General features: G+C 36.4%; 7 protein-coding genes across 15 annotated transcripts; 5 read left to right on the top strand and 2 right to left on the bottom strand.

The window, feature by feature from the left end:
• The first annotated feature begins 1,380 nt into the window (after positions 1-1,380).
• On the top strand, positions 1,381-4,530 carry LOC112276290 (glycosyltransferase BC10). Its single transcript, XM_024507419.3, has one exon. It carries the CDS (start codon positions 2,126-2,128, stop codon positions 3,272-3,274), a length of 1,149 nt encoding a protein of 382 aa, XP_024363187.1. The 5' UTR covers positions 1,381-2,125; the 3' UTR covers positions 3,275-4,530.
• A 2,021-nt stretch (positions 4,531-6,551) lies between these two features.
• LOC112276799 (uncharacterized) lies at positions 6,552-10,624 on the top strand. The gene is made up of 3 exons (XM_024508502.3): positions 6,552-8,513; positions 9,280-9,355; positions 9,885-10,624. The coding sequence occupies exons 1-3, from the start codon at positions 8,424-8,426 to the stop codon at positions 10,568-10,570; spliced, it is 852 nt and encodes a 283-aa protein (XP_024364270.1). The 5' UTR covers positions 6,552-8,423; the 3' UTR covers positions 10,571-10,624.
• A 14,660-nt stretch (positions 10,625-25,284) lies between these two features.
• On the bottom strand, positions 25,285-31,857 carry LOC112276370 (uncharacterized). 2 transcript variants are annotated; one of them, XR_002967982.3, is made up of 17 exons: positions 31,455-31,820; positions 30,523-31,114; positions 30,335-30,401; positions 30,057-30,119; positions 29,838-29,901; positions 29,480-29,609; positions 29,152-29,235; positions 28,975-29,064; positions 28,692-28,719; positions 28,358-28,577; positions 27,979-28,225; positions 27,452-27,695; positions 27,110-27,186; positions 26,711-26,823; positions 26,472-26,559; positions 25,954-26,269; positions 25,285-25,424 (listed from the first exon to the last, which is right to left on the bottom strand). XR_002967982.3 is itself a non-coding variant. In XM_024507621.3 (16 exons), the coding sequence occupies exons 2-16, from the start codon at positions 30,892-30,894 to the stop codon at positions 26,021-26,023; spliced, it is 2,136 nt and encodes a 711-aa protein (XP_024363389.1). In that variant the 5' UTR covers positions 30,895-31,114; positions 31,455-31,857; the 3' UTR covers positions 25,587-26,020. The 2 variants fall into 2 exon arrangements, 1 of the variants encoding a protein (XP_024363389.1); XM_024507621.3 differs by lacking the exon at positions 25,285-25,424 and having other exon boundaries at positions 25,587-26,269; positions 31,455-31,857.
• A 2,828-nt stretch (positions 31,858-34,685) lies between these two features.
• LOC112276518 (uncharacterized) lies at positions 34,686-39,901 on the top strand. Of its 5 annotated transcripts, none has more exons than XR_016500484.1 (12): positions 34,689-35,213; positions 35,737-35,943; positions 36,209-36,321; positions 36,653-36,771; positions 37,094-37,193; positions 37,374-37,456; positions 37,770-37,833; positions 38,091-38,205; positions 38,517-38,674; positions 38,948-39,075; positions 39,199-39,422; positions 39,568-39,879. XR_016500484.1 is itself a non-coding variant. In XM_024507909.3 (12 exons), exons 3-12 carry the CDS (start codon positions 35,739-35,741, stop codon positions 39,230-39,232), a joined length of 1,119 nt encoding a protein of 372 aa, XP_024363677.1. In that variant the 5' UTR covers positions 34,700-34,898; positions 35,106-35,213; positions 35,737-35,738; the 3' UTR covers positions 39,233-39,901. The 5 variants fall into 5 exon arrangements, 2 of the variants coding, with proteins under 2 accessions (XP_024363676.1, XP_024363677.1); XM_024507909.3 differs by having other exon boundaries at positions 34,700-34,898; positions 35,106-35,213; positions 39,199-39,901; XM_024507908.3 differs by having other exon boundaries at positions 34,686-35,213; positions 39,199-39,901.
• A 1,633-nt stretch (positions 39,902-41,534) lies between these two features.
• Positions 41,535-46,745, top strand: LOC112276517 (biotin carboxylase 1, chloroplastic). The gene is made up of 15 exons (XM_024507907.3): positions 41,535-41,606; positions 41,891-42,285; positions 42,807-42,948; positions 43,135-43,233; positions 43,393-43,449; positions 43,984-44,055; positions 44,266-44,355; positions 44,495-44,554; positions 44,786-45,064; positions 45,212-45,293; positions 45,571-45,677; positions 45,785-45,860; positions 46,002-46,048; positions 46,270-46,332; positions 46,482-46,745. Exons 1-15 carry the CDS (start codon positions 41,574-41,576, stop codon positions 46,539-46,541), a joined length of 1,662 nt encoding a protein of 553 aa, XP_024363675.1. The 5' UTR covers positions 41,535-41,573; the 3' UTR covers positions 46,542-46,745.
• A 4,993-nt stretch (positions 46,746-51,738) lies between these two features.
• LOC112276934 (uncharacterized) lies at positions 51,739-55,908 on the top strand. 4 transcript variants are annotated; one of them, XM_073531013.2, is made up of 10 exons: positions 51,739-51,980; positions 52,318-52,443; positions 52,798-53,003; positions 53,709-53,789; positions 54,096-54,184; positions 54,392-54,466; positions 54,726-54,787; positions 54,918-54,977; positions 55,174-55,377; positions 55,488-55,908. In XM_073531013.2, exons 3-10 carry the CDS (start codon positions 52,881-52,883, stop codon positions 55,592-55,594), a joined length of 801 nt encoding a protein of 266 aa, XP_073387114.1. In that variant the 5' UTR covers positions 51,739-51,980; positions 52,318-52,443; positions 52,798-52,880; the 3' UTR covers positions 55,595-55,908. The 4 variants fall into 4 exon arrangements, with proteins under 4 accessions (XP_073387114.1, XP_024364524.1, XP_024364522.1 ...); XM_024508756.3 differs by lacking the exon at positions 52,318-52,443; XM_024508754.3 differs by lacking the exon at positions 52,318-52,443 and having other exon boundaries at positions 51,739-51,857.
• Positions 55,909-60,327: 4,419 nt separating this feature from the next.
• LOC112276349 (sterol carrier protein 2) lies at positions 60,328-61,983 on the bottom strand. Its single transcript, XM_024507590.3, has 4 exons — positions 61,639-61,983; positions 61,240-61,300; positions 60,984-61,083; positions 60,328-60,774 (listed from the first exon to the last, which is right to left on the bottom strand). The coding sequence occupies exons 1-4, from the start codon at positions 61,783-61,785 to the stop codon at positions 60,693-60,695; spliced, it is 390 nt and encodes a 129-aa protein (XP_024363358.1). The 5' UTR covers positions 61,786-61,983; the 3' UTR covers positions 60,328-60,692.
• Positions 61,984-69,883: the final 7,900 nt, after the last annotated feature.

A 69,883-nucleotide genomic window follows, 5' to 3' on the forward strand; every position in this document is an offset into this window, starting at 1 on the left:
CCGACTCCAGGGCATTATGTTCCTAGAGAAGTTGGAACTGGACTCTTGTGGGGATCAAGCGGATGAAAGGATATGCGGCCCGAGACATTAAGATTCTCTCTAAAATCTACTGAATGAACGTGACAAGCTCTTTCGGATAACACATTCTAATTTTGGTACAAGGAACAAACTGTTCGTCGGAAAGGTGCGGAGAGGACATACTAGAATTCCGCGAGGTTCTGCTGACGCTGTATTCTTTCCTTGTTCATCTGGCCGGGGTCAGTTTTGATCAATAATTCTATTCCACGATGTAATGTCCGTGATAAAACAAGGCAACAGAGCTACAAGACTGGATCGATCCGTGGTTGAAAAGAACAAATCCTGTAAAGCATTGCCTGCGGTCTGTCAAAGCAGACGAAATCGCGCGTGGATGTTCATCTCTACTTATCACCATCCTTGACAGACATCCACACTCGCTCTAAAACATCCTCCTCGGTTCGTTGAAGTTTGTTGAAAAACACCCACTGTCTAGTGTCTCCTCTCCGCACCTCCGCAAAGGAGCGATTACTACTAGGAGTTTTCAAAGAAACTCTCTTGCATAACTGTCTGAAAGGATAGCCGCACATGTTCGCTCGAGTAATCTCGCACCCCTCAAGGCCACCGCTTCTAGTTCACCTATCAGTTCGTCTGATTTCAAAGACCTCGAGGGTGGGGCTCACTCGGGGATGCATTATGCCCTATTTCGGTCCGATTCTGCAGAAGTATTCAAGGCAACCATTCAAGCCGGTGATGGTGCTTCAAACTATATAAATAATTTTTTCTGAACAGTAAATATCAAAAGGAGAAGCGCCTACGAAATCACGCAGGATTTACTGTTCCTCGTGTCTGCAGTTGAATACTAAAACAGATCTCCCTGCTGCTTAAATAACCATTTTATGCACGATGGATCCTTTCTTTAATCATTTACGACCAACTTAGTGGTAAGACAGGTACAGGAGTTGGAGAAATTCGCTGATAGGATTCTCAATATCAGGCTTCTTACTGCTGAGTCTCGAATAATTTTGTGAAAACTGCCAAATGAATAAGATGAGGCCCACGAGCTCGTGTCAGGCCGTTATCTGGAACCCTTCGTTGCAAAGCTGTCTGAAACCTAGTCGGCTGTGGCACCACTATTAATACGGCATGACATGCCACGTGCCATAAAGGTGGGCTTTCGGCGAGGATTTCGTTGAACTAAAACGACGAGAAAAACTCAGAAGACTCCCGAGTACCTTTAGTTTCGAATCTCAAAACAAGCTTCCAAGAATCCCTGGGATCCGAGCCAGTAATTTTTGGATTATTCGCTATCCTTGGGTGAACTCTGCTGTATGAGTGCAGGAATCCTGTAGACCAACCCGTGCGGTATTACGAGGTCAGACTTACGTTGGCCCACGCTGTGCACGATGACGGGCACCTGATGCGGTTGGATGAGGCTTGGAGCTTCTCATTTCTCTTTTGCAAGGTTGTATTAGGCGGAAATCGTAGCAACTATTATTCTCTTGCGTAAGGAGTCCTACCTCCATCACTGTAGAGCCTTCCGCCTTGTGATACATACGTAGTCTTTTAGATGGTCGACAAATTTCTTTGATATCGTCACCACGGGTGTCGGTAGTTCCATGCGGAGCGAGATGAACCTGGCAACGTGAGTTGGATTTCTCAGGATTGTAGAATCTGTGTAAGGTTAGCAGCAGGATGAGCTGTTGAAGACGTGGGAGATAAAAGCCATCCACCAGGGAAGCTAACAGCGGTGTTATCTTTTGCTCCAAAATTAAGAAGTGTAGGTGTCTAGCTTGCAGGCAGATTAGTGCGCGGTGTTATTACTTCAATCTGGTGTAAGGTTCGGAATTTGTTGAACCTGGAAATCCGTGTGTTAATGCTGGAAGTTTGTGCGGAAACGCTCTTCCGAATCCATCTAATTTTCTTTATAACCATACTTCCGAAAGTTCTGTTTTGTGATGCGCTTTGTAGAGTTCTAAGCGAACACTTCGGGTCGATCAATTTCCATCAACTTTCCGTGATTTCTGTTCCAAATCTTGTTGCTTTCAGCTGCTATGTGTGTAAATCTTTCTTTGCTCTGTGACTAATGTATTTGATCAGACAGTAAACCATGAATAGGGGACAGCGTAAGGTCATAAATGTGGTGATCGCTACGTCCATCTTCTGGATCCTAATCACTAGGGTCTTTTATTCAAGGTCACTCCACGACAGAGCCTCCATTTCTAGATGTGTGCCTTCTGTATTCTCTTCCAGGACGGACAGCGACATCAGTGGATCTTCCGGAACTCTTGCAGATTACCGATTCCCAGAATTTGCCAACGACCGCGAACTTCACAAGCATGCATTTCGTAAAGTACTAGATGGACCTGGTCCAGGGTCACCTAGGATTGCCTTTCTCTTCACCGTCAAGGGACCCATCGAGCTTGAGCCAGTGTGGAGGAAGTTTCTTCAAGGTCACGAAGAGCTATGGAGTCTATACGTACATGCAAGCAACCCAGTAGACTACAAGTTCCCGCCCGGATCGATTTTCGAAGGCAGAGAGATCCCTTCCAAGCCAGTGGCACGAATCTCCATAAGCCTGGTGGATGCCATCCGAAGATTACTAGCGTATGCCCTGGCCGACCCTCACTACAACAATGCCTGGTTCGTCAATGTCTGCGAGTCCACAGTCCCTGTTCGTGGCTTCCCAGCTGTGTACGAATACTTGATCGGAAGCAAACACAGCTTTGTGGAGGCGTTCCTACCAGAAGAGAAGTACCAACAGTGGGATACGATGCCAGAGTTTCCGGTTGTGCAGCTGCGGAAGGGGGAGACATGGATGCAAATGACAAGAAAACATGCCATCATCATTGTAACCGACACTGAGAGATATGCCAAGTTCGCTGCCAGTTGCAGCTTGTGGTGCGCTCCCGACGAAGAGTATTTTCAAACGCTGCTACATCTTGAAGATGTCAGTGGGATTGCGAACCGCACTACAATGTATGCCAACTGGGAGGAAACACGGCCGATCCCCGGCTCTCCGCGTTCTTACGGATCCAGTCAAGACCTATTTGCCTTATTCGACAAAATCCGAAAGATGACTCAGGAAACCGACGGTCTGAAACAGGAATCCGCTCTCGACAAGTCCCCATCCAGCCTGAGACCAATCTGCAAGTACAACGGCATCACTAATGCCACCTGTTTCTTATTCGCTCGCAAATTTGAAGCTGAAGCAACGTCTGCAATTTTACATGTAATGTCCACATTACCTGGGTTCTGATAGTAAGAGCCGACTCTTATCTGAGTCGCGGCGCACATTGAATCAGCGTGTCCCAGCGTCTACAAACCTTTCGGTCTTCCTCATTAATCAAGTCAGCCCTCGAAGCTCTCTGAATGAGAGCGAGCTCGTCTTTTCCACAATTTAAAGATTGAAGTACTCATTTATTCCTACAACGCAAGTCACCTGTTATTCCTTATTCTCAACCACAATAATGCGGCACTTTCTTAACGCCTTGAGTGTGTTGTAACACAACAGTGATTACAAACTTAGGGGTCTTCACAAGGATGTCTAATGTCCTAATACCGCTCTAACCCTAATGTGAGATGACATGAAATTACGTAGGAACCATAGTGGAAGGATTCGTTGTGCGATTCACGAAATCTGAGGTGAAGAGCATCATCATCCATGCCAATCCTAGCAGCTCCAAACTATTCAGAGTGAAGAGCTTTCGATCCCCCGGGGGGGGGGGGGGAGACAACAGGAAGTTGGAGCCCAGGTGCTTTCATGAGGCAGACTCCAAGTACATCTCTGCACCAGGAAGTCTTGTTGAGCTTCGGTGTCACCTGGCAACGCTGAGCACAGTGGGGGCAATCCGATTACGAAGGTAAAAAACGACCGATCAACATCCCATCCATGATGTCCCCCCCCCCCCCAACTCCCCATTTCCTGATACGACGTACATGTACTGCTCCGCCTGCTTTTCATTCCAATCCGTGAGCTCACAAGCCCTCACAAGCAAAGGCATCTAACCCCCTTCATCACATGAATTGACTTGAGAGTTCTTGGTACAAAGAGAGGTAGCGGCAGTGATTGCCCCACCCAAGTGTGGCTCGAGCCTGTTCCCCCCTCCACACTCGATGATGAGATTCGTGAGTGGTTCCCGCTGGCACCCCTCCCGATTGCTTCTTTGCAGCCACCACTTCATGGCTTGCTGGCTCTCATTATTTGAGGAGGTGCTCAGTGGGGCGGTGGTGGTTGTGGGCTCCATTATACACACACAGCATGGCGATCCAGAGAGGTTATTGAGTTGAGACCCTCGTCAACCCTGTGCAGTTGTACAGAAGCTACTACTCCTACAGCAGCACATTGGTACTTACACTGCTGCTTAACCAGCGGTGAGATTACCAAATCGGGAAGTACATTAGGGTTTAGGGCTATGCACTAGTGTTTTCAGAAACTGGGGTCCTGGAGAGGATCTCATCGACTCTGTATTTGGATCTCCCTTTTCGAATTCTAGTTGTCTTGTTCCTCTCGCACTTCTTCTGTCTGCCGCCTATCCACTCTGTTGAAACGATCCCTCCCAATTCCAAAGAAGATTCAACACAGTGGCTTTGAAAAGTCGGGCGACGTCGAAGATTTTCCACTCTGGACACATTCAGGAACAGGGTGAGTTGGAAAAAGCCTGCCAGATTCATGTTTTCGACATTCCAGCCCAAGATCATTCATTTCCCAAAACATATATTAAGTTGTTAAATAATTCGAGCACGAAAATAACTACAAATGGAGAAGGGAAAACAATCGACTTTCATGGGGGACCATAGCCTTGAGTCTTGTTCACACAGATGCTTAACACTTGTAACGATTACTGCATTCGATGAGTGTATATATTTCTTAAAGAATATAAGCTCCTTCTCACACATGTTTTGTTGCTTCTACACATTGTTTGTGGGGTCTTCCTCAATCACTAAGGAAATAGATAAATAAATAATAAGTAAATTAAACACAAAAAATAGGGTTTTTTACTCTATATGAGTCATGTCAGAAGAAGATGAGATCTGTTTTTTACTCTACACATTGTTTTTTATCCACTTATTCGTTCATCTATCGATGAGATCTGTGGATGGGTATGGGATGGGCTGAGGTGACCCACTTGTCCTCATTTGGAGTACCCAGTATCTTACCTCCCAATACACTTCTATTTCATTAGTGGATCTCGTATATAAAAAGAGCCACAAGATTGGGTTCTCAAGTTGTGCTTGTGGTGTCCCCACCAACGGAAATCATCCAACACCGCACCCCAGCTCCTCAGTCTCTCCGTCACTCTGTTCGTTCGTCCATTCATCCATTCATCGTCTTCATTTTTTATGTTTTTTATTCGTCTATGTTCTTTTATTTGGTGAATCATAGTTTCACATTTCGAAAACATCTAATTGAATCTTAATGAATATACCAATGATTGGGGTATTGGATTTAAGATACTTGTTCTCTAAATTTTTGGCCCTTTTTCTTCATTTTTCATGTGTTGAAATAATATTTTACGCACTCATAAAGATGGTGCTAAAGCTAACAACTTGGATAGAATGTAAGAGCAGAGGTTTTTGTACCAAGACCATATATTTAATAACTATATTTTTGGCAATATATATATATATATATATTCAATGAAATATTTCTTCATTGCGTTTGAGATCTGTGAAGATTACGAGTACTGAAAGATGAAGACGTGACGTACTTTGCAAATCTTTCACTATAAATTATAATTAAAAAAGTGTATATTATTACATGATAAATCAATTTTTTTGATTTTTTTTTTCTGGAAGGGAAAAATGGTTTGTGGGTTAATTGGTTTACCTTCAAATTAAAATCATCCCACTAACTTCTGTTTTGTGCATATGAATGTAACTCAACCTCAGTGTCATCATGTAACACAGTAGTGATAAAAACTTGTGTTCTGTTTAATATATTATCATAAATTTCAAAAGAAATAGTTATCTCGTGTACTTTTGTATCTAATGTGTGTGTTTGGACATATGCATGCATGCATGTATGTATGTATGTATAACTTGTTCAATGAAATCAGTTTCCGACGGAAGGTGATGTGACATCATTTTTTTGTTTCTTATTTTATTTTTGAGCAAAGAATCAAAGTCATCCTATATATATATAGATAGATAGATAGATTATAAACGAAGAACTACATCTTTAAATAAAATTTACGAAAAATTCCTATCAAAATTTCGAAAAAACATCATTTGATCAAGAAGAAAGTGAAACATTCCCCACAATCAAACTTGAACCAGACAAACAAAACGAATGCAAACTTCAAAGGGACTCATTAAAGGAAGGGACAACAAACATAAAGGGAAACAAACGCGGTGTGAAAAGGGCAGAACCTCGAAAAGCGTCAGATCGGAACGGCCGAACCCACCACAACAACCAACCCCCCATATACCCGGACACATACCCTCCATGAGCATACCCGACCCGGAACCGCACACCAAAACAGATATGAAGCAGGTGAGAGGGCATGCAGCAGAGAGAGAGCGGGGGCTCCTCCAAAGGGGCACGAATACTAGTACTCCTACTACTTCTATTACAACACCAGTATCTGCTTCTGGAGGGGAAGCGAGGCTGTCTTCTTCTTCTTCGCAGAGGTTGAGGAGGAGGAGGGAGTCTGGCCCGATTCTGTTGCAGCAGCAGTACCGGCAGCAGTAGCAGCAGTGGCAGCAGCAGCAGCATAGCCCTGCTCTGCCATGCCATGTCTCGATGCTACTACGCCTCTCTCACTCTGTTTCTTATGCTGACTGGCTGGCGTCACTGAAACCACACTCGGAATCAACATCGTTAAAATATTGTACTTCTTTCTCTGTCTCGCTCTCGCTCGGGAAGCTTTCTCGCCGTGCGCTCCGTGTGTGCAACGGGCTTGCATGGGCTTTTCCTCTCGAGAACCAAGTGGATTCATCACGCAAGTCGGGGTTTCGTGCGGGTGTAGGGTGCTTGCCAAATCAGAGCTGGAAACTAGCAGTCTGATTCGTGGCGCCCTAGTTTTTGAGGATGTGGTGTTGAGAGTGCGGGGGTGAGGGGGGCAGAGGGGTTGGTTGGTTGGGTGGGTGAGTTTTTTCAGGGTTTCAGTGGGGTGAATAAGTGCCGTGGGTAGAGCATTGGCGGATCAATTCTGGTATCCTTCTCTGGGAAGAATCTATTTTCTTCTTCTGTGGATTGGATTGCCATGCCGTGGCATCGTGGCGGGGGTTTAGGTTGTGGCTGGGAATTTGGTTTTGCTGGAGTTTGGCTCTAGTGTCGGGAACTTTTTTGCCTCTTTACTTTGGAGAACCCTAGTTTTTGGTGTACGAGGGGAGGTGCAGTGGCATTGGATATCGGGTTGTCTGAGGCCTTCGTGAGGACGGCCTGAAAGTTAAGGCGATGAGGATCATCACTTTGAGGATAAACTCTGTCCCTCAGTGCTTAGTTGGAATAACTTGTTATTGAGGTTAAGTTCATTGAGAAGGAGGTTTGCGCGGAGTCATCGCGGAAGTGGATAAGGTTTATAATTCATTGATTGATTAGGAGGAAAGAAAGACATACCTATTGGTGCGAGAGAAATAAAAAATCACAATACTATGGATTGGACTGCAAAATTGCTCAGGCACGGGGGTTTTTGTGGGCGTTGATAGCCCAGCGCAGGGCAGTTTCTTGCCGAGAAGAGAAAAAGATCGAGAAGGTTTTTATTGAATGCCCTAGATTAAACCCATGGTCGAAAGGAATATGTGGTTTCTCCATTAGATTCTCAACAGGGGTTGTCACATGACTGCCGCAGTCATTCTCTCATTCTTTCAATAGCTCCTCTGCAGTGTGAAGAATCTTGGAAAAGCGACTCGGAGAGTGTGCCAAACGTGATCCCGAAAATCAACTCACATAGTTAATTTAAGATGCATAGCTGTCAAGATTTTTCGCCTACAACTTTATTCCTCACCTGGTGAACTAAACAGGTATCATATCGTAGAAGTTTGCAGGACCACTGGGCACTGGCGGATGTGGTTGTTGGTGACCTTCTCATTCTCGAAACGCGGATGCTTTTCGAATTGTAGAACCCACATCTGCTGAAGTTGGTCTCATCGACTTGTCATTGATCATTTGGCACTCTAGCTCGTTGACAATCAGTGCTATCAGAAGACAAGAAGAGCACATTTTGATCGTTTGCTTTAAGGATTTTTTTAGGGGAAAAGGTAGACGGGGTGGGAAACAAAATCCACTTAACTTGGAAGCAGTCAGAAAGGAGCTGAAGCGGAGAGAGAATCCACGCAAGGAGCAGGGTTGAATGTGGTGACATGGTGCAGCAGTGGCAGTGGGGTACGCCTCCATTCACTTGGTCTCGGCGGTCTCCTGGCCTCTGCGAACTGCTGTGTTTTGGCCTGCACACAGATACAAAATGTCTCGCTGCTATCCATTCCCGCCCCCGGGATACCAGAAGAAGGCGCCTCAGCTCCCTGCCGATTTAGCTCAGCCCCCTAAGGATAAGGTTTGATATGCTTGGCTTCTCTTTAGATGTTAACCCTTTTCTGTATCCGGTGGTCTATGCATGGCGATTAAGACATGCATCTCGGTGTATCGCATGTAGCGGAGACCTGGAATTGTGATATCAATCACTGTGCGTCATTGGGTATCAGGGATTTTCACAATTCTTTTTCTGGCATTCCAGCTGACCCCCCTGCATCTATTGAGCTGTGGAGCTGGAATGTTTTCTAGCATTGTGGCCAAAATTTCTTACGTCCACACCAGGAACATGGCAGAGACGTAGAGTTTCGAGGGAATGTTTTTGTAGCTATTCATTTTGTCTAGATCGGCCCTTTTGGAAACAGAGGTTAGTGATAGCCTGAAGGCGGTGATCATGCTCATGAGTCCAGATGACTTCATAGTTGGTAATACCCTAAAATTTGTACGAAGCATGTCTTAGCACCATGATGTCTTTAAAGTGTTTATCTTCTAAGTTTTGTTTTGTTTTCTTTTTTGGAGGTTGCTCTTTGGTTTTCTATTTGTGGCAGTGCAGTTTCAAAGTCCATGACCTAAACTTCCTACTCCAAATGCTGTTATCCATTTTGGTTTTCCAAGTCACTATTTGCACAGATCTAGGATACAGTCCTTGTACTACATTTTTGTTTGGTTCCATCTAATGATGGTTTTGTTTGAGATCAATGTATATTGCTCGTTATCATTATTAGGGGGTTGAGTCCTAACCTCTCTGGTCTAAGATGGGAATGTTGGTGTGTTTCTACTCTGCGCTGCAGAAGGACAAGAAAGACAAACATAAAGACAAGAAGAAAAAGAAGAAAAAGGATGGGGATACAAATGGGGATACCCATGGTAAGCCATTCTCCCTTCTACTTTCTTGTTGTTTTACAATGATGCAAAGCGTCCTATCCAATCTGCCAGAGTGTACTCTTATTTGTTCATAGGTGCGCCTGTGGACCCTAGACTGTTGATAGGATCGCCTTGCGTAAGCATTCACAGATATCATTGTACTTGTGTAAGATATTAAAACTTCCTAACATCCGCTGGAAGCTCGGTGATTGTATCCAAGCAACTGTCCGGTCCCGAAATGGATACTTACAGTGATAAATTAAGCTTGGATATGTGAGGTTTCATTAGCTTGTTTACTTGGACCTGTCTCTGATGCAGTGCCCTTATCAGAAAAGTGCTCCCAGTTCTGTGTCCGTACAGTTAACTCCGTCAAATGTCAAGGGCTTTTCCTCCCCGCTCTGCTTTGTAGATCAATGCATGCCATTCCTACAGGAGGGTTGATGATGTCTTATTTCACAGTAGCTCAATGACACGTTCTCTTGACAATACTGTACATCATTGGGTCATGGGTCCGCTCTTGCCTCTGGTACAGACAAGGACTCCTCGCGGCCTAGTAAGCATCCACGAACTGTTCTTATCAGCGACATTCTACAACCCAAAGAAGAGAAACAGAATGGGAAAGTGCGGGATATTCCTTCAAGGGCCGTTACTGAGAGCCCCCTCAAACAGTCTACGGCTGCTGCTGTTGAACCCTCTCTTGTCATCAAGGACGAGGTCAAGGATGGCGGGAAGGCCCCTACCCGGAGTGTGCCGGAGAGGACTCCTGTAATTCCTCCTGTAATACCTCCTCCGATTTCTCCGATTCCTTCTCAACCATTGTATATTAAACAAGAACCCAATGGCAAGGCTTCTGATGTCAAGTCAGGCTTAGTTTTGCCCTCTGAGAGTAGCACTAGTGAACCTAGTTGTAGGCCCCTCGGCAGTATTGGTAACCAGACTACGTTGCCCAGCAGTAATTTAGATCCACAAATACAGTCTCCCAAGGCTTCTAAATTGCCTCCTCCTTCATGGGAAATGCTGGCCCTCAAGCCCACGAGCTCTTGGTCAGACGTTCCGGACGAGGATTGGTTGTTTGCAGGCAGGCCCCTGGGGTCTCACCCGAAGCCAAAGGCGGAGGTGGAGAGGGGGGCAGGGGAGTCCTCGGTGCAGGTGTGGGCTGATGCAGTCCTTTTGCCCGCCTGTGAGCTCTATGCCCTTCCTTATGTGGTCCCATATTGAGATCTATTTGTTTTACCCATTTGTCCATTTGTCGAAATTTTCTCCTTCAGTTTCTCCTTGCTTCTCTTTTGGCGGCATCTATTGCCTGACTGGGTTCATTTAAGCTGCCTCCTCCCCCGCTCTCTCCCTTTCAAGCTTTTGTGCGTTCTATAGAGTTGTGATGCTGGAGCTAGGGTGTGGTTTACTTTCTTTTTCACTGAGGCCTTATTGTAGCCAGATTTCGTTCTGGGCACAAGGGTGCTTGGGAATGGTGATTAATAGCTGACAACCTCATTCAGCTACTTCGGTAACTGCAAGTCGGTGCTTTAGATTTTTGTTTTTATTTTTATTTTATGACACCAAATAGGTTATACCCGATGCTTTGGATTAATGAAGGTCGAAAGATACCTTTGTAGCTCAAGAGCTTGTTACGCCATTCGTACATGCCTTTTTAGTGCATTAGAGGAGGCATTGTAGCCCATATGAGATTTGTCTTGAACCCCGCGATGGAGTTGGTGTTTAAATTCACAATTATTTAAGCACCGTAAATAAGTTATTTCTTTAAATACATGAGATAATGAAATAATGTAAAACTGAAAGAAACAGTGTAAAAACACCACAAAAAGTAATGCAATATGAGTAATTTTGATACCACACTAATGGACAAATAGTGGTTATTACAAGATATAATTCTTTTATTAATTCTAAAAATTTACTTTAGTAAAATCCATTTCATTCTACTTGATGTAGTATCATGGCAGGATGTACCGTTTAGAATTTGGTATGCCACCCTAGCAATAGGTAATGATGGTGTAGTGATTGATTAATCATAATGGTAGTTATAGTTAATTAAACCAAAAAATTCACTTCTACCACCACAACTTCTCATATATTGGACATATTTCTTAAGTTTTTTCTATTCCAATCAAAAAAGTAGTTCAATCAAATGGTTTGAATGGTATTGAACAATAAAAATTTGATTGATTTGAAAAGTTTTGAGCAAAGGTGGCATGTGGTAGATATGGGGTTGTGGTAGCAATAACAATATCTTTAATTATATCTAAGCTTTTCCACAATTTTGCAAAAGAGGGTATATAGCTTGAATTTTGACATCTTCACTTCATTTGTCTCTCATCTATCTATGTGTGTCCATAGATATTGATGTTGGATATTGTGTCCATTAGTTTGTAATCAACTGATTAATGAGTAATCAATTGTTGATAGTTTCTAAAACAATTAGTAGGAAGGTTGTAAGGTTTAGGCTTTTAAAAAGTAACATAAAAACACACAAAATCATTTGTGAGTAATTAGATATGATTAGGAATTTAGAAATAAATGAAATGTTTTAGTGTAAGGAGTCATTTGGATTTTCTATTCATCTGGTGTTAGGTAATAGTTGGATATCTATTTTGCTACAATTGATTTTCTATAGATTGCTAGAAAGTATAAATTTTCCTATGATCTATAAATAATACTTAAGATTTCTTTAAATGAATAAAGTAACTTAAAAGGTATTCTACTAATGCATTATAAAGTAGACATTAATCACAAAGATTACATTTCTAAGAACAATTGTATTCGAAAAGATACTTTAAATCAAAGAAAGATTCAAAAATTGCAATTAATCCATAAGTCACCAATGTAAATTAACTTATAAAAAATATGGATTATATTTTCAAAGTATTTTAAAATTCTTATAAAGAGATTAACAATTATTTGTTGTTTAATCTTAAATTACATATTTTTTTATATATTATCATTTAATAACTATTAAAATAATTTAATCTATAAAAAAATCTTATAAATGAATATGATAAAATTTTATTTATATATTTTAAAATTTAAGGTTTAAATAGAAATATAAAAAAAAGATATGTAGACAACAAAGAGATACTTTTAGTATACCTTGCAAGAAAGAAAATATAAACTAAAAAGATAAATTATAATTTTATTATATTTTAATAAAATATTTATTATTTAAAATTATTAAAATTAGAAAGTGGTTAAATTATTATTATTTTTATAATCAACTACACATAATACTTAGATAAAATTCAAAAAGGGCTTAATCTTACAATTGGCTACTTGCAATAGCAAGGTCATCTTCACCAAAAAACTTAAGTTAAATGCTATATGCAATGTTCTATGGATCTTCAGTACCTCTTTCTACAAACTTGGCCATAGATGACATTTGAATCTTAAGCCTTAGACACACCAAAAACCAATATCTCTATAAGCATTGCTTAAAACCATGCCCTAATACATCTCTCTATTTTATAAAAAACAAATCATATGTGCTATTAAAGCCATGTAAATCTATAAACCTAGGTCTATCAAGGCCTTGTGAATTGCTGCATCATTCAACTTTTGTTTTATTTTTGATGAAAACAATGAAATATGCAACCAATCAAAGATGGTTTTTGTCTCTTTTAGTTTATCACGTTGGTTTATCTCTCTTGAGCTATTTTATATAAGAAATAAGACTTTATTACTTATAATTAACTTTTAGATTGTTACAAGATGTTTAATTTTTTAAAATACTAGATTTCTCTTTTTATTTCTTTTGGTTTTAGTAGAATTATAATTCTATCTAAAAACCATCTCTAAATAAAATTTATTTTAAATAAAGCTATTTTTTAGAAGAAAATATTATAAAGTTTGAATTGTCAAATTTGGGTTTTTTAAATATAATAAAATAAAAATGAAAAAACTCATATTTTTTTCTATAAGTATTAGAATTATATTTTTTATAGATTTAATTTTAAATTTGTATAAAAAATATAAAGAGAGTATAAGAAAAAGAGGATAGATTATAGCAAAGTTTTGTTTATTTATTTTTATATTTCTTTTCATAATATAGTATTATAAAAATAAAGCACTATAATAATAAGTTGTGCTTTGAATTTTATTTGGAAGTTGAAAAGTTGAAATATATTAGATAGTGTGTTATAATATTTATACACTAATTAAATACTTAAAAATCTATAAAACATGGATAGAAGAGATGCCATATCAAAATAAATCATCTTTATTATGTGATAGAAGTAATTTAAATTATAAAATATTATTGATAAATGATTCTTGCTATCATAATACAAAATAATTAGTTGAAGACTATGAACCTATCAAATATTTAAGGCTTACAAGAATTTAAAATAAAATATCTTCAACCTCATCCAAAATAGTTTTAAAGATAATTCATATAAAAAAATGATAAATTATTTAATTTTAACTCGAATTTATTTTTAAATATTAAATTTTTTACCAAATTATAAAATAAAAGTTCTAGTGTATATATATATATATATATATATATATATATATATATATATATATCACAATAGTTAATAGTTTATGTAGAAACCTTGATAAATAAGAGGTTATTATTGACATTATTTTCTATTTATATTATAAAAATAGTACAAAGTAATAATTGAGTATTAGTATATAAGATAGAAATTTATTTGTTCAAATGTCTTTGTTTGAAATACCATTTTAAACATATTCTAAGCTTTTTTATTGAATAGATTTTTTATTTAAAATAAATTAAATCTTCCACATAAGCAAGAAGATGCTTTTGGTATTGACTAGTTCGTAGTGAAGCAAAATGAATAAATCAAGTTATTAAGAGGGATCAAACTTAAAATATCTCAAAATAATATAAGCTCTTATATCTTTTTAGATCAATATTTATATTAGTAGTAGTTTATATTTAATATAAGTCCTTACTAATTAGAGATATTAATTTATATTAATTCAAAAATATTACTGATATATTCTAATATATTCTTTTTTATTTTAAATTTGATATTTTAAATATCCCAAATTTAAAATTTTTAAATTTTAAATATAAAATTTTGTAATTTCTTGCAAAGAAATATTATTGTCTTTAATTCATTTTTAATTTTCATTTTGTTCCTTCCAAATTATTATTGCAATTACCAATTTTTATTTGGCAAATTCTTTTTTTAGTGTCTTTTTTCACATTCTTGATACCACGTCTTATTCAACCATCCACAACTTATTGTGTCTAATTCTATCACATCAAATAAAATAGTCTCTAATAAGGCAATGACTTTTTTTAATATTGTCTCTTAACTTGAAGACATTGAAAACTTTGATAGTATATTTAGCATTTTTGGATCAACAAAGATTAGTGTTGCTCTACAAATTAAAATACTAGGCTATTATTTGCTTGCATATGTGATTAATTGTTTAAGCCAAAGACACCTTCATCTTTGATCATAAGACTATGAATGAGTGACTTTAAATTTTACAAGGCAAAGCTTCTGAAAGAGTTGACAAAATCTATGCAGTTAAGATACGATACCATCAAAGGAAATAAAAAGTAGAGATCTTCATAGTTGAGCAGAAGTTCAATAGAAGTTATATCTATATTAAAAGGATGAAGAAGCTCTTTAGATAAAAATCCACCATCAAGTCTTTATATACAATTGACTATGTGGTTAGTCTAATGTTAGAAGAAGACAACACAATAGATGATAAAAAAGAAGCTTACAATAAAAAAACAAAGGCTTGGCAATTTCACAATCTTTTAGAAAACCTTCTTAATAGAATTGACTCCATTAATACATCTCTTTTTGATTTGGTAGCAACTATGGAAGAAGTTATCAGCTCAATTCCATTCATAAGAAAGACTTCAGCCTTTGTAATCCTTATAAAAGGAAACCACAAATGTAAGGCTCCTTTGAATCTTGAGAACATGAGCATGAAATTGCAAAATACCTTCTTACATGCTTTCATTGATGCATCTATTGAAAAGGCTAAAGTTACAAAAGAAGCAAAAGAAATGACATTAGTAATAGATAAAAAGAGATTATTTGAAGATAAAAAGTAGGCGGTAGAAAGAAAAGCGAGCAACAAGAAGGACTTGAAAAAGAGGGAGTTTTTTTGGAGATAGAATAAAGAAAAAACCAATAAATAACACTCTCTAGTTCTTTTAGGTTTGAAGAAGGAAAAGTTTGCAATAGAATTAAAACAATATCTCAAACTTCTTTCATAATTTCCAAATATTAAATATTAAAATAATAGAACATATAAATTTTTGTAAATTTAAAATCAAATTGAATCCAAATATTAATAAATATCACAAAAAATATATGAAAAAATTAAAAACCTTTGAATATAAAATAAAGAATTCTTGAATTTAAAGTAGAAGGAGCAAGTGCATATCTAATCTTGCATAATGTTAATAAAAAGACTTATAAAAACAACAATCTTTTTAGTTATTAGAAGTGGTAGCTAACATTTGATACATGTCACTATAACATTTGATTTATATAATCCTATATAATCTAAAATAAATCTACTATCAATGAAAATATTACAAAAAGAAGAAACAATATATAATATTTTACAATGCTCTAGGCAATGACAAAAAAAGGAGTTAAATATGTTTCTCAAGCAAAGTAGAAAACAAGAATGATAGTCAAATCTTAGTATAAAAGAACTCAAAGTAATAAAGTTATAAAATCAAAACATTCATATCCTATCAAACCTAACTTAATCCTCACATGATTCTAATTCTTGAAACCTAAACTATGAAGATAATTACAATTGATATTATATATATATATATATATATATAAAACAATATATATTTCTAGGAGCTAAATTGTTCCTTGAGTAAATTCTTTGACAAATTCTTTAGCTTCATAATCTCTTTTTGCATAAAATTCTATTCTTTTTTCAACTCAATCACTTTTTTCTTATTGAAAATTGTAACTATACCTACTTTTTTTCTTCTTTTAGACTCTTCCTTTGACTAACATAAAAACCATTCCTTTTTTTGAATCAATCACCAAATCTTCTTCTTGCTTCTTTGAAATACTCAAAATATGGTAAGATGAGCATAATAAATTTTAATTGGCTTCATTAATCAATCATGCATAAGAGAAAAATGAAGTACCTATACACAAAGATCTTGCTCTTCTACCATAATAATACCTTGTAAATAAAATTTTAGAGGGAGCAAAGCAAAGATAAATATTTTGGAGTTGATCTCATCTAATATTCAATAATTATTTGAAAGAATTCATGTCTTAAAGAAATCTTGTCTCAAGGACGATGCAATAACTTTCTCATCTCTTAGAATTTTTTTTTTAAAGATGGCACAACATCTTTTACATCTTGAAGTTAAAGAATTCTTATATCATCACTTATAGTAGCCATGTGCATTTATTAGAGAGCTTTCAAGTATCAAAATATGTACTTAATTTCAACAATTCTTCTTAGCATGTCTTGTTTGTTTTTTTGAAGCATTTATATTACTTTTTTTTGGCTCATTTCTATCTTTTTTTTTGCTAGATTGTTGAAAAAAAAAAATGTGCTAATATATAGTTTTTAGAGTTGGAAGGAGAATAGAATATGGAATTGGAAATAAGCTTGAAAGTGTTGGATTTGATGTTAGAAAAAAGAAGATGAGAGTAGATCAAGCAAGAAGGAAGGAAAGAGGATTGAGACCTTGAGTGGAAAAAAATGGGTGTAGATAGATAGTAGATCCACAAGCTATACAATGCTATCAACAATTATATGTTCTTGTGCAATTGACTTAAGAATGTACAAAATTATATAACAATATATCACTTGTAAGTTTCACATCTCATCTAATATTAGTTCATGGCAGAGGAGAATTTCTAGAGGTACCTGATGAGAATTGAGCAAGCTATGAAGCATCCAAATTGGATTTTTGGACACAGCTTTTAGATAAGTTTGGAGACAATGTTATTTTGCATTGAATCTTTAATGTAGCTTTAGTATGCCATACATGACAAATAGATGCTTGTCACACAATTACATGTTTTGCAACTAACTTTGTGAAGTCGTATTTTGGTTGTGGATTAAGTTTGGTTGTCTTAAATATTTGATATTTTTAATTTTGATATGAAGATACATGTTCAAGTTTTGAGTTAAGATTTCATTTGGCTCAACTCAAGAACTTCTTGCTCACAAGTAAAATGTGAATTCGTCAATATTGATGCTATTGGATATTTTAGACTTTGACATTGATAAGTTCACTATACATTGTTGCTAGTGTGCAATTAGTTGAAGTTGGTCCAAAATAGTGATGAGGCTTTATATTTTAAAAGTAATTATAAAAAATCTTTATTTAGAAATTGAAAGAATCATGTTCTTTTGATGGAACTCTCATAATTGGTTGCATATCAAATTAGGTTGTAAAAGAGAATGCATGATGGTTTTGTATAGTAATACAACCATTAGGTAAAAAAAGAAAAGAAATATTTTATTATAGAGAAGCTTAAATAAAAATATTTTAGTAAATTATCTTAAAAATATAGATAATAGACAAGCAAATAGTAAAAAATAATAAATACTAATATTACCTTCTTGTAGAAGAAACTTATATTTACTTTATAAGGAAATAAATTAGCTAAGTCAAAATAAATGAGTCATATAATTAACATAGGTATCTTTAGAAAAGAATTAAAAATAGGTTTTAGAAAAAATCACTTTAAAATACCAAGAATTGATATCCAAAGAAGATCGGTTGTGAATTAAGATTGAAATTAGAACCTAAGGTACAAAACCATCTACTATAGTAACTCCAAGGTTTTTTGGCTGATTGAAGATTAGAATTTGGAAGTAAACTTATCAAAAAAAAAAAAATTAAGAATTGAATTGATGTGATTTAAAGATATATTGAGGTTTTGAAAGCTTTTCAAAGTGCGAGGTGTATTCAATGAATTTGGATTTTAAGAAATAAAAAGAAGTTTACAAATTTGATGATTTTGTGAATATTATAGTATATTTATAAGTGAAATTTTTTTAGTTTGTCATTGTGCTTATTATAAATATGTGTAAAAAACTTAGTGTCAATCAAAAAATTAGATTGAAGGTTGTGAGAGTTTTTGTAGGTTATTATCTTAAATAATAGAAATTCAAAGTGAATAAGAGTTTTTGCAATGTTGCAACATCTGCTAATTTGATTGAAGAAAAAATTATTGAGAACAATTTAGACTTGAATACATATATACTATTTAATTCTTAAAACAATTGAATAGTTGAATAAGTAGAAAACTTTGTTGGAAGATCAACATTCAAATTAGAAAAGGAAGATAACTAATATCCAAGAGGTTTTGAAAGCTTTTCTTTCAATTGATTATTTGATTGTTTTCAAATTTTATATTTTTTTAAATTACATGTAAATTAAAATTTGGATAAAATTTAAGTCAAGTTTAATGGTTCAATTAGTATTTATTGAGATTTAAAAATAGCTATAGTACTTGATTAAGATTTATTTAAGATTTTCTTCAGGTTGTTTAGATTTATTTAGGATTTAATTAGAATTTAGAATTTTATTAGGATTGATTTAGAATTTCATTAAGATTTTATTTAAGCTTAAGATTTAAGATTTTATTAAGATTTGATTAAAATATGGTCTAAAATTTAGTCTAAGGTTTTATTAAGATTTTATTAAGGTTTGATCTAAGATTAGGATTGATTTGGTGTTTCATTGAAATTTGATAAGATTTTATTAGGATTTATTAGAATTTGATTAGAATTGATTTAAAATTTTATTAATATTTTATTAGGATTTATTTAAAAAATTTTAAAAATTATATTAAGATTTTATTGGAATTCAATTAGAATTTTTATTTTTAATATTTTTGTAAGATTTTTTGATTTTTTTAAATATTTATTATATATATAATTTTTTTCTTTAAAGTTAATTTATATTTATTTTATGTATTTTTTAATAAATTCTTTGAAACTTCTTTTGGAATTTAATTAAAGATTGATTAATATTATTATAATTTAATTGAAATTTGTTTAGGATTTTATTAGAGTTGTTAGGATCTTCTTATTGTAAGTTCTATTTTACCTTCTATAATCAAATGTTTAGTGCATTTTCAAACAAACTTCACAAAATACAACAAAAATAATAGAAACATAGTAGAGCATATATGAAACGTAGAAGAATAGATAAAAAAATAAAAAGAGAAGATAGAAAGCTTGGAAGAGCAAATAAATAGATTCCATGACCTTGAAAAGATAAAATTATTCTATGGAAAAAAAATCTCTATTCTATGGAGAAAAAAAAAAACACAAATTTGGGACAAAGAAGCAGAACTTCATTAGGTGAAAGTGCAATTCTATTGGAAGAAAGAAGTATAAATTTTTTAAAGACAAGGTTGCTCTAATCACTTGTCATTTAAAGTATGTATACTTATCTTAGTTATCTTTAATATTTTTGAGGGTTGTTGGATATTTGAGCAAAGATTTATGTCATGGTTGTAGAATTAGGATTGAGATGAATTTGGATAGTTTACTTTGTGGATCTCAATTATTTTGTAGGCAATTCTCTAATATGGAACTAATTATTGTAGATAATGTTTATGCTTTATTGTGAATCTTTAAGAGGTGGCCCATTTGTAAGGTTGTTTTATGACTTGTTTACATCCTTTTTATTTTAGTTGTATATGTAAAGATGCTTGTACATCATGTTCAAACTTAGATGTTGTTATACATGCATACTTAGGCACAAAGTATGATTGGTTGAGACAAAAGGTCATATTGCTAGCTTTCTCTTCATGGACTAGCATTTATTCAAGTAATTCATATTATAAATGGATGTAGGTACTTGTCAAAATAAAGCATTGGAATGTAATAAATGAAATTGGAAAATTCATAAAAAATACTAATAGAAGAAAGAAATTATATCAAATTATTGTCATCAATTACATTTAGAATATTAAATGGATACAAAAGCAAAAAATATATCTTATTAATTACATCTTAGTGGAAATGCTAGCTTTTAGAGAAGAAAGAGCTACAATTTGACTTTGACTTTAAGCTAAAATTCATAATTCTTAATAAAAATAAAGAAAGAAATCATATAATAGGGGAAGATATAAGTTCAAGTATCATAGTTGATGTTTATTTTTGAAGTCCTAAAGTAGATTTTGTAATTATTTTATGAAAAAAGAATACTTTGGTTATTAAGATTAAAAATGGAAATCCAAAAAGTGACCAAGATGATCCTTGGTATCTCCACCAAGTTTGGATAGACTACTCTTGTAGATTAGGTTCTATTTGCCCATATTCCATATTTTCATAGTATGTTTTAATTTTTGCATTATTACAAGAATTTTAATAAAATTTCTAATTATTACAAAAGATGACAAATATTGATGCATTATTTTTGGTATAGCAGTAACTCATGGTAAAAGAATCATCCATTGTATTAGTCAATTGTATAAATACAAGGTCTTAGAAATTACTTTTGAATTCCTAATTATATTGGTAATTCTTCTTTTTAGCAAAATTAGCTTAAAACTTAACAAATGTCTGCTTCACCTTTATCTTTTTCACATCCTTGTAAACCTTTTTTCTAACAAATTACATTCTACTACCTATTTGATCTTAATTCTATGTTAACTAACTTAAAATGATCTTACTTTCTTTATCTTATCTATATCTCTTTTCATCTTAATAGTGAAATTTTCTTGTATCATCTTGATTTTTTATTTCCATATGGCAAAATCAAAGCATCAAATGTATAATAGTTATTTATTTTTCTATTTTTTTGTTCCTAGTTATAAGTATAAAATAGATTATTATTTCTTAACTGATGCAAGAAATTGATATTTCTTCAAACAAGATAATATCAGGTGCCTCAAAATTTCAATTGATATAAAAACAAGTGATGAACTCAAAAATCCAACAACCCTTGGAAACATTAAAAGACAATAAAGAGAAGTAAAAGGGCCTCAAATGACAAGTAATTAAAGCAACCTTATCCTTGCAAGATTTATCCTTCTTTCACTTGATGGCATTGTGCTTTCATCCAAATGAGTTCTACTTCTTTGTCCTAAAGATGAACTTTCTATCTATTGAGCAACTTTCTCTTCTCATTGTTAAGATATCTATTTATTTTTTCTTCCAAACTTTCTATCTTCTTTTCTTATTTTCTTATCTAGTTTTCTATGCTCCATATTTGCTTCTTCAAGTTTCCACCACTATCATCTATTTTCTTCCATGATCCAATTTAATAGGCAACCAATAATGAAATCCCTATCTAAAAAAAAAAATCTTTAAATCTCCAAATGATATTTTTTCTATATTATTCTCAAAACAAAAGGTCCATCACCATTTTGGACCAGCTTCAATTAATCTTACATCAACATCAATGTATAGTAAACTTATCTATATTAATGTCCAAAATATCCATTGGCATTGATGTCAAACAACTCAAGTCTCATTTTTTACTAAAAATTTGATAAGTTGAGCCAAATGAAATAAAATAAACTTGAGTCAAAACTTTGTCATGTACCTTAATATCTAGATCAAAATTATCAAATGTCTAAAATATCCAAATTCAATCCAAAGCCAAAATGCCACTTTCCCAAATTAGTCACAAAATATATAATGGATTTTAGAAGGACAAGACTCTTGGGTGGTTGGGTACAATGTCCTTTAGATTCATATTACCGATGAATATTGCTATAACATTTTTGCATCTTTGAAGGATTTTCTTTAGTCTGATGTCTGCATGCTTTTCAAGTTAGGGATAATGTCTTCCTAAAATTTTACCACAATGCATTCTATGTCAGCTATTATAAGATGAAAGCAATCATCTCTAGCTTGCCTCGTCATCATCTTGGACAGAACTGGGCTCTTGTTTCCAAAAGTCTCACCTTTTTCGACAGTGTTTAGGATAAAAGTAGACTTTTGCCTAGGTATCTTTCAAACTTTGAGGCTATCTTCTATCAAAGCTTGAAAGTAGTCTTAAATAAGCATGTAACTATTAAATAATTTATTATTAGAGGCTTTTACTAGTCTTTATAAAAAATATAGAATCCTTATTGAGCATTTTTTAATAAAGTAAAAGATTGATTATAAAAGTTTATAAATATTGATTTCTAAACAAATTTGACAACAAAATAATCACCTTCAATAGGTGATTGTATAATCCTAAACCACCTTAGAAAAAGCAATAAAGATTACTTAAGTATACAAAGACTTGAGCAAATTCTTTAGGAAGATTATTCAACAAGATAAAGCCCAAGAAAATGATAGACAAAAGAAGCAATATTTGTAGTATAATACTTTGATGTTGTCGTATTGTAACATGACTATTTGATAAAAGAGAGATGAGAATATTATATTATAAAAGATCTTGTTTTAAAATATATTAAAAAATTATCTTAAAAATATAGATAATAATTAAGAAAGTTATAAAATTAATAAAAGCTAATACTATTTTTTTCTAAAAAGAGCTTCTATTTAGTTATAGAACCATAAACAAGATAATATATATATTCAAAATTTATATCATAGATATCTTTAGATAAAAGTAATAACCAATTTTTAATAAAAATTACTTAGAAAGTTTAGATGTTAATACTTGGAAATAACCAATTGTTAATATGGATTAAAATGACACCTTGAGAAACAAAACTATGGATTTACGACAATTTTTATGTTCTTTTTGTTAATCAAAGAGTAAAAATAGATAACATACTAAAGTAGACTTTTTATAGGCATTGATTTTGGATGATTTGAATTTATAATAACTTTGTAAGATCTTTGCAAAATCAAAGTTTTTTGAAGTTAATCCAATTTTTGTGAAATAAAAAGAATTTATATTTTGAAGAATATTTTGAGATTTGTAGCAGATCTATAAGTAAAAATTTGTGGATTTGTGTATATAGTTGTATGTAGTATAAGTTGTAAATTTGAGCTTGATCAAATAATTAAATAAAAGGTTATTAAAATTCAAGTAAGTTCGGATTTGAGAAATTGGATTTTCAAGGCCAATAAGGTTTTCTAGGATTTGATTAGGATTTGATTAAATTTTATTAAAAATTGGTTAGGATTTATTTGGAATTGATTAGAGTTTGATTTGGAATTTAGGATTTTTTTTAAGATTGATAGGATGTACTTAGAAAAAATGGGAGGTTACTTACGTTATTTAAGATTTGTCTTAATTCTCTTCTCTCTTTGACTCCATCCCACACCAAAATATCAAGTGATACTTCACAAAATAACAATAGATAATAAAGTTTAAGCAATAATATTTTGGATTTGATATTTCAAGTGATCCTCAAAGTATCAAGTGCTGAATCCTAGTTATTTGGTTTTGCAAAAGCTTCATGTTTGAATCCCCCAATGAATATATTTAGTTTTGAGTAGACTGGGCGAATCAGGTCAAGACTCAGGCCTAGGTCAACTCTGGCATAGAAACCCTTAGACCTCCTTAATCTCTCAATAGCACGCCTTGGCTGTCATCAAGTGAATTGTCCAGTCCCATCTAGCCCTAATTATGCCGCTAATGTGGTTTATAGAGGGAGTATGTGACTGTAAGCTGGTGTATCGCTTCGAACGCAATACTCATCCAGTGCATGCATTATTGTACACTATGGATCCAATGTTTGACGATGTGCGTCGAAACCTGACCCTTCATCAATTATCAGTTGGCAACACTGCAACACTGATGTGATGCAATTGGGTCGCAACGCCATCAAAATTTTGAGTCAAGTAGACTCGGGTCTGTATGAAAATATGCTGTGCAAGTTCACGTTGTATTGCTAGCGTTTCATCAATAAGAATTATTCTGACCATCTGGCTGCCATGAAAGATGTGCACCTGAGTCCAAATCTGGATTCAAGGAGCAAATTTATGTCCTTTTCTGGCTTCAAAGCTCGTGAAATACTTTATTTACCTGAAGCTGCAGGAGAAGAACGCCTCTTCAAGTTCACAACTACTTCGGAAGGTTCTTCTTCAGATTGTTCCTCTTGTTGCTGTGCACGTTTGTGCATCTGATCGGCATTTTGATTCAAACATTTGTATATTTTGTTTGCAAGTCCTATCACAACGGGAACATCGATCAGAATGCACTTTCCGAACACCTTGACGGTTACTTAAGAGAGTGTATGCCGCTCAAGAGCCCTATTTCACTGGAAGCCCTAGAAACTGAGTTAGAAGATAGATGAGAGTTTAACTCCCTATTTATGGTTTAGATAAATTGAGATCAGGCTCTGGATTTGGTGGTGTGTAAGACATCACCGACATTAGTTGTACTCTATCAGCCTGTTATTCAGTTAGCTGTAGATTGTGTTTATTTTCAAATGGAATTGTAAATGGAAACAAGGTCCGTTCCAAGCAACGCATTCGTATGGGTGGTCCTGTTGTAGAGAAACAAACTGCAGTCGATTTCAATTCCCGTCAACTGAATCGTCAAATGGAAAATTATCGACGAACTTCATTTCACAAACGGCTCGCTAAGACGTATTGGTGATGGATTATTCAGAACCACGTATACTTCAGGTTTTGGGTGAGTTTGAAGAGGTCATGGACGAAGGACTTGTTGAGCGAATTGAAGCCAAAATTATAGAAACTATAGCGGTGGAAGATGTCGTGGAATTTGGTAGAGCAAAATGAGGATGTTTGAGATCTCTCCTTGTTCGGAGACGTCACTGATCCCTGAAATGGTTTAGAACGTTTTAAATACCCGTTTAAAATGACCTTCTGGATAAATACACGTTTAAAACGTTTATACGCAGTAAATTGTTTTAAACGGTTCCCTAATATGGGATCTCCCTCCAAGCAAATACAGCAAACAAACAACAACAAATAAAAAAATAAAAATAAAAAATAAAAAAATAAAAAAAAGTGCTGCATCTTACATCTAATAACATATTCGTCAGTGAGGTTTGTATTGCAAAAGAGCAAACCTAGTAAAACAGCAAGAATATCCCTCCGACAGCTCGTTTGAATGGCTTCGGTTGAGAGGCGTTCTCTTGGATTGAGAGTCAATTGCGTGTACACCTCATTTTTAAACCCAACAAAGACAATACCTTCATACAAAATCCTTCGCAGCGTGTTTGAAGTCCTGAGGTCAAGCACTCGGACCCATTTCCACTGAGTTTAGAGGTCAAGAAATTAATCATGTAAGTGAAAAGGGAAAAAAAAAAAAAAAAAAAAAAAAAAAACCTCATGCAATTTGTATTCATCCAACCTTGAATACCTGTAGATTGTCACCACAAATCCAACATAGGGGAGTGTCCTAAGACCGCAAAGTTTATTCACAAAAGAAGCTTGTTCCAGTAAAATGTCTTGATGACATTTGTAGGATAATTTACATTCAGTATGCATAGTTCGTGTTTTGTGATACTAAAGCTCGTCGACAGTGTAGCGTTACACTGTACAAGAGAGCACTTCCTATTTTAGGGTCGGTGCTCTCGTGGCATGTCTAACTAAAAAACAATGATGGATAAATTCTCGGAGGTGCGTCGAAGGTACACACTCTGCTAGCCGACTCGAAAAATATAGTCTCATCTGCTCTCCAATTGCACTTCACTTTTATGAAGGTTTGAGCCTCCCTACATGCAAGTGCTAAAGCAAGAGGCAGATAAACTCACCTACACCAATAAACATGCTCCCGGAACATGTTACATGATTGAAGCGGTGAGAACTTCAGGAACATATTTAACTGATTGTTCTGACAGGGGGAGGGGCACAAGGATCACGCGCCGCCAGTCTCTCTTCAACCGAATTAAAAAACTCATGGCTCAATGCCTCGGAGGCTTCTATTCGGACTTTTGGATCGACCCGCAAGCATTTTTCCAGCAAGTCGCATAAGTCAGGTGGTAATGTGTCCCGCATCTCAGGTCTTCTTGCATGAGCACTACACCAGTCCATTACTGTCGTGGATTTGTAATTCAGTGTCTCAAAACCCTGCCATGTACCACAAAGTACAATAAGCTTCAAGTACGAGAGAAAAAATTAGCTTCATGCTCTTCTCTTAGTTGCCTCAAATTGTCCTGACGGATCTCCACGTTATTTTCATAGCTTCCTAGGCATGATGTTGATCAGTTATACCAACAGCAATTGTATACTGCATTCCTAAAACAGAGAGGAACTGAAGATGTGGGCATACTGGGGGAAGTTTGTGGAGACAGTCGTGACCTCCTGCCAGCTTTAGCAAGTCATCCACACCCCGAAGTTTAGCAATATCCCTCAAAGCTCTGCAAAATCGTTATCAAACAACCACCTGAGTTGGATACAGGGCTTGTTTCGATTATTGTAACACTTATTGATCACCTAAATCATGGCAACTATGTCCTTACAGACAGATAAATAGCAGCAAATTGAGGAATATTGTGAGGTAGATCGTACTGTTCGCTGCTGTTTGACGGGAAGGGAGCTTTGCCTGCAATTAGTTGCAACAAACTCACGCCTGCAGACCAAATATCTAATTTCGTAGTTTGCATGTTGGACTTCAGCAATACCTGGAACCCTCGGAGGTAGAATGATTATCAGAACATGCCAATTTCGTAATGCTGATGAGATTTCTAAGAGAAATTGAAGGATTTTAACCGAAAAGCTGAGGTGATACACCATGAGCTGAAGTACTAAAGCTTTCAGACTAATGAGAAGGATAGAATGCTATGGTATGTAAGATAACTACAAGAACGATCAACAAATAGAGGATAATTGAGTTGAAATCACTGACAACTTGTGAAAGAAATTGAAGATGTTAGATCAAAAGATAAATCAAAATGTATAAGGGGTTACCTCAGGTGCACGGTAACCCTTCGTTCCAGCACATGGTCCATCCTTTGCTACAGGTACATGTCGACGAACTCCAACACCTGAACGTTAGATTTACGCGAAACATAATTACATTAAGACGTGATTGAATATTCGCATAGAACTTTGTTAATGACATGGTCAGCCCACAGAATCAAACATCTCGGGTTTCAACTGAAAAACTGGTAATTACATTATATGTAACTCATAATGTCATGCATGTCAGAGCCGGACATTCTTAGCTAAGAAAACCCAACAGGACTTCACGGAGCCAGAATCTACAAATACTCCAGCTTGTAGTAGAGAATTATGAGCAGGGAACTGTACCTTTCGTGCTGGGTCGAGGCGGAGATACAGGTGCTCGGGCAATCGTGTTCTTCTTATCTTGTATTGCAGCAACGCGCTTACGTTGGGATGCAGGGGGGACAGTAGTAGGTGCAGACGATTGTGGTTGGTTACGATTCTTGAGATACTGTGCAAATCGAAGCACTCCAACAGTTGGAGGCATCCATGCAAGATCACCCAGAGCTGACTGAGGAGGATGTCCATCATCCGGCTCTTTTAAGGAAGTCTGAGAGTGGCAACTTCAAATACGTTAGATCTGATGACACGAGAATGTGCCCAGCCACTTCGGACCACATAAAGTTGTGCCAAGATGATATTCACTCCGTTACAGCATATCAAATAACTTTCGGACAACACCTAAACAGGACTGCTTCCAGCTCTGACTGGATCCCCTTGTACAGTTAAAATTCAATATAGCTTTTAGCTGTCACCGAAACTTAAAACAACAACGCTATGTCCTGACTTTAAATCAATTGAGTTCATTCAAGTATGATGGATTCTCGACTCACAACGATTTTCGAGGAGCGTCGACTATGGCGTGATCTTTGAGTTAGGACAACGGGATCGCACACTGTGGGAGCTTTGGAGCTAGAGTTCACTGCAGCGGATTTTCTGGAGTACTCTTCTCCAAGCGTTGAAGTGGACACACCATTGACCCTTGGGTTTAAATTTGTAACTGTCCGGATGCTATTATTTTGTCCGGCTACAGATGGCTGTTCCGATTGAACAGGTGAAACGGCCCCCTTGTCAGGATGCCTGAATTGAACAAAAAGAAGAGCAGGAAAACTCAATGATAGCTACTTACAAGGCACTTGAAGTGAATCTAGAAAAAATATCTTATTCTAAAATTTCAGCGATGCTCCAGAACTATGAGAAGGCAACCCATACCTGGACAGAGCATCAGCTCGAGGACTTTTGCTGTTGCAAGATTGTCCAGCTTGATTATTACGCCCATTCGAAATTTGATGGCGCTTAGAAGGGGTTAACTCTATCTCCTTGCGTACACGCTTACCAAGCACATTCTTGGAAGACGTTATCCGTAATTCTTTGTTAGTCTCTTCTTTACTTAAATCTTTTAAAGGCTTGGATATTACTCTCTTCGATTTACCTGCAACAAATAGGTGCTCAGATGTTCAAAACTTATTCGAATATGTTTGAAAGGAATGGACAATATATCGTGCTCATAAGATGAACAAAGTTTTAACAAAAAACCAGGATCAACCTGAAGCTAATGTTGGTGTTGACGTCATCTGTGACCACAAGAACAAACGATAAGTAGATATAAATGTTGAAGAGACGCTTGGAGTCTGGATAAAACGTCAAGTATAGATGAAACATCACGAACGACAGACTCAAAATTTTATTTATTTATTTATGTATTTACTTCTTATTTCAGTCATGTCAAATTGGGTATCATAAAAGTTGCGCTGTCGATATTAGTGACTTAACAAGGATGACAGTCAACCCATTAAAGAAAGGAAACGGAGCCTGAGTATTCATCTCACCAATGCAAGGTTGAAGTCAACAAGGTATCCAGTGCCTCTAGTTCGAGAAAATAGAAAATTTCCCGGTTTTACGTCACGGTGAACTATCCCCTGATGAAAGAAACATGAGTTCGGTCAGACTGAAACTCTGAGGGTGCTGTAACTACAGAAAAACGGAAATAAGGGCACGAGTTCCACCTGCTTGTGCAGGTATGCGAGGGCTTTAAACAAGCAATAGCCATATAGTTGCAGTTCTTGAACCGTTATTTCTTTCCTTAAGACCTGAACAGAATCAATAATCATGCGAATGTAGGTTGATCTATCACACCAGCGCAAACTTTTCGTGAGCAAGACATTCAACACCTGCCTCATGATGCCAGTGACGGGAGGACATAAATAGATCAGGGGTACACAAATTCCAGATCACAACGCTACAGAGTAGCCAGACAGGATCAGAAGCAGGCATTTCTCCTTAATCAGGAGAACCCTCTTAAATCCACAAGAAACTAGAATCTGAGATTGTTACCTCAGGTTTGTCATGCTCAACATACTGTAACACTAGATTGGGGCGCAGATTCTCCTTCAAGCCCTCCTCATTATCCTGGGTAGGGACTTCCCATACCACTTCTTCGCATCGTGTAATGTATTCATGCCCTCTGGTTTAAAAGCATACGCAAAATAATATGTTCTTGTGAATACATTACGTCAACATCTTTCAAGAGGAATCATTTTGAAGGCTTCGAGAAGGTATCATCTGCCGGTTACGTTGTGCAAATTGATAGATTTGGGATGGCAGAAAAATTTCACGTGAATTGAGTCAAGGTAAATCATACTCCTAAAACATAAGCGACAAAAGATTCAGAACAGAGCGACACGAAACTTACCCTAGTTTTTGTAGCATCTTGATTTCATGGTTAACACATTCAGGAGTAGTCTTTTCCAAGGGACCTACAGGAATGGTCCCATTCAGACAACGAAATAGAAACAAGTCGATCTCACAATCCATGGAAGGGACATACTGAAACATATCAAGCTGTCGACTCAAAAAGTAACAACTGTAGAGGCAATAATGCTAAAAATCATGGTACAAATAGAAAGGTTACATTTAATTGCAAAAAGTTGGTTATCTCCCTTGCGCTTTACTTTAAATACCGTGCCATATCCCCCTGAACTCCGGAATATGGATAACACAGGTGCCACGATCACTATCACGAGAGATTCGATTGAAAAAGAAAAGATGTGAATTCACAACATGCAATGCAACAGCTCCTGGCTTGCAACATAAGTATGACAATCACCAAGAGGTTTGTGAAATAAAAATTAAATCCAGCATGTTATCAGTGTAGGAACGCAATGATGTACAACGTGAGACAAGGCACACCTGACCCCTCCTCTCCCAGCACAACATAGTCTTGAAACTCAGGAATCCGTTTCGGCAAAGCCGGTTTCTGCAAGCGTTTGACTGAAATTACAACATGCTTCACCAAATTCACTATTAAACGTAAGAAAAGATATTAGGGAATGTGAAAAAGCATGTTAAAAAATAATGATGCAGGCTGAGAAATGTACCTCTTTAATGTCCAAGTCCTGTGCAACACCACCCTTAGCAGGGGGAGAGACCAAGGAGACGCTAGGCACGGCTGGAACCAGAAAGGTTGCTCTATTAGAGCGTAGTGTCCCAGTACATACCCCACCATAAGTCTCGAGTCGTGACCGAAGCCCAATTAAAAAATCGGCTGTAAGACCAATCCTGTTATCCTCTAAAACTTGCAGAGGTGAACCTTTCAGTGCACAGAGATCTTGTATCTCACGTGCACAGACTGGAAACAAACAGCATTGTTGCTGGAGTTCTTCGACATTACAAGCTGTTCCATTATTCAGAACCAAAATTGCAATATGGAGTGCCCTTTGACTTGATTCCATTAGGTTGAAGGCTGCCATATGTTTAGAAGTATAATTATCAACGAGAATTTTTTCATCTTTTCAGACAGAATTATATAAATCGCTCCTAAGAGACACTCAGGGAGCTACCGCTGCGGTTCCAGTAGTATTCAGGAACCTCAACTCGGCATGCTACCATCATCCATTGCACGATTAGCGAGCTTGCAAAACTCCAGGGAACGATCGAGATGGACTCGAATTACATGTGCCTACTGCTGTCCTGGCATACGCCAATAAACAATGGTTGAATTAATGAATTGCAAGCTTCACGCAAGGTAGGAAGGAAATTCACGAAAAACTCGAGATACACGTTGAGATACAATTCCCTGGTAACAGCACTGAGGTTGGCAAGGACTAGCAGTATGTATTGGAGGTTCAATTCGAACTTGTCTCGAAAAAGCAATGTAATAACGCTCGCTGGAATAAAACAAAATTTTCATAGAGATTACAGAATCGCGAGTTACCCCGTGAACCCAAGATCCACAGTGATACACACTCGAGGCCTATCAAAGTATGCACAAGTCAACTTCAAAACGCGTCAATCAAGTAACTGACCATACCTGACAGTATTAACAGGCGCAGGTGAAGAATACACTGCAATGCGACCGTTTCAAAGCAACCTTAAACCTTCTCCGAAAGGTCACCGGCGTACCAACTGCAAATCTGGCTGCCCTATCTACCAGAACAGGACCTGTTGCTGCGCTGCAACGTCATGCAAAAGCCACTCTCCCCGTCTTCCATCCTCCCCACAAGCCTCCGGAGTCCGCGCACACGAAAACAAACGGATCCCAAAGAACAAACGGTCTCAACTACTTCACACACCACTACACGAGCACATCTGAAGTGGACTCGACGTAATTCAAAAGTTATAACAGATCTCGCACTGAGACGACGATTTCAGTTGTAAGCAAACCGCAGCGCACACAGAAAAATTTGCTGAAGCAAAAATCGAGAGAACGGGTGGCTATGGTGTAACTGCCATGGCCGAACACGAAGACGAAAGGAGGAGGGGATGGCGGGAGTGTGGCGGGACGGTCCCATCAGTTTGCGCGCGCTCACTCAAATCTTGCGGGAAATTTGGGGAACGCTTGGCTGTAATGGGAAACGGGTTAGGGGAACTTCATAGCACAACCGAACTCGCGAGAATAGCGGGAGCTGGACCAGTCAAACCTACTGTGTGTATTATATAGAATACACGTATGTTTGTATGTATTCCATGTACGATAATAAGGGTTATGATGCTACATCTATTGTTCTGTGAAAAATGCGTATTTTACTTTATCAAACATCATTCTCCATTTTCGTTTTATTTCTTAATTTTTTGACACAATTGGGATATACCTACTACTTTGCTTAAAGATTTGTTAACTAAGGGGTATCCAGTTTTAAAACACTGCTGTTGAAGGCCAATAATTGAAGCACTATTGTATATATTTGCTAATTGTTAGGGGGTGGTAATTTTCTATCACAGCTTCATAACTGATTAATCTGCTTAGTGGTGCCTGTTGGTCCCACTCATTTTTTTTCTATTTTTCCTCACATCCATCAATCCACAAGGCATATATGATTTATTCCAACATGTGTCATTAAAATAACAATGATAGTTTTTTCATGTGCACAGAAAAAAATTTTAAAAATAAGAAAATTTATTTTATTGACTAAGTATGTCTAATTGCAACTTACACATGTTTTGAATTTGGATTCTTTTGTCTCAAACTTTTGATTAGTAACATGGCATTTCAAGCAGGTTCTTACCAACAATCCCAAAAACCATGATGGATAGATGATGGTGATGGAAAGGTAACCTAGCATTTGCAACTTGCAAATATTATAATTTTCTTCCCTGTAGGGTAGTTTTTACAAATCTCAGAGCTTTTTGTATTTTGAAAACAATCAATATCATTCACCTTGTTATTTGCATTTTTTTCAATGTTCCACATTAAGATGAAACACAAACAAAAGTAACTTAACATAAATAAATAAAATTCTAAAAATTTAGACGTAGTTTGTGTACATGTATAACTCTCTCTCTCTCTCTCTCTATATATATATATATATATACATATACACATATACAAACATGTGTTTCAAATGACATCAACTAATTTTAATGCTTTAAAATATGTCACTTTCAAAAACTTAATTTTTGAAGTTTGAGGACCTGGAGACGCGTGCAGTGAGCAAATGAGCCACTAACAAGTCGTCCAGATATCAACAATAGTCCCGGATATCAGTAAAAGGTTACGGATATCAACACTGGGCTCGTAGCCCACGCCAAGCAGAGTGTACCACCTCAAATCTCCAGCCTCGTGTATTATTTAAAAACTCGGAAGCCCATGCTGGCTGACGTGGTTCTAGCCGGTTCTGTTCACACATGAGGTGGCATTGTCACATTGACTGCACTTGTGTGTCCTAATGTCGACGTCCTCTCGCTACGTGGCACCACGCTCGATTCCAGTACGATTCCAGGTTTCAAAACTGCCTAGGCCGTGAAAACTCTCCATGTGGAATGATGAAAGACAGAACTGCGCACGAGACTGCGCGTGAGACCGAGCCTGGGACTGCATGCGAGAATGCGCATGATAACAACCACGGAACTGAGCATGAGACTGAGCGTGGGACTGGAGCCTCTTTCATATTCTGGATCGGAGCACAGCAGCATAAGCCTCGTCGCGCAAATCCGAATTCCGTTTTGGCAATGCGTGTGAGAATTGCGTGTCTGGGTTGGGGTTTGCAATTGATTATCCGAGATTCATGAACCGTTCATCGAGACCGTATGCTTTCTACCAACAGGCAGTGACCTGGGAGTTGGAGGAACGCTCCATCCCCAGGGCAACACCGCGTACCGCAGAGTCTCGGATGAAGAAGTAAAACTGGCAGAGCGACGGGTTTCGTTTTTTTCATGCCGAGATTCTTGCGGTAAACACCCAAGAAAAGCATATCCTCCACTCTGTTAAATGACTCGACAAATACTGTGGCGACTGAAGGAATCTCCCGCATTGTGATCCGTTGTCGCGCTGCCCCATTTGCCGCTGCCACTTCTTTAAAAGGGTTCCGTTTTGGTTCTTTCAGGGGCCACTTCAGTAGTTTTGGCTGCGCAACGGGTAAACCCACGTCGTCGAGGACCATGACAAGGGAACCAGTCTTATGGTGACCTGACCATTGGGTTGCAGGCACTTGGTTGACGGTCCTTTTGTCTTCTCCTGACTCCATGGATCACGCTCTTATCAACTGGTCGGTGAGAACTACCCTGCTGAGGGTCTGTTTCGACCTTCCGTTGTTACCTACATACCTACGGAGAAGGGGAAAAAAGAGATGGAGGAAAAAAGTTCAAAAGAAACTGATATACTTGACTGCCGTGCCGAAGGACAAATTACCTACTTGATACAAATCGCTTCAAGCATGATAATTATGCCGGAGTAATTAAAGCTTTCAGCTTCAGCAACCAAGTTGAGTGCTTCGAAGCTATGGTCCCAGCCTCTAAGTTTGGCGCTGAAATAGGGAGATGGGTATTCGTAATCCCATTGGCAACTTCGTTTAGCCCCCCTGTTTTGACCTTCGCTAGTGGAGGTAAGCACCACAGTCAAACAGTAATTTCATAGAATTCTGCGATGGATTATGAACGCATTGGTTTGTCATGTTTCTGGGCAGAGAGCAACTTCCAAGGAGGATGCAGAACAAAATGCAAGCCACGTTGCTGCTTCCAACTGGTTATTCTAAAATTAGATTCAGATCCGATTGTGGGTGATATCCTAATGTGATCAAGTGGGGGTTATGGGGGGGTTTTCTCTGCATTGATATTCTTCACACCCGTGTGCAGTGTTCTAAGCATCGTGGTTTCTTCATAGCTGCCATGTGCAAGGTTTCCAAGGTTCTACACCATGTCGTCGGCCAAGGAAACAGAGAGAAGTTTGACGGGGAGATTAAGCTTTCTTTCTTTTCCAAAAATGAGAGTTCTCTGAGTTTTTGAGGGTGTCTTTGTTCCAAGTTTTACGTTTGAAAGGGTAATTTTGACGTTCGCTTGGCTTGTTTTACGTTGACTGCTGGTTCGCACTGTTTTTTGCACTGGAGCTTGCCTTGCATGGTGACGTATCGGACCGTGTTGAAGTTTTTTCACCACACTTCGTTCGTAGTTGTATTAGTATTCTCGTATGCATACACGCGGAGGGTTGGCTGGTAGTAAACTGACGACTAGTGAGTCTGAGGCTCAGAGCCCAGAGGGCGAGTGGGAGAGACAGTGGCGGGGAAGTCGAGAGAGACAGGGCAAGAAAGCTCCGAGGACGCTTAAGCGCGAGCGATCGTTCTTCTTCCTGTCTCAGGTACACGGCTTCATCACTCGGAGCGGTAGAATTAGCCGCTTTCATTCCCGGACCCCCTATTTCTGTTGGCGTTCATTTCTTTTTGTTTAGGAGCTTTTTCCCGCTTTCATTGCAGCGCTTTTAAGCTAGATTTGATGCCGAGAGCAGGTTTTAACGCGGAATCTGTGTTCCGTCTTGCTTGCCGGGGATTTTCTATGTTAGCAAGTAGGATGTCGGAACCTGTTATCTATGGTTGTCGGATTAGCCGAATTGTGGTCCTTTAGGTTGAGTGTTTGGAAAGCCATAGCATGGGGGGGGAACCAAACTGTAACTGTCGCCAGTAGCTTTAAATCTTTGCTGACTCATCGGCATCGGTTGTAAATCTTTATTGTTGAGTTGACGACTCTTTTGAGTACTTTTAGACATCCATATTCGCATTTTGATCACTGTACTCCACGCATGTAGCAAGCATGTACACGGGTCTTTACGTTAGCTTGAGGTTTCCACAAGCCCTCTCCTGCTTAATGGGATTGGTTTCTTGCAGGAATGTCTGGCGTTATAGACCCCTTGCAGACTCCTTGTGTGGAAGAACAGGGCAAGTCACAAGAGGATTCGTGGGAATCTGAGAAAACGCGGTCGCATTCGCCTCCATTACTTCCTGACCAGACTACTGTCGTGCTTCAGTGGTCGGTTGAGCAAGTGAATAATTGGCTCCTACACAGTGTGCCAGCAGAGCCCGATCGATTGAAAGGTAGCTTGTCTTATCATACAAACATCATATAATCTCCATCATATAAACAACTCATTTCATGTTTGTCCGGGAGTATGTGATTTGATTCGGATTAGACAAAAAGGTGCTACGAGTCGAAATCGTAGTGCGCATTCAATAACTGTTTATGAACGGTACGCATGAGTTCCGTACTGTCAATTTTTATGTGTTTTTATCTATCTTAGGATTATTACTAAATGCATTCCGTTTGGGTCGAGTTTCTAATCGATTCGTGGTATCCAAGCAGATATTTCTAGCAAATTCATAAGTGAAGGGGTGGATGGTTTGACCTTACTAACCTTGCAACGAAGTCATCAAGCATGTGCTAGCATGACTGATCAAGAGTGGCTTTTATTGAAGGTGTGTTTTTTTCAAATCTTAGTCAAACTTTGATGAGGGAGAACAACTCTAGTGTTTTCAGAACTGATTTTCAGTTTTCTAACTTCCGTGTATTGTGAAACCATTTCGAGAGGTTGTTCCTGTCTGCGGTTCTTCTCGAGAAGTTTACATTCGAGTTCTGTTTTAATTGGCCAATTCTTTCGATTCCACTGGTTATGAGTTGTCATGGCGATTTTTGAAACACTTTTGGATCTGGACATAAAGTTTGAGGAGATTTTTTCAGGCAATGTGTATCAAGTTAGCAGTTCAAGTTATTCCTTGGTTGTGACGTGAAGCAGAACTTGTGTCGCAGGTGGCCAGACGGTGGCTAATGACCCAAGGTGAACGTCCGTTGGTTTCTTGGCCAAGTCGTGTTAAGGTCAGAAGTACTGAAAGCTGCGCTACACCTCCCGACACACCGCAAAGTGCAAGGTACCATCAGTATTTTTCTCTTGATTTTTTTTTTGAATTTTGAATTTTGAATTTTGGCTCGTACAGAAAAGCTGGGTATATGCATTTACATGATTTGCTGGTTCCTTTTCGGTGATTGATCTCTTTGTTTTGTTGTGCCTTGTGGTTCTGTGAGCTTCCGTGCGCTTGTTTCGACTTGAGGGATCTGCACGTTTTTATTGCTAGTTTTGTTTAGAGAAAATGGGTCCCATCGTTCCAGCTTCAACCCTGTGCTAAGTAGATAGTGCTACATGGTGATGGTTCTGAATTCTTGCTCATTAAAACTTGCGGTTCATGGAATCAGATCTGACAAAAGTGTAAATCTCAAAGAGTATCATGACACATCAGTTTCTCCTCTAAAACAATGGAAGTTGCCAAGACTCCAGTGGGGAAAAGACGACCAGGTTCATTATCCTGAACAACCTGTGGTCTTCGTTAATGTTATCCGTTGTAACAAGTGTGGTACTAGTTGGGCTGTTGGCTATGAGGTACTTAGTGGTGTTGAGCTTGCTCTCGTTCTTGCTGAGAGAACTGCAGTAAAGAAACAAAATCTCAAATATTCTCGTTATTTGTGTTGATTACAGGAAGAGGCTCTAGGAAGAGAAGTGCAACATTTGCGTGGAGAAATTGTGGGCGCTGAGGAGCGGGAGAATCTACATCTCGCTCAGTATGTTGATAATTGAGTGGTTGTTATAAGAAAGAGAATTGTTAATCGATGAATTGTTCGATGCGATTGTGTAGAAGATGTTATAACTTTGTTGTGTTATTTCCGTTTTATGAAGGATGAAGGATATGAGATTTTTTCTGTTTTGTGATGTGAACTTCAGATGACTGTTTCAAGTAGGGGATAATCCCTGTAGTTTTATTAATTGAACAGCTATGCTATTGGGTTGGAAATTTGGACCGAATATTCATATGCGAGATGTGGAGTTTGATTCAGGACAATTTTGTCAGTATTTAACTCAAGATCTTGATGGCAGATTGGATCATGTTGACGAAGTGCTACGGACCTCTCAGCTTTCTTGCTACCTGCACACACGGACGGTAAGCTTACATGTTACAAGCCCCTGAATATCAAGTAATTTATTTGTTGAGTACGTTTTGAAGCCAATTTCCGATGAAACTAAATGGGTTGAGATTCGTTGGAAAAGGAACTGGTGTAGAATGTATTTGGTGTCATTGGAAATTGAACACTGGCTGTCTACCTATCGGATTTCCGGAGATGTCATGAGCAGTGAATTGGATTTTTTTAGTCCGGTAATTTTATTATTTTAATAAATAAGCATTGTGTCCTTTTGCAGAGATGGACAGCTTTGTCAGGGGAACCCCCTGTGGATGACACAGATGTTGATGACTGGTTGCTGCGCTTTGTTGTGATTCGAGGATCATCTATATGTTTCTTTCTGCGGGCAACAGGTGGGAAATCCGATTCCTTTATCCAGCTTTTGTTGACATGTTTTTCATCTTAATTTTTTTTCCGATGTGTTTCTAGAGAACATATTCGCATATGTCGGCAAAAGCGATGGCTCTAATCATGTCATTATGCGTTAGCAGGGCTTAAATGTTCGTGCATGTTTTTTATTTACTGATAAATTTAGTGAAGGTCTCGACATCCACTAAAGTATGATTTCGCTTTTCTTAATTAAGTTTCATCATAACCAGTATTCTCAATTTGCTTAAATTTGGACGATATCGTCTGGAAATCTAATGATACCTCAACGGTTTAGATTTAAGGCCACAAGGCACAATTATGAGGAGTGAAATTGTGGAGGTTGGCATCATTCCAAACCATTTGCATCACCAAGGCGATACTAGGTGGTCAGCATTCCACATTACCACTTGCCATGGCCTACGTCTGGAATGTTCGTCACTCATTAAGCTTCAGGTGTGTGTAATGAGGATTACCTCTGCACAACAATTTCCTGCTACCCTATATGTCACATTCCATCTACTCAAAATGCCGAATGAGTTCTCAAAAGCATGGACATTCCTCCTTAAGTCCTTGGATTTCGTGAAAAAGAGTAATCATTAATTCATTGTCGTAGTAATGCAGATTAAACAGTAAACCGAACGATGTCTGTCTTTGGAGTGGCTTGCATTGCTAGGCACAAGACACGTCATGTCACTGAGAATCATGTTTGGTGGGCTCTTTGTGCAGATCGACTGTTGGATGTCAGTTATAAATGGGGGATATAATTATGGAGACCTTTTGAGGGAGTGTTCACCTCATGTAAATGGAGAGAAAAGCCTTCATTCCATGGAGTCGAATGCAGCGTTTTTTGAGAGGTATGCCTAGCCCCTCAACAATTGCAAAATTTGTTTTTTTCTCTCAAGTGGAAGTATGATGAGACAGTAGATTCGACAAATTCTAGTGAGTTTACAATTTTGACCTTTACGTAATCTCTTCAGAGAAGAAGGTGCTCTTTTTGGGGAAGTCGATTAAAGTGGCGAAAATCATGTTCTATGCATACGAACTTCAATGCAATATCTGGCTGCGGAGTTAGGTTGGCAACTGTGCATTAAGAAGAAAACAGTTGAATACCTTCAACAAGTCATATCATTTCTTTTGAAATACGGCTTGGGTATTCACCGCGAGTGATTCTCAAAGTCTGGCTGTGCGTATGCATTCTAAGGTATTCCATCTTTGTCACAACTCTCAAGACTTCTGGTGTAAGCATCACAATTCATGTTTTTGCTAGCATTGGCAGAGCATCGACAGAGGAGAAGTTCAGCATTTTTCGACTCTTTTCACTCACTGCACAGGGAGAAACGTTGCAGAAAACACGGGCCTTGATACGGAATCCAGTACCAGTTTGCTTGGTGTACTACAACCTGTGACAGTCGAAGTGTTTCAGCAGCTGTCAAGTGATTCTTTTGGGTAGCAATTCTAGGGCTCGAAGTGCGATCTCATTGCTCAGATTTTCCAGTAGACTTCAGTTTGGAATTATGCTCTTGCATAACTGAGAAATGCCTGTTGTGATAAACATTTTACGTTCGTCACTTGGGTAGTTCTCGTTACATAACCTTTTGTATTATATAGGCATTGAGGCGACAGACGAATGAACCAGACTGCTGAGAAATGTGCTGTAATATGCTCTCGCTTGCCTTCAAACCTGACTGCTTGGTGAGTGGTGTGGATTGGAAGTTTTGATTCTGTGTTTGAACTAACAGAAACTTGTGCTGTTTTCATCTGCAGTCTCAAACTGATGTTTAAGCTTTTCTAGATTTTCAGTAAGCTTAGTTGGAATATAATCTATAATGCAAGGTTGGGTCAATAAGGGTGACGTGGTTTAGATAGTAAACAAAAGCTATAAATATTAGACTCGCAAATCAAGTCTGCAGGAAACTGGGTGATCTCTCATTTTATTTTATTTATTATCATCCTTTGCATCCTTTTAAATCTATGGATGAATGATATAGAAGAAACGAAGAATCTGTTTTATTATGTAAGTGATGTTAAAAACTAATGAGTTGTAAAATTGTACAGGAATACAACGAGCAGTCTATGTGGAAAAATAGTTTACTGTCATCAATTGTTCGTAGTATAAATTTCACGGTGCGGTTTGGTCCTAATGCTGACTCTAAACTGCAACATAAAATAATAAATTTTTTCGTATGTCATTAGATGGGTGTATGATAATTGTTGTGTTTGTGAGGTGAGTTGTGTTGGTCGATTGAACTCATACATGATTTTAAGGGCTGCCCTGAAATCTAAACCTAAAACAGGTAAAATGATGAGCATACATTGAAGATTAAAATAACATAAAACAAAAAACAAAAGTGGATGAAAAATATTGAACCTACCTAAACAATAGCAACATAATTCAAGTAATTTAAAAAAAAAGAAAACGTTACATAACTCATGACTGAAAAATGAAGCAAATGAATTATTCTAAATGATAAAATAATTAAAGGTGACTATCAACACACATATAAATAATATACATATATTTAAATAGTCATTGTGTAAACTACATGGTCTTCAGCAAATTGGCAAAAATCACCTCAACCTCCATTTCCAAGATAAAAAATACATATATCTAGTTACAATGATCTACATACATGATTAAGGCCATGTTATTTTTTTGGGAAATGTTAAATAGACTCAGGTTTTCACTAAATCAACCTACCCATGATGAAGAATATGGTAATAATGTGGTTGGTTATCATTGATTTAGGATCCAGTAGTGGAAAAATGAATCTAGAATTCATTCATTCATTTATTTATTGTTTTTTTTTTTCATCATCATGGGTGGTTCAATTTAGTAAAAACTTGGGTCTAATTTACATTCTCTTATCCTCTTCTTTCTTTCTTTCTTTCTTCTTCTTCTTCTTCTTCTTCTTCTTTTATTTTATTTTATTTTATTTTATTTTCTGAAAATAAGTTTCAGTGTCAATAATGTGCCACAACGTCACAAAGCAAAACCAGGCAAGAACCTTAAATCATCCACAAAGCGAAAAACAACGACCTACCGTGACCCTCATTCATCTACTCTTCATCCAAATGGACGCAAATTGAGGACTGTATCCCATAACCAACGATACCCGGACCGCTCAGACGGACTTTCCAGGGTTTCGAATCGAACGGGCGGGGTGCGGGCATGATGCCCCAATTCCGATCGCTTAGAGAGCTCGGCCTCGTTGGTATCGCCAACCTCGGCCCTGTCTCCGTCTCCGTTGAATCTCTCTCTCCACCCCCCATTACCTCGTCGGATTAGCTGCCTTGCATCCTCACTCTTCACTGTCCCCGCAATCGTGTCTCTGCTTCCTCCCTCTCCGTCGCCATGGAGACTCTCCAGCAGCTCACATGCTCTACGGTTAGTGTTCTTCTTCTTCGTATTCTTTGCTTCGCCGTCTTTGCAGTTTCAGCTTGGTGGTGTATTGAGAATGGCGCATTCAGGCGTTGTTGTTGCGAATGATTCGTGTGGGTTTGTTTGTAGAGGAGATGGGGATATGTTGATATTGTTTGTGCGAATTGGGTTAGGGGTATTTGATGTGTGGGGGGTTGCGTTTTGGTGGGTTAGGTGGAGTTTGGTGAGGTTTTAGTGATAGTTATGGAGGGGTTTAAGGGTCCTGATGTGGGTCTGTTGGGTTGTGGTAGCGTGCTTGTGGTGTTTTCGCGTCTGGGAATGGAGTGCAGCGTCAATGCGAGGAGCGGTCTGCGGTTCTCCTGGGTGGTGCTAGAAAGGGGATGCGATGCAGCAGCGGTAGCTTTCAGACGGGGTCGCTTTCTCTGAAGCGTGCTGTTGAGAAATGTGTTCTGGTTGGGGAGAAGAAGGGTAATTCGAGAGCGCGCAATGGTGCTCTGTCCGCTACCTGTGAAGGGGAGAAGATTTTGGTTGCGAACAGGGGCGAGATTGCCGTGCGCATCATTCGCACTGCGCATGAGATGGGCATTCCTTGCGTGGCCGTGCATTCCACGATTGATAGGCAAGCCTTGCACGTACAGCTGGCTGATTCAGCCGTATGCATTGGCGAAGCTCCTAGCAGTCAATCGTGAGTATACTTTTCTTTTCTTTTCTATGTCTTTCAACCACACAGTACCACCTCGAAGTTATCGCTCCCTGATATCCTAGTTTCAAAGGTGTTTGTTGGTTGCAAAGGAAAGTCGTCATTAAAGTAATTGCAATGCACTAGCATTTGTAGAGCGGTTATATTTCGCAAGCTAAAGTCACGGGCAATTCCATAGGCATGGATATTTGTACGCATGGGTTTTGTTTTATGCAAATCGAAGTCATCAAAAGGCGCGTTTGTTGTTCGCTGTCAAAGTTGCGTCCAGATTCGTGATATATGCTTTTTACTATCTGTTCTTCTGTCAATCTGTGCCGAAAATGGCAGTGTCATTATTGATTTTTGGTTTCACTTCGCCTGTTAATCGCTTTCTTATTTGTGAGCGTACATATCGTTGAAGGATCCGGTCGGCTGGCTGTGAACAGAATATGGCGATTGATGAAAGCTTCTACCTTTCTTGTGTTTTGAGGTTATCGTGACGAGTTTAATTCTCCTGTTCTGAATAGGTACCTCAATATTCCGAACATAATAACGGCTGCAATCAGCCACAGGTGCACGATGTTGCACCCTGGCTACGGTTTCTTGGCGGAGAACGCGACCTTTGTGGATATGTGCAAGGACCACGGTCTCAACTTCATTGGGCCGAATGTGAGCAGCTCTTCCTAACTCGTTGAACCCAATTCCCGTTTTTGCACGCTTCATCAACTGTAATGATTCATGTATCAGCTACCATGTCGATAGCGACCTCGAGCGTCTTTACTTCTTGTAGGCATTGCCGCACTGGCATGTCGTTGTAGACTTTTAAAGTCTGGATTGAATCTGTGTGGTCTGCAGTCGGACAGCATCCGCGTCATGGGAGACAAGGCAACAGCGCGAGAGACTATGAAGAAGGCTGGAGTCCCTACTGTGCCAGGCAGCGAAGGTCTTGTCCAGGTGATGTGACTGTCTGATGGAGAGTTTTGATGTTCGTATTGGGTTTTAAACTACCTGTTCAAGTGATGAAGGACCGGAAAGAAATGGCAGTATATGAAGACGCAGCAATATTTTTATCATTCAAACATTACTCTCACCCTATGTTTTTTGGTTCAATAGAGCACCGAGGAAGCAGTGAGACTAGCCCACGAGATTGGTTTTCCAGTTATGATCAAAGTAAGTTCCAATCATCGAAATGGATTCCTCTCATTTCATTCGATGTGTACATCAAACCCTCACCGGTCTAGCGCTTACATGACACCAGATCGTTCGATTGTTCGAATTTCCACAAAGAACTCTTTCGCTATTCTCGAATCTCAGATTTTTAGATATGAGTTTGTTTTTATTTCGCGCTTTTAATCATGTATGTCTCTCTTGCTTCTTATTTTAAATGAAGCAATAGAGAAATTAATAGGAGCCCTGGGTGCTGTTTCCTGCCCTTGATGATGATCCCAATCTTAAGTTCATGTTATTCGTATTTGAAAGTCTAAGGAGAAGTATTTTGATTTATCTTTATTTATTAATTTTTAGACCTCTTGATTGCTGTACCTTCAAGTTTGGAGTGCTTTAGGTTCACGAAAATCGCATGGGATTTTATCAGCTGGGCAGGTCCCTTGATACCTGGATCATCAGTTTACTAATTCCAAGTGCTACACTTTCCTCTTTTATTCCCTTCTAGCTAACTTCTCTCTTCCTCTTGTTGTGAACTAGGCCACGGCTGGAGGTGGCGGTCGTGGAATGAGACTGGCAAATGAGCCTGGAGAGTTTGTGAAACTTTTACAGGTATGTATTGTTTACCTTTTTATAATCTGGTAGAAACTTATGATACTCATTTTTCTAAGTTTTGGACTTACCTTATGATCATTATTGACTGAGCTCACAAGAATCAGACATTCCCTCCCTGGCTGTTACTATCTTTAAGGATAAGAAAATTGAGGTTCGTGCAGAAAGATAATGAGATCACTCAAGTACATGGTCTTCTTTTATGTGCAGCAAGCTAGGAGTGAGGCAGGCGCTGCTTTTGGTAATGATGGTGTTTATCTTGAGAGATACATCCAGAATCCCAGGCATATTGAATTTCAGGTATGACTGATTTGTTGATCTGCAACCTATGTTCTGATATTCTAGATTCCCTGGACAGCAACGTACATTTATAAGGACACTGAAAGCATTAGACTCAGGTTTCCTAAATTGAAAACATCGTTCCTTATTTGAATTGCAGGTCTTGGCTGATAAATATGGAAATGTCGTGCATTTTGGCGAGCGTGATTGCAGTATTCAGGTAACTTGATGGGTGCTACAGGTAGATGGAAATCTTGTTTGAATTAAAAATCGTTTATGAGATGTACAGAGATTTCCAAGTCCCTTAGTTGTTGTTGGTGGCAAGCTCTGTAGAGAAATACCACCAACCAATGCTAGTTCAGCATAGTTTGAATTTGTTCCATACGCTCTTCATACCAGTGAATAATTGCTGAACTTGCAAATGAATTTGTCGTTTTTCCTTTGACAACAGAGAAGAAACCAGAAGCTTTTGGAAGAAGCCCCTTCCCCCGCTCTAACTCCGGAGTTGCGAAAGGCAATGGGTGATGCTGCTGTGGCTGCTGCTGCCTCTATTGGATACATTGGAGTTGGTACAGTGGAGTTTTTACTTGACGAGGGTGGCAACTTCTACTTCATGGAGATGAACACACGTATTCAAGTGGAACACCCTGTGACAGAAATGATTTATTCCGTCGATCTGATTGAGGAGCAGATTCGTGCAGCATTGGGAGAAAAGCTAAGGTTTACTCAGGTAGTGTCTTGACTGGAGTTGGAGGTTCGGAGGATCTTTTCTTGGTTTTTTGCAGAAGTATATGATGTCAGATTCATATTACGAGTGTGAAATTCCCGACGCCGTCTTCGTCAGCTAAATTGATTTCATTGCTGCCTGGCGTTGCAGGACGAAATTGTACTAAGGGGACATTCAATTGAGTGCCGCATCAACGCAGAGGATGCCTTCCAAGGCTTCCGTCCTGGACCAGGTCAGAGCAGTTATTTACTAACTATACAGACGCTTAACGCATCTGTCACAATACATGTAAAATGAACGAGATTTCGTATAATAAGAATGACAGAGAAACAGAAGATTGATTAATTTTCATCGTTGTTGGGCTGGAACCGCTGGGAGCATATATTGACATTTTAGCAAGAATCATAACAAGAATGGACAATAGGTTTTTTCCTCATGTTCTGCTGCTACTTTTGTTTGCCGTTTATTAGCAATTGCATCAACTGACAGGTCCTCTTTTTCATGTGCAGGCCGTATTACAGGCTATTTGCCTCCCGGTGGCCCATTCGTGAGGATGGACAGTCACATCTACACAGACTACGTAGTGCCTCCCAGTTATGACTCTTTGCTGGGAAAGGTCAGTTTCGTTCTCCCGTTTTTAATATTTAATATTTGATTTTTGGATCCAGTTTTTTATAATGTACTTGATGCTGTTATACTGAAAAAGTCACTCTGTCTATGCAGCTGATTGTATGGGCCCCAACAAGAGAGAGGGCTATTGAAAGGATGAAGCGAGCTCTGAATGACACCATTATTACAGGTGAATGGCAGCCGCATCCATTCGTAATCAGTACTTGTGGTTGGAGTCTTCAAGTCTCGTCATCTAAATCTCATTTTCAGCGATGTCTCAGTAATGAATATTGCTCGGAAACTAATCTGGATATTCGTGGAATTGTCCCAGGCATACCGACAACTCTTGATTACCACAAACTCATTCTAGACATCCAGGTTCTTTCAATAACTTAGTTTCTTTCTTTGCGATGCGATTCCATCATTTTCAAGTCCTTCGCATTCCATGTATTGAGTTAGTATTTGGAAAGCATATTTTAGAACATATATAGTTCCTCTTGTAGATTGATAAGCCTAGGGTTATTTGCGGTGGACTCTCTGCTCATACCCCATCAGTGCTTGTCCTTCGCTTTGGAACTAATAGTCCAATTTTATTTCAGGACTTCAAGGATGGCAAAGTAGACACAGCTTTTATCCCCAAGCATGAAGAAGAGCTCCAAGCTGTAAGTGAACTTTGAACATTGTTTTGCAGGGTCTGGATTTCTTAATGACGTTAGAAATCAATTAGTCTGAAATTTCATAGAATTGCAATGTGTTCTACCTTCGATTCGCTATCATCTGTGGTGCTGATCCACTTGTTTGTGTTGTCCAGCCACCAACGTTCCCACAGTCTTCAACACCAGTCAAGGAAACTGTGAAAGCTGCTGCGTAAGCAACTTTCATGGTGCTTATGCAAAATACCAGTTTGTAGCAACTTGGTGGACTGAATTGTCTTGGAAGTGTTAAATCAGAAAATTAGAGTTATGAGGTTTGGTATTGGATCAGTCTTGTTACATTAGATAATTTTGAAACTCAGCCCATCAATTTGAAACTGCAATTAGTACCAGTAAGCATTATTAACGCGTATTTTGCAACATATCCTTAGTTCACAGTGGTTTTCGCACTCCCAGCTGAGATTTTATGGCATGAACTCTTTTCTATCGTGGTTTAGACAGATTGCTAGTACATATTAGTGGGTACGTCTAACATTGAATGGAGATTTTGACCAAATCGACGTAGTATTTATGTGCTAAGGAATTTTAATCAAAGTTGTTCCAAAGCCTTGCTCATCCACTTGTTTGTGCATTTTTTGCAGCTTGCAATAATACTGCTCGAATGTTCTGTTCTATAATAGACTCCTGACATCAAAATGGGTACGCCAATGAATCTGTATTTAACAATCCCGACGTAGAATTTCACTCCAACCAGTTTCAATGTAGTGCAATGTTAACTTGATTACTTGTTTCTGTTCATTTTTGCACAACTAAACCTTGAACTTCAATTGATCAGACGGTACTTCGTCAACAATTGTAAAGATTTTAATGCCTATGTTGGTACACGAATTGAGATGAGTTTAATAGCATCGTCATTAACGCGCAAACAAAACATTGTTTACGTTGTCTAATCATAGAGTTTATGAGGTTATTTCCTCGCAGTCAAATTACATTAGCACCTTGATGATTCGGCAAAATTGGAGAAAAATCATAGAAGTATCAGATTTATTAAGCCAACTATTGTAAATTCCCACTAGCAATGGCACCCACAATGGCTGCACTGCAGTCATGGACGAGCTCCGACGCCTTGCATTTTACTCGGTACCATTATCGAGCTAAATTCCAGACTTGCTGTAACGGATACTGTTTGCTGGGTTGTGTGTTGACGTGGCCCGATGGGTTTACGGTGACAAATCTTAGACCTTAAAGGATTTGAAATTTTTTGTGGGGATTGGGTCCCTGTGGAGTAGACGCTGGTGGCATAGCGGCTGCTTTACAAGAGGTGCATCGTCGATGCAGCTCTGAGCCTGTGAACCCACGTCATGGTCCTTGAAAGGGATTGCAATGCAATACGGGCACGTTTTGATACACTAATTCGCGTTCACTGCAACATACCATGGAGAAGAGTGCCGTGGTTATCGAGATCGGAGGAAATCGGAGCTGCGCAATGAAAATGAAGCTCTGTCGGCAGTCTATTAAGGTAATTAGGTCTTGGTTGCGAAGAGAGGAGAAATTGCAGGTGCATCATTCGCAATTGCGCATGAAATGGCCATTCCATGCGTGGCCAAATTCGATACGCATGCGCTGCACGTTGAATTGGCTGACGAAGCCGTGCGCATCGGTGAAGATCCCAGTGGTCAGACGAGATTATCTCTCTTCACGAGTACCCAGAGACCTATGGAGCCACTGAATACCAACCTGAAGGTTACCTTTGCTCTCTCTTTGTCCGTGACTGCCAGAATGTTTTTTACAGTTGGGTGGGTCGGACATAAAATCCAATGCCTCGCAGATGTATAGCACTAGTACCGAGGATAATAAGCATTGATCCCTCTTTCGTTACTTGAAATTCCTACTATTGTGATACTTAACAGTATAAACCCTCTCCTGGTTCCTCGTTGCCTGCACTTCGACCTCTTAAAGATTCTTTGTAGTAAAGAGCTGTCTTCAGACTGCATTATTGTTACAGAACCTCCAAGGTTTTACACAACCTTCATTCCACACACTAAGAGGAACCCCAAGCTGTAAGTGAACTCTTATCATGGTTTTTATTATCTCCATTAGGGTTATAAAATGCGCAATTGAACTATACGAAAGAACCGCATCCAGATCTTGTAATCATGCAACGTTAAATCCTGTCTACCGCGTCAACACAGTTTTGATGCAATCTTCTGCATTTCCAGTCATCACCACTAATCATAGCGACAATAAAAGTAGCTACGTATGCCCACATTGGATTGTAGTGAAACCATATGGGACCCTCTGAGGAAGGCCATTCATTGATTTGCTCCTGGAATTGATTCTTCTACTTGCCAGTTGCAACAACTTCAGCCACTGGCAGCACAATTCAGCGTTTTGTTGCAGAAGAAAGAAGCCCAATCAGTACTCCAGTCTGTGGCAATCTCATGAAAGATTCCCAAGCGTGATCATTAAAACTTATAAAACAGCCGCTTCCAAGGTTAACCTTTAACCGAGCATATTTTCACTATCGTTGAAAGTCGAGAACGACACAGCCTGCAGTAGCTACGAAATCTGGAGTTAGTCACCGTGGGATTCAGGAGGATGCTCTCCATGGAAAACCGCTGTAACCTGACAGATGGTGGGCCTCAACCTCGCATGTGGTGCGGTGCTTAACACCAAGGGACAAAAAAATAAAAACAACTAAATGAAGCGAACATCAGACATTCTCCACCAGGTACCACACAACCACGAGAAATGCTCTTTTGCTGTGGGCACGCTGTTCGGCAGCACGAAACCCGTCCTCATTCACCGACTCTACTTCCACGTGAGATAACCTGCAACATCTTCTTCTTCTAGCCACAAAAAAGTTTCTAATCTCGGAGACTCCGCCAACACTCTGGTGTGTTACCCACCTGTTTTGAGTTATGAACTCTGTGTGTATGGAGGAAGTGTTGCATGGATCTGTAATCTGCGAAGTCCTGCAATCCTGTTTATTTTTCTAGCTCAAAACATGACCTTGGAACCATTTCTGTTCAAGTGACAAAAAAGAAGAGAAAGCCAACTATCATATCAGGTTTCATCTTGCTGGCTATGGAAATAACGGAAAGCTGGATTGTTTTGGGGTAAAGACAAACAGAGCTGATATGCTTTGTGACTTGCAGAGGTGCAGATGGGTCCACCATATCTCTCACTAATCCTAGATCTATTGCAACAAACAGGATGTTGTCATTCCTACAGTCTACAGTTCACCGGAGCCCTATTCTATTGTAGCTTTTTCCACTCATAGCGCCCAGTATAGCGATGCAGTGAGTGTAATTTTGAGACCCAACCCTCTTTGATTAACTCTGAATTGTTTAATTCTGACATACTCACCGTGAATCAATCCCCAAATTGGTTACCAGACAAGATGAATATTCAAAAATCAGTGTTCATCCAAATAAAGAATTCGGCACAAGTCTTAAAACTTTAGTGTGTCCACTTACAGTTGGTCCAAGGGTGGGGAGAAGAATCTTAAGAGGACATTAAAGTAATACAATCCATAAGTAGAGTCAAAGAGAAGACGCAATATCTCAACAATATAATATATATATATATATATATATATATACATACATACATACATAGACATAGACATAGTAAAATCAAAGCTAACATTGTCATTCAAGTTTCAACCCAAGACCTCATGGGAATTGTCAACTATCTTTGCCATTTTAAAGAATATTTACTTAAATCAAAGAATGTTTATTTCAGAAAAGGATTTTATTAATTTTGTCCCTTGCCAATGTGGTGGCAAGGAGTTGGAAGTGGGCCAATTACAAAATCATTGTGGGTGATAATCTAACAAATGATATTTGTTCACAAGTCAAGTTTGGAAGCACTTTAGGGTTTTGGTATACTTTAAAACTGTTTGGTTTGCACCAAGTTATTTGAAAAGACTGTAACTTGAGAGAAACTCTGGTGATTAAAATTGCATTAATTTTTTGCATGGCTGGTGTAAATGGTGTCTTTTCCAATTTTAAACAATAATTAAAATTGCGTTGCATTAAAAAAATGCCCCATACAGCATTTTCTACCATAGATTACAATTGTTGATTATAAATTAAAATATTGTGTTTAAGACTATGTAAATATAGAAGAAGCTCAATGGATGATATTTTAACATTGTTCAATAGAGATGTTATTGTTGTTGTTGTTGTTGTTGCTTATTTGTTGTTTTGTTTTTGTTTTTGTTTTGTTTTGTTTTTATTTTTTTATTTTTCTGATTTTCTGATTTTAGAAAAGCATGTGTATGTATATATATGTATATTAAAATTGTATAAATTTAGACATTGTTTAATCATGTACTACAACCATAATCATAATTAAAATGTGTAGTTTTTATAAAGAGTATCTACAACATTCTGAAAAGCTTTTTTGGCGCAAGAATCGCACAATTTCAATTTCAACTTTTTTAGTAATTTATCATATATTCTTAAGCAATAGACAAAATTATATGTTGGAATAAATTAAATTTATAGAATTCAAACTAAAATGATGAAAATGACAGGTTTCACTTTGAAACAAAGGACTAAAATTTTCAAATTAATTTAAGAAATATAACAAAAAAAATTCAAACTACTTTTGAATTCACAAACAAACGTTGCAATACACTTGCCAAAGAAGTGCTCACAAAAGTTTTGCAGTAAGAATATAACAAGGAACAAGTTGGGAAATAACCAATTTACAAAAGAAATGCCCAATCAAAAAAAACTAGCCCTATCCAAATACCATTCCACGTCAAACCCAACCCTAAAAAAAAAAAAAAAAAAAAAAACAAACAAAACAAAACACAAACACAAACAAACAGAAATGAGTTCTTACTCGCTTAGTTCTAAAAATCCACGAAGGTCCCGTTCACACGGCAGCATCGAAGTACAGTAAAAATGGATGAATTACCAACGATGAACGTGGAGAAAGAATGAATGATATCGCGAGTGGGGCCGGAGAGGGGGCTGCAGAACGCGCGACACCCGTCGCGGGTCCGAGGCGTGGTGCGGTGACTGGCCACAGTGGCCCTTTCTTCGCTTCCTTCCACCGCGATATCTTTCCCAGGGGGTTTCTTTCTTCTGGTTATCTTTCCGTGCTTTTGTATCTTTTCCTTTTTCCCTTCCTTCCCTCCATCCTTCCTTGGAGCCCTGTCTTCCCTTCGCTTCCCTTCCGTTCCATGCCCTGGTTGTGGTGGTGGTGGTGTTGTTGCTCGGGGTCCTCTCCTGGTTGTTGTTGTTGTTGATTCTTCCGGTCTTTCTTGTGACACTTTCTTTCAGAAGCAACCCTGCTACTGCTTCTCTTCCTGCTCCTCCTCCTGTTCCTGCCTGTCCGCACTCGCACCTCGTGCTTTAGAGCGTTCTCGCATCTGGCCACTCTGTATCCTTCACGCTCTCTTGCAATCCCTTCCGCCGCCGCCTTCTCCTCCTCCTCCTTGGCTTGGCTTGGCTTGGCTGCCTACTAGCAGTGACACCATCCATTACTCTCTCTTCTGCCGAGCGGCTTTCCCGCAGGTTCTTACGCCCGCTCGTGCTGCTGCTTCTTCTTCTTCCTCCTACTTTTTCACCTCTGCTTGCAGTTTCTCGCAGCTTGCCCTATTGGATCGTCGTCGTAATTGTCGTCGTTTGTTTCTTCCGGTGCGTCGTGCGCGTGTGGCTGGGGTTTTGATTTCTCGACTGCTGCCTCTGTAATGGTCGCTGCTTCCTGGCTGCGCTGCGGCGCGAGCGGTGATCTGCAAGGGGTGCAAGTTTTTGCAGTTGTTAATTTTTGTTTTTATTTTGCTCGCAGTAGTTTTCCTGTCAATTGAGGAGTAGGTCAAGTGGCTTTGACGCCGTTGCGGTTGCGGTTTTATGTTGGTTTTTTTGTTTTGTCTTAGCGGTGGCGGATACTGCGGGCCAACGGTGATGATTGTTGTCTTTGTGGCGGCGCGCGTTTTTGGCGGAGTGTGTATTGAGTGCTTGGTGCCTTTTATAGTGTGTTACAGGAGTCCTGCGAGAGGATGGTTAGGTGTTATGCATGAGAGTGCGTTAGGCTGCATAGTTTCGCTCTGTAAAAGCTTGGGTGCGCGCGCCGCCTTGTTCAGTTACTTGCACCGCGAAGGTCGTGGCTTCTGTTTCACTCCAAACTCTTGTTAACCTTGGGGACACTCTTCTTGCCTTACTCTTCCTGGCCTACAAAGTGTCATATTCTTAGCATTGCGCTGTTATTATTGGCAAGTTCCTCGTAGCTCTGCAATTACGGTAATACGAATGCATGTCGGGGGTGACATATCGAAGTCAATTTCTTGGGGTGTCATTTCGCTGTTGCCCGTGTGAAAAGTAGATAATTGTCCGCTGGAGATTACTGAAGTCTTTTGTGTTAATTGTCTCCTGGAATTCTGCCCTTGGTTAAGTTTCACGAAAGGGTTTTACTAGTCGATTGATAACTGTTTTTTTTGGTTGGAATGTGTGACAGATCTTTCCTAGGGTTTTATACCATTGCATCGGGAGTGAGGACTCTCGATTAAGGCAACCTGAAGGCTACAGGGAAAGTTCAATATGGACCGGTACCAGCGGGTGGAGAAACCACGGCCCGAAATTCCTATTAGCGAAAATGAAATCCGTATTACTACTCAAGGGAAGATGCGGAATTACATTACATATGCAACCACTCTTCTTCAGGTACCTATCACCGTCATTTCCAAATTGCTCATTAGGTTTTGCCTCGCACATCTTCGGTTCTTTAAGGTTTTGATGCATAGACCTATCTATACATTGTACAGAAGCTTACTAGTAATAATTCTAATCTTAGGAACAACCTCGTAGTAATCCTAATCAGGAGATGATGCTACGTCTTTTACCTAATTTGAGAAATTGATTTGGTATACTCTGTCGTATCTCTTAGCGTACGATTGGTGTTTTTCTTTATTGAGCCGTACATTTCGCACAACATGTGGCGGAATTTGCGTTATCGATTTGCGCGGCTCCGACATCTATTGTCCCGCATTGAATTGTCATTCCTGATTTAAGGTTGATTGTTTAGTATTTTCAAAGGGTGAGTCGAAAGTCCACAGTTTCTGTTAGTTACCGGTCATTTGGCATTGAGTTTTTCGCCTCTCTATTTATCACCTTGTAGTTTATTCCTCTCTCAGCATGTAACTTGCAGAGTCCTTCGGCCCCAGAACTTAATTGTAGTTTAATGGTCTTACATGGTTACAATATCTTAATTTGCATGCATGTAGGTTGTTAAACACATGCATCTCTATTTGCTGGGCTGTCTAATTGTCACATGAAACAAAGATTATCTTATAAAAAAATCTCCTCCTCTTCCTACAAAAAGAAGATCGTTCTCCCATTTTAATCATTCTCTTGGTGCTGATCGTGCAGGACAAGGGGTCATCAGAAATTGTACTGAAGGCAATGGGTCGTGCTATCAACAAGACGGTTACCATTGCAGAAATCATAAAGGTGAGTCCTACTGGCATTGTTTAGTTCAGCGAATCCTTTTAGCTTTTTATTTATTTATTTATTTATATTTAAAATTTAACGTGGTTGAACACCACTGTGTTATATGTTCCTAGGAGCGTTAGTTAGTAAAGCGGTTCAGTTTATCCGCTTGACACAATTTGTCTAGAGACGAGGATGGAAGGAGCTATTAGCTGCCGTGTATATCACACAGTCTTCCCATGCTCATAATTTCTATATCACTCAACAATGTTGTTGAGTTCAACTTGAAGGAAAATTTTCTCACAACAGATTTTCTGGTGTGTTCAGAGGAGGATTGCTGGGCTTCACCAAAATACGTCAATTGGATCTACCGATATCACAGATCTTTGGGAGCCAATTGAAGAAGGACTCCTGCCGTAAGCATCTTTTGCCATTTCCAGAATGAACAGAATTAACACAATAGTATCTTATGTAGCAATTGTAGGTGCTTGGTTGGATTGGCTGTACTGGCCTATTGTTGTGGACTCAGCCTTGTAGAATGGGATGTGATGGTTAGATAATATTGATCGCAATTAGTCAGTGGCATATGTTCAATCCTCTGATAAATCTATGGTTCTTTACAGTTTGGAAACCACTCGACATGTCTCTATGATTACGATCACACTATCCACTAAAGAGTTGGAGAAGTCGTCTATCGGGTAAGATTATATGGCCTTCCGCTCGTTCTCTGGAACGTCTTTACTTATTACTTTATCCTAAATTTATGGACAGTTTCACATGTAATTGTCAGGGTTGGAACTGGCCCCTTCACTGTACTTAGATTTTGGGTGTTGACAATTTTGAGAGGATTTTGCGACGTTGTGTTAAGATCGATTCTAGTCTTATTAACAAGTGCTAGTCTTTCTTTCGTTCAATATCTCTATTTAACACTTTTAAGTGTTTGCAAATGATGAACAGGTACCAGCCTCCTCTTCCTGCAGATCAGGTCAAGCCGCTGGTTGAATTTGACTACGAAGGAGGTAATTGTTTTTCTCCTATGCAGTTTCTGTAGTAGGTTGACAGTACTCTACGATATTGACTTGTTTGTTTGGTTTGATTTAAGCATCTATGCTCCTCACAGTACTTGTTGGTTGGCGTAATGCCTTTCAGATGGCTCGCCACGGGGAGGGAGGGGCAGAGGCAGAGGCAGAGGTCGGGGCAGAGGTAGAGGTGGGTAATAATTGATCCTTCATATTTACTCTGCTACCTGAATAATGTGAGGAACTTAAAATCTGCTTTAATTATTCACGGTTTGTGCTCTGTGTAACCTTCGAGAGTTTATGTCCTCGGTAATGCTCATATATCAGATATTCGATATTAAGCCTGTATAATTTTGGCACCTTCTCATTTGCGACATTGGTAACAGGTAATGATGTGGAAAATTCTGAGTACAATGGACTTGATGGTGGCTGGGGCCGCGGTCGTGGTCGTGGCCGGGGTCGAGGTCGGGGTCGTGGTGCCTACCGAGGCCGAGGTAGAGATCAAGATGCTGGTGGCTTCGATGAGCCCAATGCGGATGGACCCCCACGAGGTCGGGGGACCGACTTTCCCCAGGAGACGTCATACTCAGGTATGTTTAGATGTCGCTTGTATAATTATAAGACCGTGTCGTCATGACTATCTATTTGTCGCTACTGGATTTTTTGAAACTTCATCTGAATATGTTGGACATGATGCCAGGTCGCGGCAGAGGGAGGGGCAGAGGCCGAGGTCAGGGTAGAGGTCAGGGGAGAGGTTTCCGCACTGACGGACCAACTCAAGAACAACCTCAGTCGGGAGCTGCCTAGAGGTCTTTAGGCAGACGACCTGGAATCATTTGCTTGGAGGTAGCTCTTTAAAAGTTGTCGAAGCATGAAGCAGCCGCTGAATGTGTCATATGTTGGCGCTAAACGAAGAATGGGATTAATGCGTAGAATTCTAGTGAACAAAAGCTGCTCTTTCGCTGGTGTATGTGTGACAATGGCCTCTCAAGCTTGTGTATGGTGCTTCCTTGCGGTGGCATCTGTGTATGTTACACAGCTTCCGTTTTGCTGTATATCAATCAGTGTCAATTTGTGTTTGAGGACTATTGTTTCTATAAATTAGCCATTCTTTTTGTCCCCATTTCGTGCATGCTGTGGTTTCTCAAGCTATATGTCGGATAGATTATTCCCTAAGAAATATTGCAGATTATTAACGTGAATTATTCTGGACATGACGTATTTGAGAAACTCAGGATTGATTGCACGAATCGCAGAAAACGGATGCGAACGGGATATATGGGGTCACTTCATAATTTCGTATGATCCCGTATATCGTAATACACAGAATCAACTTCTATTTACATTTTCATGTACACAAATTCAAACATCTTCTCGATAGCACTCTTGGGCTTCATTCCCATGTACACAAACTCACACTTGAGAATGAAACCCTAAACTAAGCACTAAGGAGGATGAATCTCGATAATTTATTGTATTTTCCATTCACTTTAATTTAGTTTGATATGTACTACTTTCCAACAATTTTTGTCAAACTAAATTGCCGACATAAGTCTATCTGATGCCATGTTTTGTAAAAAACATGTATATTTGTAAGTAGCATTAGTTGACAATTTTAGTTGATGCATTTCATAATGTTATTAATCTTGGTGAAAAATAAAACAATAATCTTGTATAAATTTACAATTTAAAATATAAATAGGCTTTCTAATTTTAGATGATAAATTTTGTTTTTTCACATCTCTGTTGTAAAGTTTTAATCGTAAACTTATGTTATTATTAATATGTTAATACAATCTCGATATTAAAAATACATTCAATCGTAAAGTGTGTGTTTTATAAGCATAATTTTACAAATATGGAATTAAAGTGCAATAAAAATTGAACATTGTGATACATCATTATGTGGACATAAAATATATGTAAATTTTTAAAACTATTTTGTGCTTGTATATGAGATTTTCTAAACAATATATGTGACATTTTATAAATATGTTTTGTGTATATATTGATTACTTATATTAATACATGATTTTTAGGTATACTTACAAACAAGGTAATAATAAAAAGCCCATGATTAATTTGATGTATCATGAAAAAGTTTTCATAAAGATATTTATGCATGCTAAGATGTTTTATAAGTTATCATAAATATTATTTCATTTCATTTTATTTCAATTCTGAAAAGAATTTTTGTTGTCTATCATCTGCTAGATCAATTGATTGAATTTTATAGTTTATAAGTGAAATTGTTTTTATTTAAAAATATTTTGATGTCAAAAGATGTCGATTTGAATAACTGAAAGTAGTTAAAGTACTCAGATTGCAATTGAATTAAGAAAGAACTTGTTAAAAGAATTTAAATTGACATGTGCAATAAATCATCTAAGGCCTGGAGGAATACTTGGAATTAAATTGGGTCATTGACAAAACATGGACAACTTCAGTTGCTGTAAAACAAAGTACATTAAAATCGTTGATAAGTAAAAATAATAAGCTTCATAGAATCATAGTTTCAAATCAAAGTCATTGTGTGAAAGCCATTAACAATATCTACAAAATAAATCCCCTGTCTTCAAACATAAAATATAAATATTTTTACTAAATTTCCAAAATTTAATTTTAAGTATATTATAAAAGATGTAAATAATTTAAAAAATAAAATTTATATTATTGGTGTAAGAAAAATTTACAAAGAAGACATTAAAAAGGCATTTTATAATTTATAGTTTTTAATTAAAAAAAATTACTAGCACTAATATTAAGCAACAGAATTTTTTTAAAACTACATCTTGCAAAAGAACAATGCATGATTTTGAATATTTCTAGCTTTGGTAAAACAAGATCTTATCTGATATGTAATATAAAATTAATGTTATTTTTCATGCATCAGAAGCACAAACCGACAAAATGAAATACATTAGCTCAAATACAATTTACTGATAGCTAATTTTTATTATTTGCAAACTAAAGATTCTTTTAGATTGATTTTTAGACTAATTTTTATTCTTAGAAACTTGTACAAAAAACCAAAAATTGACATGATTTCACTTTTGGCATTATTTAATAAATTTTAATGCATAATAAAAGAATCAGAATTATGAAATATAAAACTATCCACTACAAATAAGTCATGACATCATGATGTGAATCAAGTATTAGGTAAAATATGTAGAATCATGCATGTTTTAATACATAATAGGATTAAACTTAAATATCTTATAAAAATAGATATGTATTGTATTTGAGCTAATAATAAAAATTAGCTATCAGTAAATTTATATTTTTTGGCTTGAATTTTGACCATTTGTAAGAAATTCAAAAAAAAATTATTTTATTTAAAATAATGTTTGAATTGGTGTTAGATTTAATGTCTTAATTTTGAATTTTAAAATTTCAGAATTTGAGTATATATCTGTATGTTTATATATATATATATATATATATATATAAGAATAAAATTCAAAGTTATAATTTGATATAGTTTAAAAATAGTGCATGTACATGTATATATTTATATATAATAAAAATTTCTATTAATTTTTTTATTATTAAAATTTGGAATATTGGGTTTTTTTTGTTTTTTCTTTAAATTATTCGAGTTAATAAACAAAACCCATTCTAGCCTTTATAACCTTCAGTATTGTAATAACTTTTATAAAACAATTAAGGGTAATTTCTTCAAATACCAAGTGTGGCTGTGCTGGAGCATTTAATGTAATAGTTGTGGCATGGAGGTTTGGAATTGAATATTTCAAGTTTGGAGGTTCTTTAAATATGTAACATTAGTAGTAGGAGACTTGAAGAATGTAACAATAATGAGTTTTCAAGGTTGTTTTTATTAAAGTTTCTAATGATAATATTATGAGTTGCTAAAGAAAATATACAAATCATATTAATTTTAGTATGTGTGTATATATATATATATATATATTTATATTTATATAAACTCTTTAATGAATAAGGGATATTATTTTTAAAAAATAAAATGATAGAAAATACATTAAATAAGAATTAATATTTAATTACCATTTTTGTACAATAAAAATAGTTTTATTTTTAGTGACTTTATTCTTAATCTAATTTACACTTTTAAGCTCTAGGTACTAGATTTTTTCAAAAACATTATAATGTGGAATCCTAGATCTTAATGTATATTAGGAAATTGTAAGAGATTTGGGATTTAGGGTTAGAGAGATAACCTAAGTGTGGCTATAAATATAGTGTGTATTTTCAATGTGGCTCTCAATCTCTTTAACTTGTTTCTTTTAGTTCAATAGGCTTGTAAAATTATTTTAAAATCTTAGAGTTGTATGCAAAATCTAACATAATCTACAACTTGTATCTACTTTGCCAAGGCAACTTGAAGTTGAAAGATGTTTGTAATATGATGAGATTGACATAAAATAACTATATGTTGAGATCTTAGTCTTAATTTGAAACAATAAAATTGGAGGAATGTCTCATTATTGATAGAAAAGATTGTTTAAAAACACAAAAAAGAAAGTTATAAAGAAAAGAACATTTCTTTAGAACCTAATAAAAAGATATTAATTTATGATTTTTTTTTTCTTAGACCACAATCTTGATTGGATTAAGATATGGAACTACATGTGAGTAAGTAAAAAAACTGGATTTTATCTTGTTTTTTTGACATAAGAGGATTGTAATGAACACATAGCAAAAAAGAATCTTGGCAACTATTTGCAAGGAATATAAACTTTGCAAATAAGAACAAGAATTGGAAGAAATTATAATTTGTAAGTTTTGAAAGTATTTAGCGGTGAAAAGATCATAAAATTAGATCATTTTATTAACTAGCCAACTAAAATTGCAAAGAAACTAAAGAAAGATCTAGTTCATTAATACTAACCTATTTTAAAAAAAGTAACAAACAAGATTTAAACTTCTATTTCATGATATTATTATTGGAAGTAGTGAAATCGACAACAAACATACTATGATTAGTAACAACTAGACAATAATAAAAATATAAGATTAAAACCATTATATAAAATGTTATGATTAAATATTAAAAAATGTTCTAAATATAATGTCAATGGAAACAAACAAAAATCTATTAAAACAATTCAAATCTTACACAGTTTTATTAAAAAAAAAAAGTTTGATGAAAAAAATAATAATTGGAAGATTAGAGACTTCAACAAAATAATAAGCCTAGATCATTATAATTTTAACACGAAATCTAAACTACAATTGTCAAGGGTCAAAACCACTCAATCAACAGGATCGGTAGGGGAATCTATTCCCTGTCGTTGAAACATGTGTTGCCACTGTGCATCGATATGCAGGAAACATAGAAAGAAAAAAACATTTTCATTACGGGTATTAACTTCACACAGTACACAAGAATAACAGATAAACATCATAGTGATGGTCAGCTGTCGAAGTGGCAAGCACACCTAATTCCTACAGCATTTTGTGAGACATGGCGTTTCCAAAGCGATCAGATTTGCAACTAAGTTCGAGAAAATTGAAAGAGCAAAATCTGAAGCACGGAGCTGCTCCCAAGAAGCGAATGACTCAAGATGACTGAGTTCATTTCAGATCAAAAAAGAGGGTCCAATCCTTTAAAAGACCAGCGGCAACACTTTCACATCACAGTCGACTTCGTCACAATGTCTCAACTGATAATGGAAGTCGATGGTGTCTCAGAAATGGGTAATTAATTTGATAAAAATGGCTGCTGTTTGGCAGATATATATATATATATAACTGGCCAGCAAAGGGACTTGGTTCCTGCAAAGTACAACCCAGATTTAAAAGCCTATACATGCGCACGACATGATGGTCATTCATTAATGCCGTGGGCAGTCATTACTACATGTGAGCGACCTTGATAATAAAGGGGAAATGTTAAAATGGACGTATAAGGAAAGCTTCTTCAAAGCTTAGCAGGCTTGGGGAAAATGTCGGGGGTGAACTTCTGAGCTGCGCTCATGCTCCCTTTGATCTTCATTTTGCCCCTGCAAGCATTGTCAAGCACTTGTTCAGTACCTAGCTGATACATAACAAACCTTCAGATAGTCAAGACTTGTAAAAAACAAACTCCAATCCTCCATCATGAACACCCCAATAGTAACGTCACAATAAGAAGAGAGACTGTCACAAGGGTCGGAAACACTTCTGTCGTTGAAGAAGGGTGGACAATAAAACGAGGTTAAGATAATCACACCTGATGAAAGCCATTTGAGGGTTCATTTTTCCGCTGGAAACAGCTATGAAGTCGCCATCAACAAAACTGAAGGTAGCATCAGGCTTGCCCTCGGCCTTGCCTGCCATCCCAGATCAAAACATAACCATTCGTCACATACAGTCTCCAAGACTCATACCTAGATTTGCAGAACTAACACATCTAACAATGCGAATTAACCATATATTTGCGAAGCAAGTCGACTTAACTGCAAAACATCACACGATATACTGCTCACCCTTGTAAACCTTCAAGTTCTTGAGGTCAACCACGAAGATTTCCTCTTCAAAACCGATTTTCTGCATCAACAGTTTCAACTAACTATAAAACACACGCATGAAAAGAAAAGAAAAAACACAAACCATTCCGCAACTTGTAACCACAATCACGCTCACACACTAAGTAGATGGAATACCAACTTGATCTCGCCATTAAATACACATGGGAGACAGGATTAGAAACGGTAAACAAGGATTACACAAGACACAGAACATGGGTCTCTCTATCCTACCATTGGAGGAACAACCACACTCAAACTCAAATAATCTCTAAAGCAGATTTCAGATCTTCTCGATGCGTATACTCCACTACCCAGATCGAACAACCCAGAGATTACACCAAAGATTTGAATACAAACCTTGGGAGCAATGTTGATCTGGTAGACGAACCCAATTTTTTTCTGGAGCTCCTTGCCAGCATCCGTGGTGAGATGGGTCCTCACCATCTCGAGAAGCTGGGCCGACTTCAGCTTCGACCCTTCAGCGACAGATCCATCCGACGCCATGGCTGCACAACGAACGAACGAAGGAACGAACCCAACAAACCAAACTCCCTCGAATTCTTCGTACAAAACTCTCGATTCTCGAAACCCCAGCGATAAGATTCCTCCACTGCTGCCAGATGAAGGAAGTATATATCCAACAAATTGGCGATTTCTCGCAAGGTACTGGGGGTGAACAAATGTCACGATTGTCGCGAGCAAACGAAGAATGGGGCGACAGATTGGGTGCCGACGAAAACTTCGCTTCGCAGATTGCGTGAAGGTCGTGTGCACGACAAAATGCTGGAATCGTGGCGGCACCGCTCAAAGCTTCATCCTCTTGTTTTTTTTTTTTTTTTTTTTTTTTTTCTTTCTTTTATACTCTTCGATGACGATGATCTGGTGATGCTTGATGTGGATTTTGCGAGGGATCGACGTCGCGCTTGTGGACCCTCGCAATACCCATCGAAGTTGTTGCTTCAACTTCAAGGTTTTACTCAATTTAGAGTTTTATTCAATTTAGGGTTTTCAAAGAGCAATGAAGTTGGATACCCTTTGTTTTTTCTTTTTCTTTTTCTATTTTTGTTCGTTGGTTCTAATCTTTGCTTTCCACGAATGTGGTGTTGGAAGAAAAAAGTATTGGAATTAGATAATGTGGTAAATGATAAGGTTAAAAAGTTAGATTAGATAATCATAATATTATATATATATATATATATATATATATATTAAAAGACAAATTAATAGTAATAATGAAAATTTTGCCTATTAAAGCAATGTTTTTATTTTAGTAATATTTTGGTTGTTAATAATTGTTTGGTTTAATAATAATAAATGGTTGAGATTGAAGTTACTTTCTTTGCTTCAGGAATAATATATCAAAGAAGATGATTGAAATACAATAAACACAAAAAAGTAATAAAATATAGTACATAAAATATAAAAAAAAATTATTCAAATATATTCTATCAAAACTACAAAAAATAATTAAGATAATAATAACTATAATAAACATACATACATGCAAAAAAATTTCTAAAAACATTTAAAAAAAATCATTATACTTAAAGATAATGTTAAAGAAGAAGTCAAAGAAGAAGAAAATATAGATAGTTGTAAAATGAAATAATATACATACATATATATATATATATATATATATGCAACTGCATAAATCTTTATAGAATATATATATTTTTTTATTTTTTATTTTTTGTCTCATTGAGAGGTAAAACAAAGCTTTTTGAATTTTTTGGTAGTTTTTTCAATTACTCCCACTTATCTTCAAGGTCATAATTGAAAAGTAAAAAAATAAAAAATAAAAAGTGTAATAATTCTAGCATAAAAGATAAATAGAAAAGATCATAGGTTTGAGAGTTGTGTTATTTCCATAGATTTTGAAGGATACATGGCTGCATCAACAAACCTCCAGATTTTAAGATATAAATTTCAAGAGACAAATTTTATTAAAAATTGAAGTTGGAATTGAAAATACTCCTTGTTTGTGTAGTGATTGGAATGTGGCAATGGTTTGTGTCTAATTTGAGTTGTATAAATCATTGCAAGGCACTTTGTTTTAGAGACTCACATACATAATAGCTCCAACAAGCAAGCTTGTTTTTATTGGACTACTATTAAGAATGCAAACTATCTTCTATCTAAGACAAATGATTTTCTAAAACTTTGAAAGTTGATAGATATGTGTAGAGTGCATTGTCGTATTTTTGCAAGAAGAAAAAAAAAGTGTGCATAAAATCTCATGTTTGAAAAATAATTATCATTTTGTAATTCACTCATATCTTGTAGATAATAGAAGTTTAACTATATCTATAGTACACATAGTACTTGAAGACTAATACAAGCAATAGATACAAACAACACCAATATAGACGCATACTACAAAAACTTCATTTAAGATTAAAGTCTATTGTATTTAAGATACCAATAATACTTTTAATATAATAGTTGTAAATTATTTGATAATTTGTTAATTTCATTGGATAGTATACACTATAGTAGATATATTTTAACAAACAACTTTTACTTTAATAAAAAATAAAAATAAAATCACGTAATAATTTATTTTTTAAATATTTTTTCTTTTAAAATTTAAATATTTTTTAAAATAATTCTTAATTTAAAATATAAAATAAACTTTCTATGTTAAAAAATCTATCTTTAAAATTTTATATTTATTTTTATTAATTTATAAATAGTTTAAAAACTTTATATCATATACAAAATATATATTAAAAAAAATTTTAATAAAAAACATATTGTATATATACAAGCTTTTTATAACTTTAATAAATAAATTTTATTGGTAAAATTAATTTGAAGATAGACGTCTTGATTATTTATTATAACATAAATAAATAAATAAAGAAAAATATATAAATCTTGTTATATTATATTAGTTATTTATAAATAAATAGATATATTTACTAATATAATATTATTAAGTCATTTTAAAGAGATTCAAAAAATATTATTAATATTTTTTTTATAAAAATTAAATATGACTCCTATTTTTATTTATGTTAGCCAAGCTTAAAGGATGTTGCTAATACCACCATAGTTTTTGGTATTGCCACCATAAGTTGCTCCAATTTAAGTCATATACCATAATTTTGCTTCATACAAAATTTTACCCGTCAATCCACAACAATATTCACAAATATCTCAAATATGTAAACTTTCTTTTATTCCTCAAAAATCCAAAATCACTAAAAATATCTCTAATTTTAAAAAGCTCTTAAAAATTTAAAAATAATCCAAATTACTTGAAACCAATGCCAAAAAAACCTTCCTAAAGTCTCCTTAGTAACCTTATTCTTTAACAAAAAAAACCTTAGATGTTTTTGTAAAGGTATAGTTTTGTATTACAAGATCTAATTTCAATCCAAGTTAATAATTGGTCTTCTTTAAGTATCAACATCTAATTTTTTTAGGTAAATTTTGCTGAAATTACTATTGAATTCTACCTTAAGATATCCATGATATTAAATTTGATATTCTATTTTATCTTATATTGTTTACAATTCTTCAAAGTAAACAAAAGCTCATATTGCAAAAAGGCAGTATCTGCACTTATTAATTTTACTACCTCATTGACTATTATCTATATTTTTAAAGTAATTTTCTAAAATATTTTAAATTGATCTCTTCTATAATATAATTCTTATTTTTTTCTTTTTCCTAAAAATTATATTACAATACAATAACATTTTTTTTACCATTATTATTATACCAAAATTTGACTATACTACCTTGTACTTTTTAATTGTGCTCGTTAGCTACTACATCCTTGATGCTTGTGATAAAAACAATAAATCTGGCTAGAATAGACTTAGAAGCAAGATACATTTTTATATTAACAACTATTGTTATAAATAATGAAAATCTTCACAATTTTGGTTTTGAAAGAAAGACAAAATAATATTAATTAAAAAAAATACAAATAAGAAAGAAAATCACATCATATATATTATTTATACTATTTTTTCCTAAAATTTGATTTTTAATACCTATAAGATATGTTCAAAAGAAAACATCTAATTTTATTTAACTTGAAAGCTTTGTTCCTTAACTTCTAACAAGGAGGAATACTATCCTTCTTTCAACCTCCACATTAATCTTATTACAAAGATCAAATTGTACTTTTAAACTAAGTCTCTTCAAACCTAAATTACATTAAAAATACTCAATAGCTACATAATTAGAGATTTTATATTATGATAAAGATACAACTATTTATTGTAGTTATAAGAGCCATATTATTTGCAACTTCCATACTTTCTTTGTTGCATATTCAAAAGTACACATGTTCCAATTGATTGACTACTTTACCTTGTTTTGGGCTTTAATTAACCATATGTTTGATTGTAATAGAAGTGGATTTGTAAAAATTGAAATCTAGCATATTTAAATATGTGCAATTTGTATGCATATAATAAACTATTGTACAATAAACCATTAGAAGGATTGATACTTAAGATGGCAATGATTACAATGAAATTCTTGAATATAGTTATATATATTGTTATGCACTAGCTATTGTGCATCATCATGCATATGCTAGTATATATAAATAACTCTAAGCAAAATGAATATATCTTATAAAAATAACATTTATATAGGCTTTTAGTAAGTCCATCATGTATTTAAAGATATTTGTATACGTTAGAAGTAGTGTGTTAGCAATTAGCAATTGGCAATTGCTTTTGAGAAACTAGTAATTTCAATGCCTAATATAATCCATGTTACATAAACTCAATAATAAGCAACTTGTATAATATGTCTGATATAATTAGGTGTTCTCTAGGTATAAGTATTATAGATATATATATATATATATATATATATATAGATAGATAAAAAATATTAAGTAGAAGATAAATGTAAGTAGATTTAATATCTTATAGTAAAGCTTTTCAGAAGCTTCGTAGACATAGATTTGATTTTATATGTATTTGTAGTTGATTGATAGATTAGAAACTTGGTCCACAAATTAGTCATGTATTGGTAGCTTGTAGTACAAGCTAACCATGTGGCAAAAATGTAGAAAACTTGTCTTGTAAGTTTAACACATGTCTTGTAAGTTGGATGTATATTGGAGATTCTATAGATTGTTGCTATGCAACTTCTAGTTAGATAGTCTATACAGAAGTAAGAATGAAGTTTTTTTCACTCTTGTCAATACCTTTCTAATCTTAAGTCTTGTTTCAAGACTCTTTAATCTTTGTGTTTTTAATAATAGCCATTTTAGTTTTAATATTATATTAATTTTGAATAAATATCTATTTTTTCTAAATAATACAAGAATATATTGAATTTTTATTTATTTGAGATTCATGTCCTTGAAAATTTAAGAAGAATTCTAATGCATTTTTCTTTTTTTGTTAAGAAGTAAGTAGATTACTCTACTTCTATTGTTGTGTTTTAAAGGTTGTAGACTACCCACCTTTAAAACTAATATTTTAGTTTTTTAACACTAATTTTTTCTTTAAAAGAAATAGACTTCTTTTATTTATAGAAATTTTAATTTGGTATTAGAAGTTACGGATTACATTCATTTAATTTGACTTGTGGATTTGTTTGAGTTGTTTATGTATAATGAAATTATGAATGAAACTCTCGGCAGAAATGAGAATAGATTTGCAACAATTGTAGATCTTCATGAGCTTATTAATATTCTTAGGATAGAAATCTTAAGTATTTCTAATGTAAGCTATAGAGATACTATTCCTATATCTATAAAAAAAGTCAATAATAAAGTTTAAAGTCTATACAATAAAGTTGTATAATTGAAGGAGGCAAATAAATTAAGTTCGCAATTAAAGCTAAGAAGTCTTACTACTACAAATATGAGGGAGGTAAGGATAAGTATGTCAAAGAAGTTTGATGGAATAAGATCAAAGTTTTAAAGATTTTTACAACAAGTAAAGATCTATCTAAAGTTGCATCCTTCTCAATACCTTAATGGATTACTCAAGTTGGATTTATAGATGTATTTCTATTTGGAAGTGATCATTGTTGGTTTCTACTTATAATGAAAAAGAATTATGACTCTTTTATGATTTGAATTTATTCTTAAAAGTGTTTATGGCCACATTTGAAAAAAGTAATTAACAAATGGTAGTAGAGACCAAATTTCTATTTTTATTCTACCATTATATATCTATAGAATTCAAAAATCTTGCTTAGAATATAGATTAGAATGACAAAGCCATTATCAATCAATTTCAATATGAGTTGAAATATAATGCCTAAGATTTATTATTAACAATATCAAGATCAAATTTATTAAAATAATTTATTTTTTAAGCCATTGCATGTAACAATGAACTCTTTAAAGGATGCTAAGAACAAAGTCTTAGTTAGAGAGGTACAAGTCAAGTTATAGTAATGACCTCTAAGTTTCAAGAAGCTTATTTATTAAAGCCAAAACCTAGGCAAATTGACATAGTATGTTTCAAACCTCTTACTGAGCAATAAAAGATTCAATGTCATTAAGAAGGATTGTGCTTATATTATGGAGAACCTAAATACATTATTCAACATTATCCAAAGAAACAAAAAAATGACAAAATTAAGAGCATGATTTCCAAAGAAGATAATATGTCAAATTTTTTTTTTTTTTTCAGCTACAATACAAATTTTGCAACTACATTCATGTACATTATGTAATAAAGGTCATTCTCTCTTCAAATTTTTCACCTTATTTTACAATAAAGTTTTTTTTAGGACAAAAAAATTATAAAATCTCTGTCTTATTAAATTTAGGAGCCTCAACTTGTTTAATAGATGAAAACTTTGTCAAAAAGTAAAATAAAATAAAATAAAAGTTAAAAAAATAAACTTGTACATGTAGAAGTCATAGATGGTCATTTATTGTCATTTAAAGATGTTATCCATAAAATTATTCTTTTAGATGTAATAACTAAAAATCATAATAGTTTAGTATCAAGGACAAGAACTCGATCAAAAAACAATTCAAACAAGGGTGCTTTCACTCAAAGAAAGGTAACAAAATATAAATAAACAAATATGTATATTGAAAGAGAAACTGGAATGGCTATTGCCAAAAGACAAAAAAACTAGAAACCCTTGAAACTAGACTGGAAGCAAGAAAGGAGTTGACAAGAGTGAAGAAGGCTTCACTCTTGTCTTTATATATACTATTTAACTAGGGGCTACATGATGACGTTCTATAGGACCTCCAATATGTGTTGACTTTGTAAGACACATGATTTGACTTAAAAGGCAAGTTTTTCTACGTGTAGGCCACATAATTAGCTTGATCTTCAAGCTAACAACATGTGTGGCACATAACCAACTTGTTGACCACGTTTTTAATCCTAAAAATCAATTAAAGACACCTATGAAGTCAAAGCAGTGTCTATGAAGCTTCTAAGAAGCTTTTATATTAAATAATATAGAATTAACTTACTTTTACTTACTTTTACTTATTTCCACCTATTTGTATATGTAATTACTAGCTTACATGAGTATGTCTGTGACATTATCCCCCCTTCTAGGGACGAGTTCCATGAGGAGCGGTCATCATATATTGAAGAAATCTATGATGCGACGAATTGTATTTGCCACATACTCTGATCTTTGTTCTCTTCGAAGATGATTGATAGGGCCTCTCAACCATCGGTAGTGTCCCATACCAGGGCGAAAAGACCACCTTATTATTTCATCATTGTTGAAGCCTTCATAACTTCCTTCAAATAGAACATTTGGAACAACATCAGGAGTTGTTTTTACCTCTAGTAAAATCACCAAACATCGGGAGTCCCTTCTCAAATCGTGATACTAAACACATTGTATCTCGTCATCTATTCGAGGAAAGATATGTCGTTCTTGAAGATCTTCCTCTCGATTGCGTCGTCTTGAAGGTTGTGACAATTGTAATGTCTCATCTGGCAGGTCAACAAATGAAGGCTCTTTAGACGAATCTGCTAGTTGTTGGTTCTCCATCTCTTCAGCGTCACATCTACAAAGAAGCTACAAACAACGATTGAAAGTAGAATGTTATCTTGCCTAGATATTGTTTCTTTTATAAAGAAGGTTTTCATCTTGATTTTGATGGATGTCATCAATGAAAAGCCTCCACCGTCTTTGCTGCATTTGCAAGATTCTTTATTGGCTCCCATGTGCATTCACTAATATCATATCTGCGCCAATGGACAAGATATTCTAATTTATTTCGATGCCGCCTTGAATCTAAGACTTCTTCTACTTCAAACTCTTCATTATTGTCTACTTCTATAGGAGGAGGTGGAGCTTGTCGTCTTTTTGGTATGTCCACTGTCTTGTATGGTTCAAGAAGAGATACATGGAATACTGGATGGATTTTCATTGACTCCTGTAGATGTAAACGATATGCAACTGGATTGATTTGTGTAGAAATAGAAAATGGTCCCAGCCTTCGATAGTCCAACTTGTCACAAGAACCAGTGGTCTTGATATTGTGATGAAGTAGCCATACCTTATCACCTAAGTGAAATGGTGGTTGTTCCTTTTGATAGACATCTGCATTGATCTTTTGTTGTTCTTGAGCTTCTTTTAACTGTGCCTTCATCGTTGCATGTAGCTCTGATAAATGAATCGC

The sequence above is a fragment of the Physcomitrium patens genome, chromosome 24 (genome assembly GCF_059467195.1).
Source record: "Physcomitrium patens ecotype Gransden chromosome 24, ASM5946719v1, whole genome shotgun sequence".
In the NCBI taxonomy this organism is placed as follows: Eukaryota; Viridiplantae; Streptophyta; class Bryopsida; order Funariales; family Funariaceae; genus Physcomitrium; species Physcomitrium patens.

Excerpts from the sequence above, each read along its gene's own strand:
- LOC112276290 (XM_024507419.3), top strand. The coding sequence starts at position 2,126 with ATGAATAGGGGACAGCGTAAGGTCATAAATGTGGTGATCGCTACGTCC.
- LOC112276799 (XM_024508502.3), top strand. The coding sequence starts at position 8,424 with ATGTCTCGCTGCTATCCATTCCCGCCCCCGGGATACCAGAAGAAGGCG. Across the intron at positions 8,514-9,279 it reads CTCAGCCCCCTAAGGATAAG|AAGGACAAGAAAGACAAACA; the intron begins GTTTGATATGCT and ends TCTGCGCTGCAG. Across the intron at positions 9,356-9,884 it reads TACAAATGGGGATACCCATG|ACAAGGACTCCTCGCGGCCT; the intron begins GTAAGCCATTCT and ends CCTCTGGTACAG.
- LOC112276370 (XM_024507621.3), bottom strand. The coding sequence starts at position 30,894 with ATGGCAGCCTTCAACCTAATGGAATCAAGTCAAAGGGCACTCCATATT. Across the intron at positions 29,236-29,479 it reads TTGAGCATGACAAACCTGAG|GTCTTAAGGAAAGAAATAAC; the intron begins GTAACAATCTCA and ends GATTCTGTTCAG. Across the intron at positions 28,226-28,357 it reads CGAGCTGATGCTCTGTCCAG|GCATCCTGACAAGGGGGCCG; the intron begins GTATGGGTTGCC and ends TGTTCAATTCAG.
- LOC112276518 (XM_024507908.3), top strand. The coding sequence starts at position 35,739 with ATGTCTGGCGTTATAGACCCCTTGCAGACTCCTTGTGTGGAAGAACAG. Across the intron at positions 36,322-36,652 it reads AAGAGTGGCTTTTATTGAAG|GTGGCCAGACGGTGGCTAAT; the intron begins GTGTGTTTTTTT and ends CTTGTGTCGCAG. Across the intron at positions 36,772-37,093 it reads GACACACCGCAAAGTGCAAG|ATCTGACAAAAGTGTAAATC; the intron begins GTACCATCAGTA and ends TCATGGAATCAG.
- LOC112276517 (XM_024507907.3), top strand. The coding sequence starts at position 41,574 with ATGGAGACTCTCCAGCAGCTCACATGCTCTACG. Across the intron at positions 43,234-43,392 it reads GCAGCGAAGGTCTTGTCCAG|AGCACCGAGGAAGCAGTGAG; the intron begins GTGATGTGACTG and ends TTGGTTCAATAG. Across the intron at positions 45,678-45,784 it reads ATGACTCTTTGCTGGGAAAG|CTGATTGTATGGGCCCCAAC; the intron begins GTCAGTTTCGTT and ends CTGTCTATGCAG.
- LOC112276934 (XM_073531013.2), top strand. The coding sequence starts at position 52,881 with ATGGACCGGTACCAGCGGGTGGAGAAACCACGGCCCGAAATTCCTATT. Across the intron at positions 54,467-54,725 it reads TTGGAGAAGTCGTCTATCGG|GTACCAGCCTCCTCTTCCTG; the intron begins GTAAGATTATAT and ends AATGATGAACAG. Across the intron at positions 54,788-54,917 it reads TGAATTTGACTACGAAGGAG|ATGGCTCGCCACGGGGAGGG; the intron begins GTAATTGTTTTT and ends AATGCCTTTCAG.
- LOC112276349 (XM_024507590.3), bottom strand. The coding sequence starts at position 61,785 with ATGGCGTCGGATGGATCTGTCGCTGAAGGGTCGAAGCTGAAGTCGGCC. Across the intron at positions 61,301-61,638 it reads AGATCAACATTGCTCCCAAG|AAAATCGGTTTTGAAGAGGA; the intron begins GTTTGTATTCAA and ends CTGTTGATGCAG. Across the intron at positions 61,084-61,239 it reads GAACTTGAAGGTTTACAAGG|GCAAGGCCGAGGGCAAGCCT; the intron begins GTGAGCAGTATA and ends CTGGGATGGCAG.